The 61,792-nt window shown below is 43.9% G+C and overlaps 3 protein-coding genes and 2 long non-coding RNA genes across 5 annotated transcripts; all 5 read right to left on the reverse strand.

Annotated features, from left to right (window-relative positions):
- Nucleotides 1–10,797: 10,797 nt before the first annotated feature.
- On the reverse strand, nucleotides 10,798–14,927 carry LOC118227949. Its single transcript, XR_004765387.1, has 3 exons — nucleotides 14,798–14,927; nucleotides 11,365–11,438; nucleotides 10,798–11,243 (listed from the first exon to the last, which is right to left on the reverse strand). It is a non-coding gene; the product is annotated as an uncharacterized LOC118227949 (long non-coding RNA).
- Nucleotides 14,928–21,864: 6,937 nt separating this feature from the next.
- Nucleotides 21,865–23,506, reverse strand: LOC118227509 (uncharacterized protein C2orf16-like). The gene is made up of 2 exons (XM_035418046.1): nucleotides 22,440–23,506; nucleotides 21,865–22,061 (listed from the first exon to the last, which is right to left on the reverse strand). Exon 1 carries the CDS (start codon nucleotides 23,504–23,506, stop codon nucleotides 22,445–22,447), a length of 1,062 nt encoding a protein of 353 aa, XP_035273937.1. The 3' UTR covers nucleotides 21,865–22,061; nucleotides 22,440–22,444.
- Nucleotides 23,507–26,318: 2,812 nt separating this feature from the next.
- On the reverse strand, nucleotides 26,319–28,355 carry LOC118227947. Its single transcript, XR_004765384.1, has 3 exons — nucleotides 28,017–28,355; nucleotides 27,716–27,804; nucleotides 26,319–26,952 (listed from the first exon to the last, which is right to left on the reverse strand). It is a non-coding gene; the product is annotated as an uncharacterized LOC118227947 (long non-coding RNA).
- Nucleotides 28,356–36,773: 8,418 nt separating this feature from the next.
- Nucleotides 36,774–52,087, reverse strand: LOC118227510 (mucin-2-like; the record flags this gene model as incomplete). Its single annotated transcript, XM_035418047.1, has 3 exons — nucleotides 36,774–37,817; nucleotides 37,910–42,252; nucleotides 52,000–52,087. Coding segments are annotated over 3 exons (5,475 nt in total), but the record flags the coding sequence as incomplete, so codon positions are not given.
- Nucleotides 52,088–57,427: 5,340 nt separating this feature from the next.
- LOC118227511 (cell wall protein DAN4-like) lies at nucleotides 57,428–58,987 on the reverse strand (the record flags this gene model as incomplete). Its single annotated transcript, XM_035418049.1, has 4 exons — nucleotides 58,963–58,987; nucleotides 58,243–58,344; nucleotides 57,601–58,164; nucleotides 57,428–57,558 (listed from the first exon to the last, which is right to left on the reverse strand). Coding segments are annotated over exons 1-4 (822 nt in total), but the record flags the coding sequence as incomplete, so codon positions are not given.
- Between the last annotated feature and the right edge of the window lie 2,805 nt (nucleotides 58,988–61,792).

Genomic DNA, 61,792 nt, shown 5'->3' on the forward strand with positions numbered 1-61,792 from the left:
GTTTATTTCCTTGTAACAATTCCAAGCCAACACCCTGACACAGGTGATCAAAGTGAATGCAGATGATTGTGACCATAGAGAAAAATATAAATAGATACATAAACAACAACAACAACAACAACAACAACAATAATGATAATAATAATAATAATACATGTTTCAATTTTCATTTCCTTGATTTGTGTATACTTGAAATAAGTAGTTATGGTAAAATGACAAACAACCAAATAAACCAAAGCATTCAAAAAAGCAGCACCTTCACAAAAACAGGGCAAATAACTTATCCTGACAATGAAAAAAACTTTTTGATTGATTAAGAAGCAGCATTATAATTATTGATATTATTGGTATTAATTTAAAAGACAATACCAGCCGCACAACTTAGATAACACAACTAAATTAATTATATATATAATGACCAATGACCATACATAAAATCCATGGTTTGGTCTAGATCCCTTAGTTCCAGTGAAGGCTACTCTTAATGTTAAAGCATACAATCACATTTGAGATGATTCTGTGCTTCCCCAGCAGTTTGATGAAGTCCCTAAAACTTTTCTTAGCTGATTTTGTATGGCTGAATGCTATCCTGAAAATATCCTAATCTTGTCAAAATCCGATTGTTCTTTGGGTTCTGACATAAATAAATAAATAAATAAATAAATAAATGAATAGAGAGAGAGAGCGAGAGAGAGAGAGAGAGAGAGAGAGAGAGAGAGAGAGAGAGAGAAATCAGGCTGGCACAGCACCCCATCAGAAGTCCCACACCAATCCCCTTAAAAAGGCGTTGTCTGCTCACTCATTTGTTGGGAATCCAACTAGCCTTGCGTTGTGCGTTGCCTTGCTATTTTTTCCACTATTTCCCTATAGTTGTTCCACTATTTTCCCCCCAGTGTTTTCTCGTGTCCTCCTGATTATTGTGACGCTACCGGGCTCTGATGCGCTAAATAAAGTATAGTCAACCCATTCAGTCTCTCCTGCCCTATAGTCTACTGTTCCTCACATTGTTCTGGATTAATTTTAATTTATATTTAAAAAAATGCCACGCAACAGCAAGTGCCGTGGTGATATCTTGATATTAGAAGAAAATACAACCGTTTCAATTTTTGGCCAAAGCAAACAATCAATTTCCCATGATGCCTTGCATTCTCTCTCTTATTTTGTCCAATGGCTCATCTAAGAACTGGTAACTTTTGTCCATTTTGACCCACAGATATTCCAGGCCACACCTATCTTTGACACCAAAAGTGGCACTGATTGGCCCATAGGGGGCACTATAATAAGTCTAAGGCTCAGCCCGGTGTCCCGCTTCTCTGGACTAATCAAATAATTTAGCCTTTATGATCCGTTTTGTCCATTTCTTGTCATTCAGTGTAACCCGGTCAATTTCTGCCATGCAGCTATATTTATTCTTATTCTTATTCTTATTCTTATTCTTATTCTTATTCTTATTCTTATTCTTATTCTTATTCTTTTTCTTATTATTGTTTACCTCCTTGCTTCCTCTCCTTGCTTCCTTTTCCAGTATGAAAGGTCAAACGGGTCAAAACATTTGTGAAACAGACGGCTGGAATCACGCGTTATCAACAGGGCATCTGGGCATCATATCATAACACTGTGTGTGATTTTGAAAGAGCTCCCAGCCAAGAGAATTTGCCATTCACTTTGTTATTTTGACGTTTTTAATCATCATTTTTCTTTAAATACTGTAGATATGCAAATAACCTATTCACCGAACCATGGATTCAATATCTAAAATTATCTTCATATTACAATATATAGATTTATCAGGTTAATGTGGTTGGCATGCTACTTTATTTGAGGATCATATAGTGCAGAGCCATAATTATCAATAGGTAAGGTATGTCCATTCCTTCATTTAACAAGAATCATCTCTAGCAAAACGAATGCTCAAAAAACAAATAAGATAAGGGCAATATGGCATCACTTGAATGAATGATAAGCATTTTCCATTTCAATAATTTAATCAGTGCCCTCCAAAAATATGGTAACAGTAAAGTAATATTTGGAAATTTGACTTGAGCTCAGAGGATAAATATGAGAAAAAGTCCTTACCAAAGCAAAGGAAAGCTAAAAGTGTGTAGAGAGGAAGGGACAGACCCTCATCCAAAGTATATAAGACAAATCAACATGACATCACAACAATAACCAACTTACTTCCAGGTGTATAATGCCTGGATTTTTGCCAGAGCCATAGTGCTGTGATGCTCTATGCATGACCAAGGTATGAGATCAAGAGAACAATTTTTACTTTGTAACAATTACATCTTCAGATATAACTTCAAGCAGCAATTAAGGGAATTACACACATTGCATAGGTCACAAATGCATTTGCAAAAAATCGAAAAACTCCTGTTGCCCTTTCATATCCTCCCCCTGTATGTGAGGAGTGAGGTTTTTACATGTCTTGATAGATTGTGTAGGTCCCAGACCTGGGTCAAATACGTATTTGTTTTGGATTCAAATAATTTTCTGTGCCCTATTGCTCTTGCCTGGTGTAATTGAGCCTGCCAATATGACCAAAAATGCGAGGCTCTGAGCCCAGTACCGTGAGCAAGGGCAGTGGTAGGAGTATACCCGACCTATTTTGGTGTGGGGAGAAAACCGGAGTACCAGGGGAACACCCCACACGAACACGGGGAGAACGGGCAAACTCCACGCAGGGAGCAAGTCATAACTATGGGACACAAAGTCCTAACTTACGACTGCGTGTCTCATAATTATTACTTAGTGTTCCATATTTATGACTTAGCATATTTATGACTCAATTTAGCAATAAGAGGGCAAATGTTGATTGAATCCCAGCCAATGTGAAGTGGAACAGTTTATATGAGAAACACTCCTTAATTTTAGACGGAGTGACATTGTTGAGTGTGGCCTAGCATGCATTAAAACTCATCAAGAGCCGCACAGTTTCTTGATGCTGGAGCTGCACCGGCGAATGGGTAGGCTACACAAATGCTTCTGCAATCAGGTGTGGTTGCATTATTTTATTATTATTCTGCTAGTTTCCCATTCATACCCAATCTCCTTTTTTATTCATTTACTTACTAATTTCTTATTATTTATTACCTGGGACATATGATCCCAAGGACACATGACTGATTGTACTGGTTCTCTGGCATAGCAGGAAATCACAAGATGAAGGCAACAAAGATCTACAAAAGAATGAGAAAAAACCACTGGTTATGTGTTATGCACCTGCATACCATACAACACCCAAACAATTCCTCTCAGTTCCCAGATTCAAATCTACATGAGAGAGAGAGAGAGAGAGAGAGAGAGAGCGCGAGAGGAAATGCAAAGTTATACAAATACAGTAAAATGTCTGCTCTCCATGACTATTAATATTAGACATGGTCGCAGGGAAGAAGACACGTTTATCTGACTCCATTAACCTGTAATGTGGATGTTTGTGTGATTATGGATTTGCATATACGTGTATTGACTGGGGTGTGCTAAGGCTTGTACCCCGGAGGGCAAGACTATCTACCGCATTAATCTATTTGTTCACTGACGTTAAGACCGTCTACCCGAGCAGGTAAAGGTGCTACTCATCTGGGAATCTTGCAAATAATGTTTCTGAACCATGAAAAAGCAACTTTAACCAGAAAGATATGTTTTTCCGGGTACTGAATCTAAGATCTATCCCAGGGAGCCTTAACTAAGGTTACTCCATCTGGTTAGTGTAAATATCCCAGACTATGACTATTATTTATATAAAATAACAATAGGCTTTATCTGGACACTGACTCAAACAGCTATCTTGAAGCAGCTGCACTTCCAGCTGGTGAACCTATGCCCTGGAGGGAACCCGATTACAGTGTTACCCCAGAACTGCATATGATCAATACATTGACTGGTCCTCGCAGAGATGTACCCCTGTGTCAGTGTATAGGAGACACTTTGTTGCTCTGGTCACCAACTGTGAACACATTACCTCTGTGAGCTCTTGAACAACAAACAATGTTTTGACATAGGTACTTAACCAAACTTAAGTGTGGGTATTTTTTCCTTCATCTTTTATTTATTTATTTTGTTTGGCACGGTATTTGAGTTTTGCTCAAAACATGCCGGACAACCTGTCCAACAACATCACAGAGAACAGTTATGGAATTGGTCCAAGAAAATAAAACCAGTGAATTCCACTATGCAGTCGTGGAGTAAGAAAATAAAACTGAAGTTCTTGCAGTGCATATTTTGCCTGTTTAGGCCCAGCAGAAAAAAGTGCGTTGGATAACAAAAACATGTTGTAGTGTAAAGATTTTGTTTTTTATTTTTTTATTTTTATTGAATGTCCCTTTGCCCTGTGATAGATTGGCGGCCTGTCCAGTGTGTATTCCTGCCTCTTTCCCAATGAACGCTGCCATAGGCTCCAGTGCCACCCCCAGGTGGTGCTGCTGCTAACAGGACGAATGATTATGCAGCTTATTCGTGTTTTTCAGCTTGTGGATCATCCGGCAGTTAAAATATCGGTGTGTCTATTTGCACCCGGGTGAGAATAGTCACACGGCAGCTATTTGGCTATTTACACACAGCCCCCTCACCCCCCACCCCTCGGCTCCACAAAGCCCAACAAGCTGTGGCTCTGGCCACTTACAGGTTGTGTTAACAAGTTTGTAAGTCCCGGTTCTGAAGCACAGCATGCTACGACTTGGGATCGGAGTTAATGTGAGTCCATGTGGTGGTCCCTGATGCCCGCTACTGGGTGGCAGAGACTGTCAGACTTGGTCCGGCCTCATGGAAACACCCCCTCACCTTTGTCCCTTACGCGGTGCAGCAGATCAGGACTCTGATGCTGTTTCTAAAATATACATACAGTACATTTACACATACAGTATTTAATGTGTGCCCGGGTGCAAATAGCATTGTTGGCTACGGACACCTGGGTGCTGGTCTCTACCATGCTATATACACCCGGGTGTAAATAGCCACATTGGCTATATTCCACCCCGGGTGCAAACAGCATTGTTGGCTACGGGCACCTGGGTGCTTGTCTCTGCCATGCTATATACACCCGGGTGTAAATAGCCACATTGGCTATTCCACCCGGGTGAAAATAGCATTGTTGGCTACGGACACCTGGGTGCTAATAGCATCTGCCTTAAAATATACAATACAAGCAAATAGAGGTATTTGTCTGGTACTGTCTATGCATTTTAAAAGCTGCTGAGGTCACTTCCCCGAGCTGCTGATGAGCGTTTCTAGACTAATTCCTCAGAACCTTACAATCCAATTTGAAACCTGCTGTCAACACTATTGCAGTCCCTATGATTGAAGATGCTTCACATTGGCTAAAATGCTTGATAAAAACATCACGTAACAGAAAGTTACGGTCTGTAAAGTTGATATTTTTTGAAGGCACTTCATACATATAGTCTGCATTGTATCCTTTTGTGGAATATTGCATTTCTTATTTATAATTTATCAATTATTTATAACTGCAGTGCATTCTAATATGTTCATTTTTTTGTGTCTGAGAAAAAAAGGTATTATAGGTATTTTTCTACCTATAAGATTCTACCTTGTTAAAATTTAACTTCTTCATGTACTCACAGCACAAAGTTTAGTTCAATGAATGTATTCACTATATGATGATTTTTTGTTCTGGCCCTTATTTACTTACTTATTTACTTATTTACTAGAATTAATTTTTTAAATAAAATATTGCGTTCAAGTGATGTACACAAAGTGTGCACATAGGCCCTTTGTGTTATGTAGATTATTTTCTGATGGGTTGGTGTTTTCTTGCATGTTTTAGTAAAGTTAATTATTGCTTAATGTGGTGGAAACTCAATAGACTTGCAAGTAAATAAGGGCCAGAACAAAAAATCATTGCCAACTACAAAACTACTGCAATAAATTGTTTGTTAAAATTTATGTGTTCTGCCTTCACTTTCAAAAATATGAATATTTGCCAATGATCTCCATTCCCAAAGCATTATCGAAGGCTGCAGTGCATTTTCACCGGGAACTCCATCCACACGACTTCTTTACACGTGAACAGCTTCATTGTGGCTGTGTCAAAATGTTTAAATAGTTTTATAATATACATTTTATAAATATCATTTAATAAATATGTGATTTATTTATTTATGTCTGTCAAGATTTAACCTTTATGTAGCCTGAATCTGGGAGGTAATCTGAGATTCCGTTTCTCTTATATAGTCAAAAACAAGCAATGAAAAGGAAATGCCTAGGCAACCAGGCATAGGCAATGTTGGGAATGATTAAGGAGCCAGATGTAGAATGCTGGGATGAGGACATGACCAGTGCATTAGGGATAAAATTTTACTCTGTCAAAATGAGTGTGCAGGAATATGTAATAGCCACAGTGCATCACGCATTTGGAATATTGTCTAATATGAAAAACACCACTGCCACTCAAGACTATCCCCATCGCTGCACTGGGGCAATGGAAATTTACTTCCAATGGAGGGGTCCAATGGGAGGATGTCCAGATCTCACCAAAACATGGGGGGCCATTATAATTTGTCATTGTGATTTATGTTTTCCTCCTTCCTAAAGGGGGAAGCTAGCCTGTCATACACATGGGCGTTAAAATTAAAATATTTCTATGAACCCCCCTCAGATTTGCTTCAGGTGACCTCGCAACATCAAAGATGGCATCGTAAAAAACGTTATGTTGCCGACAATGGCCGACGAATTGGCTGTCAAATCTTCCCTCTGGTTTTTATCGATGTGGCCACTGCACACATTGTTCTAAGTCACAAAATACCAGCACAAAATATTTTGTGAATAAAATGACCATTAAATGACCTCTATGTATAAGCTATATGTATACGCTATACATTTCATAGGTGATGACAGTCAAGTGCCTTTAGTTCTCTAAAAGAAACAGCCACACATAAATTTATCTGAATAACATTTATTTAAATAAATATGTTGAGCAATCGCATATCACATCATTCACGTTTTTCAAATTAGTTCAAAGATACAGTATGTAACAATCTAAGAACACAAGGACAGTTTAGACTTATCATGAGGTAAGAAGAAATACATTACAAAGGAGCAGTTTTTTTTTTTGTATGTCTGGCTTCCAAGTTTAAAAGCTCTTTTCGTTGTAGTAGAAGTGATGATCATAACGAGCAAGCTGAATGTTAGTCTAGAGAGGCACTCTTCCAGAAATCAAATTAGCCATCATAGAGTAGCACCAAGGGTACAAAATCATAAAGGCTGGTATTTCTCTGGCTAAAAATGAGGCAGCTTCGTGTCTGTTGACAGAGAGTAAATGACCAGAATAAGAGGAAACAGAAAAGTGATGACTTCTTGGGGTTTGTTTGTTGCCATGGCACCGCTTGTTGTAGCGCTGATAGTTGTTGTTGTGGGAGTGTTCGGATTTTCTGTTTTAAGACAAAAGTAGAACAATGAGTGTTTTTGTGCGAAAACAAATAAATATCAAAGACAGGTTGCATTACTAAAGAAAATGATGAAAACATGCATTTGATAAATTAATGTCTGCAGTAACAGCCATGTGCCACCTCTAACCCAATAGTCGAAAGATGTAAGTACTACTCAGAGAGGTGATGGATATTATTATTATTATTATTATTATTATTATTATTATTATTAGTAGCAGTAGTAGTAGTATATGAATATATCATATATATCATGATTTTGTGTGATCAGCCCAGAGATTAAGTTTAATGTGCAAGGCAATACTATTAGCAAAAACACAAAAATGTATCAACATTAAATATATTATTAATAATAATAATAATAATAATACTCCAGAACAATTCCAAGTTTGCTTATTTGACACTGCATGGAAGAGGGGCAAACAAGTATGATTGAATGAAAAGTGAAGGACTAACCGGCATTAATGCTGCCTGGAACAGCATCTAGATTGGCGGTTGAATTATTAATGGACTGCCTGAGGACTGTTGCTGCCTGGTCAGCGTTTGGAACAACAGTTTTGTTCTGGAAGATCAGATTTGTCTCCACCTGTACAGTATCTGCGCGGGGGAAAGAAGATCCACGGCTGTTCATGTGAAGGGAGGGGGGAGAGAGAGGGAGGGAGAGGGAGAGAGAGAGAGAGAAAGAGTGGTGGTGAGGGAAAGACAAAGAGAAAAGGGGGACGAAAGGAAAGAGCAGAAGGAAGGGAAAGAGAAAGTTAGGCAGGTTAGACGAGAAATGTTTTCCTATAAAGCACCATGCTCGCATGGTCCTTCTAGCACCACAATCTCAAAGCAACTCAGTAGAAAATGCGGGAACAGCATGAATATCAATATCTCATTCTGGGGCAGTAACTGCAGCAGTAACCCACATGAATGTATCATGAAGCATCTGGGCCCTGTGCAAATGCAGTCTCTGTGGGCCTCCTTCCCAAAACAAGCATTCTAGTCCAGACCCCCCCACCCCCAACCAGCTCCACAAACTTCAACTCCCCTGGTAACCCATCATCACGGTAATGGCTGTATTCACTCTTACCTGAAACGTGCAACATTACTCCGGCGGTATCTTCGCCCAAAGGCATTCCCGTACACACGATTCAACTGTGTAAAAAAAAAAAAAAAAGGTCAGAACATATACATGCATGCAGTTTAGGAAAAGTAACAGCCATAAAATATGTTTTAAGTATAGAATAATTAAGTAAATGCAATGAAAACACAAGATATCATTAAATGGTGGATAGCATGAGCATTCTGGGTGTCAAACCACGCGTAGTAGCAGGAAAAATCTCACCCAAAACATGTAACACATCCACAAAAAGAAGTGGCAAAGTTAAGGGCAAATGTCTATTGAATCCAAGGGCTCCCCTGCATTTAGTCAAATGCATTTAGTCATGTGACCACTATAATGGATGATGTAATTGAATCAAACCAAAACAAACCTTCCCGAATTTATCTGGCACCAAATTTATCTGGCACACAGTGTTAAGTAACTTGAGCCTGATAAAGCAACTTAAAATGACTTTTCACTCAGTGATTAATATCATTGTTTCTGCATCTTATTACATATGGCCAAGTGACTTTGGTGAGATCCAAGCATTCATTACAAAACAATGAATTTGAGATCTTAAATAGGGAATTACATCTTTCTCTTTTGCAAGTAGGATCTCTTGAATTATTTGATCTACGATTCATACTGAATATTTATCAGATATTTCCACTTGTTGTAGTGCTATTCATTTCTTGAATGTGGTTTCACGTATTAGACAGGGGAAGTGGAACCTGTACGTCTCTTTTAAGAATACAGTCATTTAGCCCAGACACAAATCTGAATTCTGACTTAAAGGAGACAAAATTCTGACGAGTGGTGACAGATTACCTCCGTGGTTACATTCTGTGATAGCTGCTTGAATTCATTGGAGCTCTGGTTTGCCAATGGTTCTGTAAAGGTTCTAAACAGCCTGAAATTCAGGGTTAGGACGCCCTCATCTCCTGATGGTGGATTTGTGGAGGCTGAGGTAGATGGAACCGTGGCTGGTGGCACTGGTGGTGATGTTGGACGTGCAGTAGGTGCCCTGGTGCTAGTGGTTTGAGCTATGGTCGAGAGAGAGAATGCATACATTTTAAGGCGGTGCCATCATCAGATCTACAACCGTGACTTTTCTATGCTCCAGCAGTATTTACTGAATAAAATTTCAAAAAGCTACAAGTGAATTTTCCTTTCTTAAAAGTGAGTACAGCCTGTGAGGGCAAAGGAAGGAGGAGGAGAGGGGTTTATGGAAAATTCCACTGGAAAACTCAAAATGCAGAGAAGGAGAAATTAAGAATATCTCACATTTCCAAATGAGAGATATTCTAATATTCTAATAGAGATAATTTACTATAGAGATATATATACTATAATAACATTCTCTGCATGATTAGCTTGTGCATCTTCCATTTGTCATTTGATCATTAAGGGGTACATTAAAAGACTGATTGCTGTTAATACAACATCATATTGCTTGACTTGTCACATACCGGTACCAGTGGCTGGAACAGTGGGGGCTGCAGTTGCAGTAGTGGCTACAATTGCAGTGGGAGCTGCAGTTGCAGTGGGGGCTGCAGTTGCAGTAGGGGCTGCAGTTGCAGTGGGGGCTGCAGTTGCAGTAGGGGCTGCAGTTGCAGTAGGGGCTCCAGTTGTCGGGGCTGCAGTTGCAGTGGGGGCTGCAGTTGCAGTAGGGGCTGCAGTTGTTGGGGCTGCAGTTGCAGTGGGGGCTGCAGTTGTCGGGGCTGCAGTTGCAGTAGGGGCTCCAGTTGTCGGGGCTGCAGTTGCAGTAGGGGCTGCAGTTGTTGGGGCTGCAGTTGCAGTGGGGGCTGCAGTTGCAGTAGGGGCTGCAGTTGCAGTGGGGGCTGCAGTTGCAGTAGGGGCTGCAGTTGCAGTAGGGGCTCCAGTTGTCGGGGCTGCAGTTGCAGTGGGAGCTGCAGTTGCAGTGGGGGCTGCAGTTGCAGTAGGGGCTGCAGTTGCAGAGGGGGCTGCAGTTGCAGTAGGGGCTGCAGTTGCAGTAGGGGCTCCAGTTGTCGGGGCTGCAGTTGCAGTGGGGGCTGCAGTTGCAGTAGGGGCTGCAGTTGTTGGGGCTGCAGTTGCAGTGGGGGCTGCAGTTGTCGGGGCTGCAGTTGCAGTAGGGGCTGCAGTTGTTGGGGCTGCAGTTGCAGTAGGGGCTGCAGTTGTTGGGGCTGCAGTTGCAGTGGGGGCTGCAGTTGTCGGGGCTGCAGTTGCAGTAGGGGCTGCAGTTGTTGGGGCTGCAGTTGCAGTAGGGGCTGCAGTTGTTGGGGCTGCAGTTGCAGTGGGGGCTGCAGTTGTCGGGGCTGCAGTTGCAGTGGGGGCTGCAGTTGTCGAGGCTGCAGTTGCAGTGGGTGCTGCAGTTGTAGGGGCTGCAGTTGTTGTAGGGGCTGCAGTAGTTGCGGCTAGAGTTGTTGTTGGAGCTACAGTTGTCGGGGCTGCAGTTGTTGCAGCTACAGTTTTTGTTGGAGCTGCTGTTGTTGGGGCTGCAGTTGTAGTGGGGGCTGCAGTTGTAGTTTTGGCCACAGTTGTTGTTGGAGCTACAGTTGTTGGAGCTACTGTTGTTGCGGCCACAGTTGTTGGAGCTACTGTTGTTGGGGCTACAGTTGTTGGAGGTGCAGTTGTAGTGGGGGCTGCAGCTTTAGTTGTGGCCACAGTTGTTGTTGGAGCTACTGTTGTTGTGGCTACAGTTGTTGTTGGAGCTGCTGTTGGGGCTACAGTTGTTGGAGGTGCAGTTGTGGTGGGAGCTACAGTTGTAGCAGAAGCTGCTGTTGGAAGAGTAAAAAAATATTTTCATTATTTATTAACATTATAATTTACTATAAAGAAAAATCTTATTATCACCATTCACTATTTATGTGCTATATATGGATTTACCAATTCACTTACCAATTAAAAGGAACAATAGAATCAGGTTTCGTCCTTTCATCTTAAATTTATCTTTTGAAATTGATACAGTGAATCTAAAAAATAAAAAATAAAACAATTAGTCAATGTAGTCATCAATATAAGCATCATTTCAGAGATAAGAACTAATGTTATCAGTTCAAGAAAACAAGAAATAAACTAAATGAATAGGAAATTCAAACAACTGACATTCAGCTCAATTAATTGTTTAGATCATTTAAATCATTCTTATGTTTCATTTCACAATTAGGATGGAAGAAAACTAAATTATAATTATGAAATAACTGAAAACAATTTGAAAAAAGTTCAATTATGGGAGCCGGTCATTAAACCTATTGAAGATGTAGTTTTACCTGCAATCTAGAACCATGTACAGGGCTGTGTCATTCAGCTATGGTTTCTGCGGTCACTTAATTCTTAATTTAATCCTAGTGAACTAGTCTATACACGAATGACTCCGTGTGGAAAATGACTCAGCCTCAAGAGAATCAGCCGCAAACTGGATTTTAAAACTGCTAAAGGGCCCCTCATTCTGATGACAGAACTCTACATCAAGGAGCTTCTCCAATCCACTTCAAGAATCAGTTTTAAAAGAACCTGAACAAAGTACTTCTCGATATCTAGCTTCTGCTTAGCCTGGAGACACCAAGTCTTTTGTGAGGCTAACAAAAAGGTCTGTGAAAAAGATATTTCTACAAGTGTAGCTTCTTATCAGTCATAGAATGAACACTAATAAGCAATAAACATTTTTTTCAGACTAGCCAAATGTATATGTGTTCCAATATTTTTTTCCTTTTTTTCTCACAATGTTTCACAATGGTGAAACTTTTTTTTTTTTTTTTTAATAGAAATTTGAGTGACAAAGCCTTTCAGTTTTTATTTTTAGCAACCCAACCTGCACAGAATAAAATCTTCAAGAAAGACAAACTGAGCTGGGATAATTATAACAGCTTGTGGTGAAGCTACTCCCTGGAAAAGTAGTCTGTCCCCTCTGTAGCATATAGAATGCTCAAAAAACAGCAGTGGGAAAAATGGCTTCACTTCGATGAAGAATAACCATTTCTCATTTCAAGCATTAACATCCTGTCAAATGGTTAGTCCTGAAAACTTCTACTTTATGGAATCACTCAGTATATCCACGGAAAAATACTCAAACTTCTGACAGGTGTTGAATGACAAGAGCAGAAGAGAGAAACAAGTGTGATGACTACTCAATAAACAAATATTTTTAATATATATAAACAGAATCAGGTCCATAAATATTTGGACATTGACAAAATTATTGTTATTTTAACTGTCTACCACAGCATATTGGAGCTGAAATTAAATGATAATATGAGCTCAAAGTGCAGATCTTCAACTTTAATCTGAAGGTATTTACATCCAAATCGGATGAACGGTGTAGGAATTACAGCACTTTTTATATGTGACCCCCCCCCCCCCCCCCACTTTTTAAGGGACCAAAGGTAATTGGACAATTGGCTGCTCAGCTGTTCCATGGCCAGGTGTGTGTTATTCCCTCATTATTTCATTTACAAGTAAGCAGATAAAAGGTCTAGAATTGATTTCAAGTGTGGCATTTGCATTTGGAATCAGTTGCTGTTAACTCTCAATATGAAGTCCAAAGAGCTGTCACTGTCGGTGAAGCAAGCCATCATTAGGCTGAAAAAAACAAAATACCCATCAGAGAGATAGCAAAAACATTAGGTGTGGCCAAATCAACTATTTGGTACATTCTTAAAAAGAATGGTTAGCTCAGGAACACCAAAAGGCCCAGAAGACCACGAAAAACAACTGTGGTAGATGACAGAAGAATACTTTCCCTGGTGAAGAAAAACCCCTTCTCAACAGTTAGCCAGATCAAGAACACCCTTGAGGAGGTAGGCGTATCTGTGTCAAAGTCAACAATCAAGAGGAGACTTTACCAGAGTAAATACAGAGGGTTTACCACAAGATGTAAACGATTGATAAGCCTCAAAAACAGGAAGACCAGATTAGAGTTTGCCAAAAAAAAAAAACTTGTACCAGAATGATGGGAAGAGAAGAGTATGGAGAAGGGAAGGAACTGCTCATCATCCAAAGCATACCACCTCATCTGTGAAGCATGGTGGAGGTAGTGATATGGCGTGGGCATGTATGGCTGCCACTGGAACTGGTTCCCTTGTATTTATTGATGACGTGACTGCTGACAAAAGCAGCAGGATGAATTCTGAAGTGTATACGGCTATATTATCTGCTCAGATTCAGCCAAATGCTTCAAAACTCATTGGACGGTGCTTCACGGTTCAGATGGACAATGACCTGAAGCATACTGCAAAAGCAACCAAAGACTATTTTAAGGCGAAGAAGTGGAATGTTCTACAATGGCCAAGTCAATCACCTGACATGAATCCAATTGAGCATGCATTTCACTTGCTGAAGGCAAAACTGAAGAACAAGCAGGAGCAGGACTAGAGGCCTGGCAGAGCATCAACAGGGAGTGCCAATTTCTAAACGACAAGAGAGCACTCAGGGTGCCACTGACACCACCGGAGTGAATTTACGAACACACCCTCACTGTATGTTGCACAAGTCCAACCGGTGGTGCGTTAGTTGCGCATGTAAATAGTATGTTAAATAGTTAAACAAGCACGAAACCGTGCAAATCCACAGCGCACCTGTACAAAGTGTCATGAGTAAAACTTGGCTAACTCTATAGCTAGCTAGCTATGGCATGTCCTCACCTCTGTAATGGTATTTGTTGTCCATACATCTGTATTGGTTGCACGCCCTAAGTAGGTTAGCTAAAGTAGGCGAAACGCTAACATGTTAGGGTTTGCTAAAGTAACGTTAGGTGATAAAGTTGTGCTTAAAAATCTTTCGAAGTGGTGATTTTGTGAGATGCACCTGCCTCCTACTAAATGAAGCACCAACTGCGCATGTGTCCCACCAAACATCCCTCTCAGGTCATCCGTGAGTGAATGAGTGAGTGACCACATGCATAGCAAAAGACTGTTATGGCCACATTGGTGCTTAAGTGATAAGCTTATGTTAACAATTGAAAAAAACTGTTATGGCCACATTTTAGGCTAAGTGATAGGCTTATGTTCAATGATAAAAAGACATGCATTTGGAAAAATGAATGGAAATAAAACAATTTATTGATTTCTAATGCCCTTTTTGATATGTCTATTCAATGCTTTACTCATATGCCACAATAATGTAATGTTTTTGAGTTGAAATATCTTCATTTGGGGGCTTTTCCAAGAAAATATTGATATATGCGATTAATTCTATTAATTAATTAGCATATCATGCAATTAATTTGATTAAAAATTTTCATCGATTGACAGCACTAATATATATATATGTATATATATATATATATATATATGTGTGTGTGTGTGTGTGTGTGTGCATGTATATTCACACTTACCTTGTCCTGAGATCCCTTTGAGGCATATAAATAAGTATATTAATATAGTTGCTTGCGTTCTATCTGGTTTTCAACTGAAATGATGGTGAAGCTGAAGCTTTTACTCTCTTTGTGTTGATGTTCCTCTAAAACTCCCTCTGTGCTTGTGAAATACATGCCTCAGTCCTTCCATACTTATAACATGACAGAATGACGTCAAATGGCAGAAAACCTAAATATGTTGACACACATTGGCAAATGGGAAAAAGACAAAAATAGACCGGGTCTCATGAATAATCTTTCCTTGTTGATTTTGCTTGCCACACCCTGTGACTTACAGAAAATGCTTTGTTCTCTTTACCCGGCAGCTGTGCTCTCCGATGCTGCCTTGCCGGAAGATAAGTGACACACCAAAATGCCAAAATTCTTGATCTGAGGGAGATAAACAGTTACCTGTGAATCTGTCTCAGGCCTAGCATTTGAGCCTCATACCCACTGTTATAAACTGGCTCAGGCTTGCAACGAAAGGGAGACACAGGCACAATTGAAGGAATAACAAAATAGATATTTATTAAAGAATATGCTAACTAAGTACAAAAGAGTATCAGTATGTAAGCAGTTCATGGATGAGAGTGTATGTGCAGCATGAATGTTGTAAGGTGTAAAACAAAGAAAGGCTTCCAAACAAAAGAACAACCAGGTGGAGAGAGGAAAAAAAACTGGACGGAGGCATAGAACTTTAATGCCTGATACACACCGGGCCCAGGTGTGCCCCATTTCCACTGATGACCCTCCCCAGCTCCGCCCTGCCAGCTCTGCCCACCAATCCTGCAACATAGAGACAAGGAACCAACAACACGCAACGCAAGCAGTGTGGGGGAGGGTCGTCACACCCACTACCTATGATAAAATAGTTTATAAAGCTGAAGATTTACAGAATCAGTGCAAGTTCAGCAACTTGATAACAGGTACAGTGACAGGGCCTCACCTTGAAATCAAACCTGCATTTGAGTTACAACCCCCCTACAAGGAAGGAGTAACAATTTATAACACACGGACCATCTATAATGACCCCCATATTTTGGTAAGATGTTGGCACTCCTCCATTTTGACTAAGTAAATTATTACATTGTGCTACATCCATTAATATGCCAAATTTGTGGCTCATTGTGGCTCTTAAATACCCCTACACACTTATTTGGACAGAGTAGAATTTTATCCCTAAAGCACTGGTCATATCCTTATCCTAGCACTCTACATCTGGCTACCTAATCGTCACTAGCATCTAATTGCCTGGAAATTCCTTTCGTTCTCTGGGTTTTGACTTTAAAAGAAAACTTGAGTCTTGGTTTACCTCCCGGGCTGCATACGGAATAAATCATGACAGATATATATAAATAAATAAAGTTTTCTTTTAAAAAATCCACTGGTCTATACATTGTCTATTTATTTGGTCTTTTGAGAATAAAGCTGAACTCTCTGTTATAAAAGAATGCAATTTTCTCCCATTTGATTGAGTGTACAATATTGCTCTTTGCCTATGTTGGTCATTTAATGCAGCTGTTTTTTCTTACCTTTATCAAGGGTGCCAGTAAACTTGGGGAACATTGGGTAATTTATTCCAGGGTATTAAAAGTTTTCACACCCAGCACGTACATTTTAGAGGTTGGGGTGTGTGAATTCTTGATGTCATCGTCATTACCTAGCCGGTTATATGAGAGTGCTGTTTTCTTCCTTGTCACAGTTCCAGGCTGTTTTCTTCCTTGTCACGCCCTTACTCATGTGATGTTAAAACTGCCCCTCCATGGTTGAAAAAGCGTCGCTAAAGCGTTGATGGCGAAAACGAGAGGAAGTGCCCTATTGGCTGCCGTTCACATGGGAAAAAAATGATTGAGTGCCCTCTAGGGTGCCCCTTCATGCAATAGATTATGATGATGTGCCCTCGAGAGAAAGAAAATTAGATTACGTGTCTTAATGAGTGCCCTTCTAGTGGAGAAAACGTGATGCAGTGCCCTGTAAGGCGCCCTCACAATGGTCTAAACTTGACGTTCCCTATGGGTGCCCTTCCAATGGAAAAGTGTTCCATTATGAAGTGCCCTCTATGCCGCCCCTACATGACAGTGTCCCAAAGGTGTGTCCTTTCCAGTAGAGAAAATGGGATGCAGTGCTGTAAAGGGTACTCCTACAGGTGAGAAAACATCATGAAGTGCCCAATTAGGTCCTCCTCTAATGGAGAAGTACCCCTCCAGTGGATAAAATGTTATGCAGTGCTGTAAAGGGTGTCCCTACATGCGTGAGAATGTGGGGAAGTTTCCTAATGTATGCCCTTACAATGGAATAAACTTGGGGTTCCCTACAGGTGCCTTTCTGATGAAAAAAAACTCATGAAGTGCCCTCTTAGATGCCCTTCCAAGTGAGAAACCACGATGCATCATAGCTTTTTGTGCGCTGGTGGGGCCCCATGTTGTGCAGTAGCTGCCCTTTTTGTTTTTTCGCCCCTGCCCTTCAACAGCCTGAGTCTGCCACTGATTTCGGTGTCACCCCCCTCTGATGATGTCACCCGGTGCGGTCCGCACCCCCTTAGTGACGCCTCTGAATAAGTGTTCTCTTCTTCAACATGTCCATGTCTTTAAAAAGTGTTACCTAAGTGCTTAGTTTGTATTCAAAATTTAAACATTTGCTTTTGCAGTATAGACCAAACATTGCATAACTGAAACCCCCAAAAATAAAAGGTCATTACAATGGTTTGATTTTTATCATTTATTTACAGATGAACTCCCACTGAAGCAATTACCCTTTGAGGCAGAACCTGGCACCTTGCTAATGCACCTTAAAATAATGAAATTAAAATCCTATAATATTATACGACTGTAGAATTGAAGAAAATGCAATTACCAATTATTTTACACAAACATGTCAGCACTCAAATGTGCGTAAGTGTGCTCTTGAGTGTGCATAGATTCTGTTCTTACCTAAGAACAAATCCCAAATAAGAAAACATTGGTGAATGTCAGAATCTTCGTGAAAACTGCGTAAGTGGGTTTTAAGAAGAAAATTCTTCTTAAGAACGGTTGGTGAATAAGGCCCATTGTCCACCAACAAAAATTATTTTCAGTGTGAATAAATGACCATTAAATGACCTCCATGTATAAGCTATACATTTCACAGGTGATGACAGTCAAGTGCCTTTAGTTCTCCAAACGAAACAGTCACACATACATTTATCATAATAACTTTATCTACATAACATCTGTTTTAATAAATATGTTAAGCAATTGCATATTACATCATTCACATTTTTCAAATTAGTTCAAAGGTACAGTATGTAACAATCTGAAAACACAAGGACTGTTTAAACTTATGATGAGGTAAGGAAAGACATTACAAAAAATGGGTGAAGGAGCAGTTTAATTTGTATATCCATCTGGCTTCCAAGTTTGAAAGCTCTTTTCCTTGTAGTACAAGTGATGATCATAATGAGCAAGCTGAATGTTAATCTAGAGAGGCACTCTTCCAGAAATCAAATTAGCCATCACAGAGTAGCACCAAGGGTACAAAATCATAAAGGCTCGTATTTCTCTGGCTAAAAATGAGGCAGCTTCATGTCTGTTGACAGAGAGTAAATGACCAGAATAAGAGGAAACAGAAAAGTGACGACTTCCTGGGGTTTGTTTGTTGCCATGGCACCGCTTGTTGTAGCGCTGATAGTTGTTGTTGTGGGAGTGTTCGGATTTTCTGTTTTAAGACAAAAGTAGAACAATGAGTGTTTTTGTGCAAAAACAAATAAATATCAAAGACAGGTTGCATTACTAAAGAAAATGATGAAAACATGCATTTGATAAATCAATGTCTGCAGTAACAGTCATGTGCCACCTCTAACCCAATAGTCGAAAGATGTAAGTACTACTTAGAGAGGTGATGGATATTATTATTAGGGGTCCGAGCAGCGAAGCTTCTGGAACCCCATCGTATCTGTTAGGATTATTTTTATTATTCTTATTTTTCTCCGTGTCCGAGGCTCAGCAACCATAAGTCCTAGACCAACCAAATTTGGTGGGTGGGTTCCTATGGCCCCCCCACTACTCAGGCACTAAAAATCACCTAGGTTGGCCAGATAGTGGCGCTATAACAAAGGCTCATGCGTAAAAGGCCATAACTCCCACACCTGAAGTCAGAACCACACAAAACTTCATCGACCTATGCATCTGAATGTGCTCTACAACTTTGCTATTGGGGCCACCTATGTCCGCCATATTGTTTTCCCGCCATTTAGATTTTTTCTAAGTGTTACGACATGCCATCTAAGTGTTACGACATAGTAAATGCCTTTACGGCAAGCGGCTAGGAGACATCCATGGCGACGCAACTAAGTAATGCGACACCATCGGGTCTAGTTTTTATCAGTGAGGGGAGGGTCCGAACTTTGAGTGGCATGTATCTTTAGTCATTCAGGTGAATCTATGGTGCTTTAACTATGTCAACAAAACACACCCAAATTTTTGCATCAGGGAAGCAATGGAAGATAGTGCCAGAGTGCATGCTACTAAAAGTTTGTTAGTAAAAGCTTTTTGAGAGGATGAATAATTACTTTTCTTTGGCATGGATCCTTTTGAAGACAATATCGGATGAGTTTGTTTAGTCTTTGAAAGTGTCATTATGCTGATAAATAGCTAAACCATTTTTTTATTGATAGTATTTGAGTTTGTCTGCAAATGCACGAAAACATGCTGGTATAATAAAACAATGACGGTAGGCACCTATATATATATATATATATATATAGTCTGCTTCGTTCCGTTGCTACCATAATATAACAAACTTTCTTGTGTCTACAGCTGCAGTTTCTTGCTGCAATTACTAATATTGAATATAAACAAAAGGCACAATTTATGCTGTAGTCTGCTAATGTCTAAATAAATAATATGGTACTCTGCATGCAGCACGCAGTTAGCAGGGATGGCGAGTTGATATTTTGTTTTTTGTTTCATTTTTTATATGTATTATTATTCTGTCTCTGAGGTGATATGAAATGTGCATTCTCTGCTAACCTGAGCAATGGATTGGAATATGTGTCTGACGCCTTTTTTAGTTGCGGCGCAGAAGCGCTGCAGCTCTACATACGCGCCGGGCCATCTAAGTGTTACGACATAGTAAAAGCCTTTAAGGCAAGCGGCTAGGAGACATCCATGACGACGCAACTAAGTAATCCGATGCCATCAGGTCTAGTTTGAAAAACAGGTTTTTTTACAGGGCTTTTTCCATTTTGGCCCAATCAGCAACAAATCGGATAAAGAGCCTCAGGGGAACAACCTGCATAAACGCAACATAAATGGGCCCAATCGGATAAACGGTATGGCAGCTGTCAACTGACGAACTTCTTGAACTTCGACGAAGCGCGTCTCTTATTATAAAATTGGCCGTAAGTCATCAATATTTTATACAATCATCATGATATTCAGCAGATATGTTGGGTGAAGACATCTGATGATGAGGAAAAAACCATTTTAAAATGGCTCCATAGGGGGCGCAATAGTGCCAATGCTTGGAACCCTCCCAACGCCGCTTGTGGCTTTAATTAATTAATAATAATAATAATAATTATTATTATTATTATTATTATTATTAGTAGTAGTAGTAGTAGCAGTAGTAGCAGTAGTATATGAATATTATGATTTTGTGTGATCAGCCCAGAGATGAAGTTGAATGTGCAAAGCAATGGTACTGGCAAAAACACAAAAATGGATCAACATTAAATATATAAATAATATTAATAAGTATGATGTTACTTCAGTGAACAGTGAAGAACTAACCTGCATTAATGCTGCCTGGAACAGCGTCTAGAAAGGTGGTTGAATTATTAATAGCCTGCCTGAGGACTGTTGCTGCCTGGGTAGCGTTTGGAACAACAGTTTCGTTCTGGAAGATCAGGTTTGTCTCCACCTGTACAGTATCTGCTCGGGGGAAAGAAGGTCCACGGCTGTTCATGTGATGGGGGGGGGGGGGGGGGGGGGGGGGGGGGGCGGAGGGGGGAGGGTGTAGAGAGACAGGGAGAGAGAAAAGGGGGATGAAATGAATGAGCAGAAGGAAATGAAAAAGATGGCAGGTTAGACAAGAAACATTTTCCTTCTAGCACCACAATTTCAAAGCGACTCAGTATAAAATGCGGGAACAGCATGAATATCCATATCGCATTCTGGGGCAGTAACTGTAGCAGTAACCTGCAGGATAGCATGTAGCAACTGGGCCCTGTACAAATGCAGTCTCTGTGGGCCTCCTTCCCAAAACAAGCATTCTAGTCCAGACCCCCCCACCCCCAACCAGCTCCACAAACTTCAACTCCCCAGGTAACCCATCATCACGGTAATGACTGTATTCACTCTTACCTGAAACTTGCGACATTACTCCGGCGGTATCTTCGCCCAAAGGCATTCCCGTACACACGATTCAACTGTGTAAAAAAAAAAAAAAAAAGGTCAGAACATATACATGCATGCAGTTTAGGAAAAGTAACAGCCATAAAATATGTTTTAAGTATAGAATAATTAAGTAAATGCAATGAAAACACAAGATATCATTCAATGGTGGATAGTATGAAAATTCTGGGTGTCAAACCACGCGTAGTAGCAGGAAAAATCTCACCCAAAACATGTAACACATCCACAAAAAGAAGTGGCAAAGTTAAGGGCAACTGTCTATTGAATCTAAGGGCTCCCCTCCATTTATCAAATGCATTTAGTCATGTGACCACTACAATGGATGATGTAATTGAATCAAACCAAAACAAACCTTCCCGAATTTATCTGGCACCAAATTACAATGTTAAGTAACTTGGGCCTAATAAAGCAACTTAAAATGACTTTTCACTCAGTGATTAATATCATTGTTTCTGCATCTTATTACATATGGCCAAGTGACTTTGGTGAGATCCAAGCATTCATTACAAAACAATGAATTTGAGATCTTAAATAGGGAATTACATCTTTCTCTTTTGCAAGTAGGATCTCTTGAATTATTTGATCTACAATTCATACTGAATATTTATCAGACATTTCCACTTGTTGTAGTGCTATTCAGTGGTAAGAGATTACCTCCATGGTGACATTCTGTGATAGCTGCTTGAATTCAGTGGAGCTCTGGTTTGCCAATGGTTCTGTAAAGGTTCTAAACAGCCTGAAATTCAGGCGTAGGACGCCCTCATCTCCTGATGGTGGATTTGTAGAGGCTGTGGTAGATGGAACAGTGGCTGTTGGACGTGCAGTAGGTGCTCTGGTGCTAGTGGTTTGAGCTATGGTCGAGAGAGAGAATGCATACATTTTAAGGCAGTGCCATCATCAGACCTACAACCGTGACATTTCTATGCTCCGGCAGTGTTTACTGAATAATATTTCATAAAGATACGAGTGAATTTTCCTTTCTTGAGAGTGAGTACAGCCTGTGAGGGCAAAGGAAGGAGGAGGAGAGGGGTCTAAGGAAAACTCCACTGGAAAACTCAAAATGCAGAGAAGAGGAAATTAAGAATATCTCACATTTCCAAATGAGAGATATTCTAATATTCGAATAGAGATCATTTAACATTATCTGCATTATTAGCTTCTGCATCTTCCATTTGTCATTTAATCGTTAAGGGGTAAATTAACATCATATTGCTTGACTTGTCACGTACCGATACTAGTGGCTGGAACAATAGGAGCTGCGGTTGTCGGGGCTGCACTCGCAATGGGAGCTGCGGCTGTCGGGGCTGCAGTTGCAATGGGAGCTGCGGTTGTCGGGGCAGCAGTTGCAATGGGAGCTGCGGTTGTCGGGGCAGCAGTTGCAATGGGAGCTGCGGTTGTCGGGGCTGCAGTTGCAATGGGAGCTGCGGTTGTCGGGGCTGCAGTTGCAATGGGAGCTGCGGTTGTCGGGGCTGCAGTTGCAATGGGAGCTGCGGTTGTCGGGGCAGCAGTTGCAATGGGAGCTGCGGTTGTCGGGGCTGCAGTTGCAATGGGAGCTGCGGCTGTCGGGGCTGCAGTTGCAATGGGAGCTGCGGTTGTCGGGGCTGCAGTTGCAATGGGAGCTGCGGCTGTCGGTGCTGCAGTTGCAATGGGAGCTGCGGTTGTCTGGGCTGCAGTTGCAATGGGAGCTGCGGCTGTCGGGGCTGCAGTTGCAATGGGAGCTGCGGTTGTCGGGGCTGCAGTTGCAATGGGAGCTGCGGCTGTCGGGGCTGCAGTTGCAATGGGAGCTGCGGTTGTCGGGGCTGCAGTTGCAATGGGAGCTGCGGCTGTCGGTGCTGCAGTTGCAATAGGAGCTGCGGTTGTCGGGGCTGCAGTTGCAATGGGAGCTGCGGCTGTCGGGGCTGCAGTTGCAATGGGAGCTGCGGTTGTCGGGGCTGCAGTTGCAATGGGAGCTGCGGTTGTCGGGGCTGCAGTTGCAATGGGGGCTGGGGCTGTCGGGGCTGCAGTTGCAATGGGAGCTGCGGTTGTCGGGGCTGCAGTTGCAATGGGAGCTGCGGCTGTCGGTGCTGCAGTTGCAATGGGAGCTGCGGTTGTCGGGGCTGCAGTTGCAATGGGAGCTGCGGCTGTCGGTGCTGCAGTTGCAATGGGAGCTGCGGTTGTCGGGGCTGCAGTTGCAATGGGAGCTGCAGTTGTCGGGGCTGCAGTTGCAATGGGAGCTGCGGCTGTTGGTGCTGCAGTTGTGGCTGGAGCTACAGTTGTAGCTGAAGCTGCTGTTGGAGGAGTAAAAAATAATTTTCATTATTTATTAGCATTATAATTTACTAAAGACAGGAAAAATCTTTTTTTCACCATTCACTATTTATGTGCTATATATGGACTTACCAATTCACTTACCAATTATAAGAAACAATAGCATCAGGTTTTTTCCTTTCATCTTAAATTTATCTTTCGAACTCGATACTGCGAATCTAAAAAAAAAAAATCAATTAGTCAATATAGTCATCATTATAAGCAGCATTTCAGAGATAAGAACTATTGTTATCAATTCTAGAAAACAAGAAAAACCAAAATTCAAATAACTGACATTCAGCTCAATTCATTGTTTAGATAATTTTAATCACTATTATTTTTTATTTCACAGTTAGGGTGGAAGAAAACTAAATTATAATTCTGAAATAACTGAAAATAATTTGAAAAAAGTAACGAGAGTTCAATTATGAGAGCCGGTCTTTAAACCTATTTTAGATGTAGTTTTACCTGCAGTCTAGAACCATGTACAGGACTGCGTCATTCAGCTATGGTGTCTGCAGTCACTTAATTCTTAATTTAATTCTAGTGAACTAGCCTATACACGAATGACTCCGTGTGGAAAATGACTCAAGAGAATCAGCCGCAAATTGGATTTTTCTAAAGGGCCCCTCATTCTGATGACAGAACACTACATCAAGGAGCTTCTCCAATCCACTTCACGAGTCAGTTTTAAAAGAACCTGAACCAAGCACTCCTCAATATCTAGCTTCTGCTTAGCCTGGAGACACCAAGTCTTTTGTGAGGCTAACAGAAAGGTCTGTGAAAAAGCTGTAGCTTCTGATCAGTCATAGAATGACCACTAATAAGCAATAAACATTTTTTTTCAGACTGGCCAAATGTATTCATATTCCAATTTTTTTTGGCTGGACCGCATTGTGACTGAGTGACTGATGATGAAGTTACACCACTGATAGTCCGGTTCGGTCCAGCCATATACTAGGTTTTGACCTGGTCTTGTTTCTTATTTTTCAGAATGTTTCACAAGGTTTTTTTTTTTTTTAACAAATAAAAATTTGAGTGCAATTAAATTCAAAGTGACAAAGCATTTCAGTTTTTTTTTTTTAGCAACCCAACCTGCACAGAATCTTCAAAGATCTTCAAGAAAGACAAACTGAGCTGGGATAATTCTAAAAGCTTGTGGTGAAGCTACTCCCTGGAAAATTAGTCCTGAAAACTTCTACTTTATGGAATCACTCAGTATATCCATGGAAAAATACTCAAACCTCTGACAGGTGTTGAATGAAAAGAGCAGAAAAGAGAAGAAAGTATGATTACTACTCCAAAAAAGATCTGCATTATAATTAAATATGCTTACCTTGTCCTCAGTTCCCTTTCAGGCATATAACTAAGTATATTAATATTCTGCAGCTGCTTGCGTTCTATCTGGTTTTCAACTGAAATGATGGTGAAGCTGAAGCTTTTACTCTCTTTGTGTTGATGTTCCTCTAAAGCGACCCCTGTGCATGTGCAATACATGCCTCAGACCTTCCATACTTATAACATGACAGAATGACGTAAAATGACAGAAAACCTAAATATGTTGACATACATTGACAAACGGGAAAAAGACAAAAATAGACTGGGTCTCATGAATACTCTGTCCTTCTTGAATTTGCTTGCCACGCCCTGTGACTTACAGAAAATTCTTTGTTCTCTTTACCCGGCAGATGTGGTCTCTGATGCTGTCTTGCCTGAAGATAAGTGACACATCAAAATTCCGAAATGCCTGAGCTGAGGGAGACAAACAGTTATCTGTGAATCTGTCTCAGGCCTAGCATTTCAGCCTCATACCCACTACCTATAATAAAACAATGGAATTTTTAAGGCTAAAGATTTACAGAAGCAATTCAAGTTCAGCAGCTTGATAACAGGTACAGTGACAGGGCCTCACCTTGAAATCAAACCTGCATTTGAGTTACAACCCCCCTACAAGGAAGGAGTAACAATTTATAACACAATGACCATCTATAATGACCCCCATGTTTTGGTAAGATGTTGGCCCTCTTCCATTTTGTCTAAGTAAATTATTACATTGTGCTACATCCATTGCCCCAGTGATGGGGATATTTCACTGTGTCAGTGGTGTCTTTCAGATGAGACAATATGCCAAATTTCTGGCTCATTGTGGCTCTTAAATATCCCTACACACTTATTTGGACAGAGTAGAATTTATCCCTAAAGCACTGGTCATATCCTCATCCCAGCACTCTACATCTGGCTACCTAATCGTCACTAGCATTTAATTGCCTGGAAATTCCTTTCATCCCCTGGGTTTTGACTTTAAAAGAAAAATTGAGTCTTGGTTTACCTCCCTGGCTGCATACGGTATAAATCATGACAGACATAAAGTTTTCAAAAATCCACTGGTCTACGCATTGTCTATTTATTCGGTCCTTTGAGAATAAAGCTGGACTCTATAAAAGACTGCAATTTTCCCCCATTTGTTTGAGTGTACAATATTGCTCTTTGCCAATGTTGGTCATTTAATGCAACTGTTTTTTGCTCACCATTATCAAGGGTGCCAATAATCTTCGGGAACATTGGGTAATATATAATTTATTCCAGGGTATGACGTTTTCACACCATGCACATACATTGTGAATTCCTGATGTCGTTGTCATTACCTAGCCGGTTATAAGAGTGCTGTTTTCTTCCTTGTCGCAGTTCCAGGCCAACGCCCTTGCTCATGTGATGTTAAAATGAAGACACACGCCACCAAGTGGCTCTTCTGATTATGAACCTATCAAAAAATATCAGTAAATAATACCAACAAGTAATAACAATACATTTTTCAATTTAAATGTGTCTTTTTCCTTGATTTTCTTTATTGAAATAGGTAGCAATGGTAACATGATTAGCAACAAAACAAACCAAAGCTTTTAGAAAGCAGCGCATTCACGAAAACATAGGACAAATAACCGAATCTGACAATTTAAAGAGATTACAAAAACTTGTAGATCAATTAAGAATTGGCTATTTCATTATTCATATATTGCCATTAATTTACGTGAAAATTCTAACAACCATATTTGAATTTTTTTCTACTTGAGTATTACAAATGTTTTACAAAATTATTATTATTGTTATTATTATTACAACAAAATCATATTCTTACAAACTTTGACTGCTTTTGTATGGCTGAATTCCATCCTGGAAATGTCCTTTGTGTTTTTTTAATGTCACAATCCAACATATTCTCTGGATTCTTACATTAAGAAAGAAAAACTATAACCAAGAATACACACACAAATACCGGCACATTATACAAAAAAGACTGTACAGTGCAGTACTTAACATTTCTCACTGTTCACTTTCTTCTGTTGTTGTTTCTTTGAGCCGTTTTCATCAGTAAAAAGGTATTCGAAGCAACTAACTCCTTGACCTTGTGTGGTAATGACATTATGTGACCATTAGCAATTTGGCCCCCTAAAAATGCTGGACAAAGAAATACATGTTCAAGACAATTATAACATTTCCCACAGTAAGATACATAAGACTCCACAATTCTGTATGTATGAACTAATAGGAAGGTGTATGATTACTTGTTTAACACAAATGTTATTTCCTCATTTTTGTTTTATGCAGCTATTGCATTTATTACACATGCCAAAAAGCAAAACTGTTGCAATATGTTACATTAACTGTGAAACTGTATAGAAATGCAGTGTCTCCATTATTTATGACAGTACTGTATATATACAGAGAGTACCATAATGCTTAGGACAAAGACAGTTTATTGAAAGGCTTTGTACTCCACAATTTTAGATTTGTAATCAAACATTTCACGTGGGCAAAGGACTCCTTTTCAGCTTTTATTTAAGGTCAAATTATACATTTTGGTTTCACCATGTGGAAATTACGCCACTTTTTCTTTTTAAATAGTCCCCCATTTCAGGGTGTCATAATGTTCGGGACGAATGGCATCACAGGTGTTTAATCAGGTGTGTTTAATTCCTTCCTTAGTTCAGGTATACAACAGCTTTCAGTGTCCACTGTAGTATTTCTTACTCCCCTCCAATAACAGACTCCGGTGGTATCTATTATCCGTCATCAGTATTTGTGCCAGTGAAAGTCAAGGAAGCCATTAGAGGCTGAGAAGTAATGAAAAACTGAGACATGGGCCAAATCATAGCTCAGAAATCACAAAGAGCCTGGTAAGTCAAGGAAGACCTCTACAGTTTATGACAAGAATTCTCACCAAAATGAAGAAAACCCCAAGCTGTCCAACAGATCAGAAACACTCAGGAGGCAGTTGTGGATCTGTCGATGGCTACTGTCCACAGAAAACTTTATGAACAGAAATACAGAAGTTAGGTTTTTGATACAAAAACAGAATGGGCAGGCTAAAGTTTGATAAGAGCTTACAGATTTCTGTATTAATTACAACCAAGATTCACTTGTAGCAGAGTGATGGCAAGAGGAACTTCCCAAGATCCAGAACTAATTCAACTAATAGTCTACAAATTAATTGTGTTCACCATAGGTCTTCCTTGGCTTACCAGACTCTTTGTTTCTGAGTGCCCCAGGGATCTATTTCTTCTTAATGATGTCCTGAAGAGTTAATTTTTATAAGCCTAAAGTTTGGCCTGTGACTGACAGTTTCTTATCTCAGCCTAATAATGGCTTCCTTGACTTTCATTGGCACAACGCCAGACCCCATGTTGACAAGTACTGATAAGAGTTCCAAGGAAATAAAAAGGCAAAAATAAAAACTGCTTACTGAAAACTGTCACACATGCTGGAAGGAAGTAATTGAATACACCTGACCAATCAGAAACACCTGTGATGCCATTTCTGAACTTGACACAAGGAATTAACAGCTAGAATAACTGAAATTCTGAAAAGCATAATAATCTAAGGAAAACCAGGAACTTAAAGACATACAGGAACACCTGTAGACAATGACCTAAATGAACAGACATGTCTGGAATGCGGGGAACTCAATTATCTAATTGCAACAACAATTAGTGGATGCTAGACAGAATCACAGGGGAATCAAAAGGAAGTGGGTACGAACAAAAACATGGGCTGGAATTCAATGGGCCGAAGCCGGAGGCGTGACCTGTCATTTCTGCATGGTGAAACCAAAATGTATAAAAGCTGAGAAGGTGCACTTTAACCACATTTGCGTTATTTGATTACAAATATAAAACTGTTAAATTTCTACTGAGAGTAACATGAAACGATGAGGTTTAATTAAAAAATAGAAAAAATCTTAGACACAACTTTCCTTGAAATAGCCTCTTTTCGCTTTAATTGCAATTAAACATATTATTAAAAGTCCATCCAATCATTTTGCAAAGTATACATGTAATTAAATATATATTTATATTATAGCTGAGACTTTAACTTTTCATTTGCTTCTGGTTAGAATATTCAAACGTAAATTATGCTGAGAAATATGGCAAAGAGTGAAAAGTGTGCCAACCAACCCCGGTCTCCCCTACTTGTATGCCACCAATGACAGAACATGGTAGGCATAAGATAGAGTGTTTTAATACTCCATCATAACATTTCTCAAGCATCTACGTACAATACAATGCACAAAATATCCTACAATAACAAAGTGTAAGGCCAAGATGTACAAACACATTCTGTAGCTACACAATGCAGAATAGATAGCTCAGACAATCAACAGTCATCTGTATTTGTTCGCAGGAAATGGGAAATAGAAAGAGACCACTGACAGCGGTCCCTTGGGAGGTTTTTAAGATAAGATAAGATAAGATATACTTTATTGAACCCCGTGGGGTAATTTGTCCTCTGCATTTGACCCATCTTAGTTACTTAGGAGCAGTGGGAAGCCACAGTGCAGCGCCCGGGGACCAACTCCAGTTCTGAGGCCAGTGCATTGGTCAAGGGAAACTGAAGGAGCACACCTAACATGCATGTCTTTGAGTGTGGGAACAAAACATTTTAATTAACAGTTTGTTTTTAGTAGACTACTGATTAACGAATTGATTGGATTTGTTCAACTCAGACCTGATCTTCATAAATGTATTGAACTGAACTTTAACTCTAGGCTATATGGTGACGTGATATCGACTGATACAGCTGTTTGGATCGAAAAGACATTAGGAACCGAAGAATAATGTAACGTCTTGTGATAGATGTTCACCGATGTAAGACGGCCATGAAAAACATATAAATGTAGTGGAGAAAATAGATGAAAGACTATTTGTATCATATAACATGGAATTGTATTGAATTACCTTACTTTGTGTTAACTTTTAAAAATATTAGGACTGTTAGGTGTACCCCTTGCTGCACTGGTTTTTTACCCGAACCACGGGGTCAAATGTAACATTTCACTCTGTACTTTCAGTCAGATTGCTAGCGAATGGTATGTCCCAGATATTTCATTGTGGTGTGTAATCATAGCAAAGGGGTGTAGGATATTTGTATTAACAAAATGATTAATCTATCTCCGTTTTCAGCCAAATACTGTTACTTCCCCGCTCTCACATATGTGTGTGTGTATATGTGTGTACATGTGTACACGTACACGTGTGTGTGTGTGTGTGTGTGTACAGTGTCATGAAAAATTATTCCTCCCTTTCTGATTTCCTCTCTTATTACATATTTGTCACCCTGGTTTCAGATCTTTAGACAAAATGCAATATTAGACAAATGGAAACTGAGTAAGCACGAAACACATTTTAAAAATGATTTCATTTATTTAATCAAAAAAGTTATGAAACACCCAATATCACCCGTGTGAATAAGTAATTGCCCCCTTAGTTACTCACTTAGTTACAACCAATTAACCAAATTAATTGATAATTAGATTCAGCAGATTGAACACAGCCAGGCTTGATTGCAGCCAGCCCTTTTGAATCTAAACCTCACTCATATTGAACCGTACCCTCAGAGAGAAGTAGTCACCAGTTTCTGCAGGCACACTATGCCACAATCAAAGGAATTTCCAGAAGAGATGGGAAAAACAGATGTTGAAATATATCTGTCTGAAATGGATTATAAAGCCATTTCTAAAGCTCTGGGACTCACCAAACCACAGTGAGAGCCATTGTCTCCAAATGGAGAACATTTGGAACAGTGATGAATCTTCCCAGGAGTGGCTGGCCTACAAACATTTCTCCAAGGGTGCAGCAACTACTTATCCAGGAAGCCACAAAAGACCCAAGAAGAACTAAAGTCCAAAGAACTACAGGCCTCTTTAGGTTCTACTATGGTCAGTGTTCATAAGGTCAGTGGACAAAAATGGGATTCATGGGAGAGTAGCACGGTGGAAACCACTGCTAACCAACAGAATCATTCATGCTCTTCTCATATTTGCAAACATGCACCTGGATAATCTTTTGGGATAATGTTCTATGGACAGACGAGTCCTAACTTTTTGAAGGACATGGATCCCATTCTGTCTGGTGTAAAGCAAAGACAGCATTTTGCTGTAAGAACGGCATACCAACAATCAACATGGTAGTGCTAGTGTGATGGTGTGGGGTTTGGGGATGCTTTGCTGCCTCGGGGCCTGATCAACTGGACATTATTGAAGGAACAATGAATTCTGCTCTGAACCAGAAAATTCTGAAGGAGAATGTCTAGTCATCTGTCCATGAGCTGAACCTGAAGCACAAATATTCAATTATGATTGGCTGACAGCCATGCATTATTTGTGTATAGGCACTGTAAAGTGTATATTGGCACAGTAGTCTAGGTACTTTGCCTCATTACAGTTCGAAATCGACAGTTCGAAAACTTTTAAATTGTCAGCTTAGAAATTAAATCTTTCTGTGTCCATATTCCCAAATAAGTAAAAGGAAATGTAACCATAGCCAACAGGTTTGTAACAGTTGATTCAAAAAACCCATAGCTAAGGTTAAACATGCAGGCCAAAAGTTTTTTTTTAATTTTATTTATTTATTTTTTTGTGCAGTGAATATCTTAGTTGCAACACATTACAATTTTTGTGGTCAGGGATGCAGTATTTATTCCATCCATCCGTTATCTACACGCGATAATTCCTGGCCAGGGTCACGGGGGGTGCTGGAGCCTATCCCAGCATGTGCTGTGCGAGATGTGAGAACACACCCTGTACAGTTTGCCAGTCCATCGCAGCGCACACGCACCATTCACTCACACACCCATACTTTAGGGGCAATTTAGACACTCCAGTTAACCAAACCTGCATGTCTTTGGACTGTGGGATGAAACTGGAGTCCCCAGAGGAAGCCCACGTGGACATTGGGAGAGCATACAAACCCAGAAAGGCCCCGATCGGGAATCGAACCAAGGACCTTCTTGCTGTGTGGCAACAGTGGTACCTGTAGTATTTATCAAGTAAGGAAATGTTAACAGTGTTTTTTTGCAGTGTTTATAGAATTGTGTCTTGTACCCTTATGAACATTTTTAAACCCAATTGTCCTTTCTTGTGAGGGAAGGAGAGTGCTGTGTGGGGAGAGAAGAGAGAAAAAGAGAAAACAGAAAAAAAACAGAAAGGTCTGGTGGTGAAGGGGGGTGGTGGCGAGCTATGCGTTATTGAAAACTCCATTTTAAAATTGTACATGCAATGAATTTCGGTGAATGAGAGATCCTCTTAATTTACCATTCTCTGTATAATTAGTTTATACATCCCCTATAAAGTGTCTAAAGCTTTCATTTATCATTAACAGGAAAGTTGACCTGTGGTCATTCAGAAGCAGGATTTGCCATTTCAACTACTGACTGTTGTTAATACTATAGAATATTAGATGATTTGTCACCTACCAGTGCCATTGGCTGGAGTTCAGGAAACACTGTTAATCCATACATAACGTCTACCTTGACAAAACAGTCTGAAGCAAATATCATGCAAATATATTAAGAGATTTATTTATATAATAGACATCTTTTCAAACTATAGTTTCGAACATACATTTCTTAAGCCCTCAGTTAATTAACAGTACACTATTTTGTGGGCTAGAAAGTAATAGTCACGAAAGGCAATTGTAACTGATGAAGATGCACTTTTTTTTTGGCCAGCAAAAAAACGAATATGATGTCATATTTGATAAATTTGTATGTATGAATAAAACATTTATGTTTGCACTTAAAATTAAATCTTTAATAAAGAATAGAGCGACAGATTGTACAGTAGAGATATATTCGAATATAAATAATCACACAAGTGAAAAATGACTTTTCAGCTCTCGTCACTCATCATTTTAAATGAGGTAGGTAATTGAAGAGACAGAAAAATAGCAGAATAAAATGAAAAATAAACATTAATGAAACCTTGTGTATTTTTTCTCGCAGATTTTGCTAAATTTTCAAAAAGCATAAAGGCAGGTATTTCTCCGGCTAAAATTGAAGCAGCTTCATGTTGACAAAAAGTAAATGGCCAGAATAAGAGGAAACAGAAAAGTGATGACTTTCTGGGGTTTGATTGTTACCATGGCACTGCTTGTTGTCATCGTTGTTGGGGTAGTGGTGGCAGTATTGCCCATTTCTGTTTAAAGCCAAAACATGAATAAAACACATTAATAAATACCAACAGGAGTTTACTTTATTCAAATAAATAAATAAATACAGAAAACAGATGTATTTGTGAAACTAATAACTGTATCAGTAGTAATGTGCCACGTCTAACACATTTGTCCAATAAGGTATAAGAGCTACTAAGAGCAGTTATTGTTGTTATTGTAATTGTTATGGTTTCTATTTATTGTTCTTATTATTAACAATCTTGTTTTATTGGCCCAGAGATGAGATTGGACATGCAAGGCATATTGGCATAAATAAATAAATAAATAAATAATTCAACATTATATATTTATATATATTTAAAATCCACCAGAACCATTTTAATTATGCACAGTTGACACTGCATAGAAGAAAGATAAATAAACAATATGATGCAACTTGAGCGAAGAGTGAAGAACTGACCTGCATTAATGGTGGATGGAATGATGTTTAAAAAGACTACTGAGTTATTGAGGGCCTCCACAAGGGCTGTTTCAGCCACGGTGACATTTGGAACCACGCTCTGGTTCCTGAAGATCACGTTTGTGTCCACTTCTATGGAATCCGCACGGAAAAAGGGAAAAAAGAGAGGAGGTCCACGCCTGCTCATGGGAAGGTCATGAAAAGGAAAGGGGGGGGGGGGGGGGGGGAGTCAGTGGTGGTGAGGGAAATACAAAGGGGGAGAAGAGGGTGAAGGGAAAGAGAAAGGTTAGGCAGGCTAGACAAGAAGCATTTTCCTATAAAGCAGCTGCCCTCATGGTCCTTCTGCAACCACAGTCTCAAAGCGACTCGTAGAAAATGCCATATCTCATCCTGGGGCAGTGACTTCTGTAGTATTCCATCGCCATGGCAATGGCTGTAGCCAATAAAAGGAGCTTCTACACTTACCTGAAACCTGTTACAATGCATCTCAGGAAGGTTAGAGGGAAAGCCCTCCAGTATCCACGATTCAACTGTCGAAAAATAAGAACATGTAAAGTATGCAGGTTAGTACAATACAACTATTAATTATGTTTGTTTTGTATATTTAAGCAAAGAACTTTCTTAAGTAAATGCAGTGAAAACATAAGACAACATTGAATGTCTTTAAATCTTTGTTCTTAAACAAAGAAGAATAAAGTATTTTATGTTTCCTTTAGATACATTGTTTTGTAAATCTAAGGCTGATAGTATAAGAATTCTGGGTATCAAATCAAATCATTTTTATTTTATTTTTTAGCTCTGACAGTGATGCAAGCTCTGACTTTAAGGAAATAGAAAAAAGCAACAAAAAAAAAAAAAGCCTACAAACAGAAGTGAGGAATGACCAGTTACCTCTGTGGTGACATTTTGAGCCAGGTTCTGGAACTCAACGGAGCTGTGGTCCAACAGTTTCTGTGTAAAAATTCTAGTGATTCTGAATAGCAGGATCAGGACACCCTCCTCTCTTGATGGTGGATCTGTAGAGGCAGTGGTAGCTGGAGCAGTGGCTGGTGGCATTGGTGGTACTGTTGATGATGTTGTTGCTGGAGGTGCAGTGGTTGTTCTGGCTGCAGATTTATCTGTAGTTGGAGCTAAAGTAGTTGTGCGGGCATGTGTTGTGGTTGGAGCTGATATAGTTGTTGGGGCAGCTGTCATGGTTGGAGATTTAGTAGTAGCTGGTGCAGCTGGTGTGGTTGTGGGTGACGTAGTTTTGAGAACAACTTCTGTGACTGGTGCTGATGCAGTTGTGGGGACAGCTGTCATGGTTGGAGGTACAGCTGTAATTGGGGCAGCTGCTGTTGTTGTGGGTGACGTAGTTTTGAGAATAACTTCTGTGGCTGGTGCTGATGCGGTTGTGGGGACAGCTGGTCTGGTTGAAGGTACAGCTGTAATTGGGACAGATGCTGTGGTTGTGGGTGATGTAGTTTTGAGAACAGCTTCTGTGGCTGGAGCTACAATAGTTGGGGGGGCACCTGTCATGGTTTGAGGTACAACTGTAGTTGGGGCAGCTGTGGTGGTAGCAGTTAAAGTAGTTTTTGGAGCAGTTGTTGAAGGTACAGCAGTCATTGGGGGAGCCATTGTGGTTGGAGCCAAAGTACTTTTGGGGGCTGCTGTTGCAGGAACGTCAGTGGTAATTTGGGAAGTTGTGGTTGGAGGAGACGGAGTAGTGAGGCCAGCGGTTGTAGTTTTTGTAGTAGATGTTGCGGCTTTGGTTGTTGAGAGTGCTCTAGTTGTTGTTGGGGCTGCAGTTGTAATCTGGCCTAAGGTTGTAGTCCGGGCTGCAGTTGTTGTTGGCGCTGCAGTTGTACTGGGGGCTACCGTTGTTGTGTGTTGGGGTAAGTCTTTAGATACTTCAATAGAGCTTGCTGTAATATTGAGGTCTGAGACAGTTACGTTTTCGACAGCATCAGACAATACGCCAGCCACCTCTTCCTCAGTTGGCTGTGGATCTGAACTTGTGATATTGAATGTCATCTCTGCTTCTGTGATTGTGGATCCCCTCCTAGAGAAGAACACACGTTCATCACAGATGGTCCTGACTCGCACCTGGTTATGGTATTAGCTGATGAGTGTGCTCAGATACACCTCAAATTCAAACGCGCAATTTTGCTCAAAGCCAAACACACTCAAACACACTCACACACATACAAGCACAAACAGTTTATTGGCATGACACAGAATGGAAGAATCTGAAATTACCTGAATTGTAAGACAATCAGTTTGACGAAGGATGGAAAATGACGTTTGAAGAGGGGCTCAAGCTGAAAACAGGAGGTTGGTTATTGACAAAAAACACTATGACAAACAGATTTTAATCATATGTAAGAATGAACTGAACTTCATTAAGTGAAAATGGACTTGTTTTTAACATTAGGAAAAAAGAAGAAAAAACTAACTGGAATGTAATGTTCTTTATACCTCAGGGGATAATTCAGATTTGTCAGTTCAGACTCACCAGATCCCTGATCAATTTTTCTCTCTTCTGAAAAGCTTGGGAAGCACGATTTGCAAAATCAGCTTGAAAGGCGTCCCTGGAAATAAACACCAGGTACAAAATGAAGGGTGTCGTCGGGCCTACAGTTGTTGTTGAGGCTGAGGTTGTGGTTGGGGCTGCTGTTGTAGTTGGGTTTTTAGTTGTAGTCACGGCTGCAGTTGTAGTTGGGCTATTCGTTTTCGTTGTGGTTGTAGTGGGAGATGCAGTTGTAGTTTTGGTTGTGGTTGTAGTGGGGGCTGCAGTTGTAGTTAGGGTGGCGGCTGTAGCCGGAGCTGCACTTATATGTGAGGTTTTCATTGTGGGGGCTCTGGTTGTAGTTGGCACTGCAGTTGTTGTTGAGTCTGCGATTGTAGTTGGGGCTGATATTGTTTTGGGAGCTGCTGTTGTAGTTGGGGCTGATGTTGATGTTGGTGGTGCAGTTGCAGGTGGGGTTTCAGTTGTAGTCGCAGCTGAACTTGTAGTTGGGGTTGCGGTTGTAGTTGGGGCTGCAGTTGAATTTGTGGCAGTGGCTATTGTGGGGACCGTGGTTGTAGTTGGGACTACTGTTATAGTTTGGGTTTTAGTTGTAGTCTGGGCTGCAGTTGTTGTTGCTGTTGTTGTTGAGGCTACTGTTGTGATTGGGGCTTTACTTGTAGTCACTGCAGTGGTAGTTGGGGCTGCGGTTATAGTCGGGGCTGCAGTTGTAGTTGGGGCTGAGGATGTTGTTGGGACTCTGGTTGTAGTTAGGGTTTTAATTGTAGTCGTAATTGCAATAGACGTTGGAGCTGCTGTTGTAGTTGGGGCTGTGGCTGTAGTCAGGGCTGCAGTTGTAGTTAGGGCTGAAATTGTACTTGGGATGTTAGTTGTAGGCGCGGTTGCACTTGTAGTTTGGGCTGTGGTTGTCGTGGGAGCTGTGGTTGTAGTTGGGGATGCAGTTGTACTTTGGGCTGTAGACGTAGTGGGTACTGTGGTTATAGTTGGGGCTGCTGTCGTTGGTGCTGTTGTTGGGGCATCTGTTGTAGTCACGGCTGTAGTCGTACTTCGGGCTGCAGTCGTAGCTGAGGCTGTCATTGTAGTTGGGGCTGCTGTTGTTGTTGGGGCTGCAGTTGCAGTCAGGGCTACAGTTGTAGTTGGGGCTGTGGTTGTAGTGGATGCTGCGATTGTAGTTGGGGCATAAGTTGTACTCGGGGCTGTAGAAATAGTCGGGACTGTAGTAGTAGTTTGGGCTGCTTTTGTAGTTGGGGTTGCAGTTGTAGTTGGGGCTTCCGTTGTCATCACGGCTGCAGTTGTTGTTGGTGCTATAATTGTTGTTGGTGCTGTTACTGTAGTCTGGGCTGCAGTTGTAGTGGGGGCTGTGGTTGTAGCGGGAGCCTTGGTTGTATTTGGGGCTGTAGTTGTACTGGGGATTGAGGTTGTAGTTGGTTCTGCAGTTGTAGTAGGGAATCCAGTTGTCACTGCCGTAGTTGGTATTGCAGTTGTAGTTGGGGCTGCTGTCGTTGGTGCTGTTGTTGGGGCATCTGTTGTAGTCACGGCTGTAGTCGTACTTCGGGCTGCAGTCGTAGCTGAGGCTGTCATTGTAGTTGGGGCTGCTGTTGTTGTTGGGGCTGCAGTTGCAGTCAGGGCTACAGTTGTAGTTGGGGCTGTGGTTGTAGTGGATGCTGCGATTGTAGTTGGGGCATAAGTTGTACTCGGGGCTGTAGAAATAGTCGGGACTGTAGTAGTAGTTTGGGCTGCTTTTGTAGTTGGGGTTGCAGTTGTAGTTGGGGCTTCCGTTGTCATCACGGCTGCAGTTGTTGTTGGTGCTATAATTGTTGTTGGTGCTGTTACTGTAGTCTGGGCTGCAGTTGTAGTGGGGGCTGTGGTTGTAGCGGGAGCCTTGGTTGTATTTGGGGCTGTAGTTGTACTGGGGATTGAGGTTGTAGTTGGTTCTGCAGTTGTAGTAGGGAATCCAGTTGTCACTGCCGTAGTTGGTATTGCAGTTGTAGTTGGGGCTGCTGTTGTAGTAAGTGCTACAGTTGTAGTGGGTGCTGTAGTTGTAGTTTGGGCCTCAGTAGTAGTTGCAGATGCAGTTGTAGTGGGTTCTGCCGTTGTAGTACGTGTTGTGGCTGTCATTGGAATTGCAGTTGTAGTTGGAGAATAAGTTGAAGTGGGGGCTGCAGTAGTAGTGGGTGCTGCCATTGTAAAAGGTGCTGATGCTATAGGTGTAGTTGGAGCTGTAGTTGTAGTTGGGGCTCCAGTTGTCGATAGGGCTGCAGTTGTAGTTGGGGCTGCTGTTGTAGTAGGTGCTGCAGTTGTAGTTGGTGTTGTAGGTGTAGTTGGGTCTGTAGTTGTAGCTGGAGTTGTAGTTGTAGTTGGCAATGCAGTTGTTTTTGGTGCTGTTGTAGGTAGAGCTGCCGTTGTTGTTGGTGCTTTAGTTGTAGAAGGCACTGCCGTTGTTGCCGTCGGTGCTGTAGCAGTCGTTGTACTCTGGGCTGCAGCTGTAGCGGGTACAGCCTTTTTTGTTGGTGCTGTAGTTGTAGTTGGAACAGAGGCTGTCCTTGTAATTGGGGCAAGTGTTGTAGTCTGGGCTGCAGTTGTAGTCACAGCTTCAGGTGTAGTCAGGGCTGAAGTTGTAGTTTGGATTTTAGTTGTAGTCACAGCTGCAGTTGTAGTTTGGGTTGCGGTTGTAGTTGGAGTTGCAGTTATAGTCGGGGCAGCAGTTGTAGTTAGGGCTGCATTTGTAGGTGGGGTTGCGGTTGTAGTGGGGGCTATGGTTGTAGTTAAGGTTGCATTTGTAGTATAGGGTTTAGTTGTAGTCCCAGCTGCAGTTGTTGTTGGGGTTGCCGTTGTAAGGGGGGCTGTGGATGTAGTCGGAGCTGTTGATGTAGTCAGGGCCGCAGTTGTAGTTGAGGCTGTGATTGTAGTACGAGCTCTGGTTGTTGTAGGAGCTGCAGTTGTAGATGGGGCTATGGTTGTACTTGTGGCTGCAGTTGTACTTGGGGCAGCTGTTGTAGTTGGGGTTTTATTTGTAGTCACAGCTACAGTTGTAGTTGGGGTTGCGGTTATATTCAGGGCTGCAGTTTTAGTTGGTTGTGTGGTTGCAGTTGGGGCTGTGTTTGTTATGGGAGCTGTTGTTGTAGTCAGGGCTGCAGTTGTAGTTGAGGCTGAGGTTGTAGTATGAGCTCTGGTTGTTGTAGGAGCTGCAGTTGTAGATGGAGCTGCAGTTGTAGTTGGGGCTGCAGTTGTCGTTGGGGCAGATCTTGTAGTGAGGGCTATGGTTGTAGTTTTGGTTGCGGTTGTCGTCAGAGTTGAAGTTGTCATCGGGGCTGCAATTGTAATTGGAGATGTTGCTGCAGTTAGGGCTGCAGTTGTAGTTGGGGCTGTGGTTGAAGTGGGGGCTGCGGTTGTAGTTGGGGCTGTGTTTGATATGGGAGCTGTTGTTGTAGTCAGGGCTGCAGTTGTAGTTGAGGCTGAGGTTGTAGTATGAGCTCTGGTTGTTGTAGGACCTGCAGTTGTAGATGGAGCTATGGTTGAATTTGGGGCAGGTTTTGTAGTGAGAGCTGTGGTTGTAGTCTGGGCTGCAGTTGTAGTTGAGGTTGCACTTGTAATAGAGGCTGCAGTTGTAGTCGCAGCTGCAGTTGTAGTCAGGAATGCAGTTGTAGTTGGGGTTTTAGTTGTCGTCACAGCTGCAGTTGTAGTTTGGTTTGCGGTTGTAATGGGGGATATGGTTGTAGTTGAGGCTGCAGTCGTAGTATAGGGTTTACTCGTAGTCGCAGCTGCAGTTGTTGTTGATGTTGCAGTTGTACTTGGGGCTGCAGTTGTAGATGGGCCTGCGGTTGTAAGTAGCCCTGCAGTTGTATTTTGGGTTGCTGTTGTAGTTGGTGTTTTAGCTGTAGTCACATCTACAGTTGTAATTGGGGTTGCAGTTGTAATCGGGGTTGCTGGTGTCCTTGGGGCTGTGGTTGCAGTTGGGGATGAAGTTGTAATTGGGGCTGTGTTTGTACTCGGAGCTGTTGTTGTAGTCAGGGCTGCAGATGTAGTTGAAGCTGTTGTTGTAGTATGAGCTCTGGTTGTTGTAGGAGCTGCAGTTGTAGATGGAGCTATGGCTGTAGTTGGGGCAGGTCTTCTAGTGAGAGCTGTGGTTGTAGTCTGGGCTGCAGTTGTAGTTGAGGTTGCACTTGTAATCGGGGCTGCAGTTGTAGTTAGGGCTGTGGTTGTAGTGGGAGCTGTTGTTGCAGTCAGGGTTGCAGTTGTAGTTGAAGCTGTCATTGTAGTATGAGTTCTGGTTGTTGTAGGAGCTGCAGTTGTAGATGGGCCTGCGGTTATAGCTAGGGTTGCGGTTGTAGTTGGGGCAGTTGTTGTAGTCTGGGCTGCAGTTGTAGTCTCAGGTGCAGTTGTAGTCAGGAATGCAGTTGTAGTTGGGGTTTTAGTTGTCAACACAGCTGCAGTTGTAGTTTGGGTTACAGTTGTAGTTGGAGTTTCAGTTGTCATCGGGTCTGCAGTTGTAGTTGGCGCTGTAGTTGTAGTTAGAAGAGCGGTTGTTTTTGGTGCTGGAGTTGTTGATAGGGCTGCAGTTGTTGTTGGGGAGACAGTTGTAGATGGTGCTGCAATTGTAGCTGGGGTTGGAGGTTTTGGGCTTGTAGTTGTAGTTAGTGCTGTAGCTGCAGTTGGGACTGTGGTTGTTGTCAGTGCTTTAGTTGTAGTAGGTGTTGTAGTTGTTGTTGGAGCTGATGTTGTAGTTGGGGCTGCAGTTGTTGTCAGTGCTGCAGTTGTTGTTTGGGCTGCATTAATTGTATGTTCTGCAGTAGTAGTGTGTGCTGCTGTAGTAGTGGCTGCTTCAGTGGTATTTGGGGCTGCAGTAGTAGTGGGCACTGCAATTGTAGTTGGAGCTGCAGTTGTTGTTTGATCTGCATTTGTTGTTGGTGCTGCAGTTGTGGATAGGTCTGAAGTTGTAGTTGGGGCTGGTGTAGTTGGGCTTTCAGTTGTAGTTTTAGGTGCAGTTATTGTTGGTGCAGTTAGGGCTGTCGTTGTAGTGGGGGCTCTTGTTGTAGTGGGAGCTTTTGTTGTAGTTCGGGCTTTAGTTTTAATGGGGACTGTGGTTGTAGTTTGGGCTACTGTTGTTGTTGGGGCTCTTGATGTAGCCTTAATAGCAGTTGTTGTTTGAACTATTGTTGTTGTTGGTGCTGCAGTTGCAGTCAAGGCTGCAGTTGTTGTCTGGGCTGCAATTGTAATCGGGGATGTCGTTGCAGTTTGGGCTGCAGTTGTATTTGGGGCTGTGGTTGAAGTGGGGGCTGCGGTTGTATTTGGGGCATCAGTTGTACTTGGGGTTGTAGAAATAGTGGGGACTGTGGTTGTAGTTTGGGCTGCAGTCGTAGTTGAGGCTGTGGTTATAGTGGGAGTTGTTGTTGTTGTTGGGGCTGTAGTTGTAGGGGGATCTGTTGCTGTAGTTGAGGCTGGTGTTGTTGGGGCTTTTATTGTAGTTCGGACTGCGGTTGCAGTTGGGGCTTCGGTTGTAGTTGATGCCTCAGTTGTAGTTTCTGCTGCAATTGTTTTTGGAGCTGCGGTTATAGTTTGGGTTGTGGTTTTAGTCAGTGCTGCAGTTGTAGTTGAGGCTGTGATTGTAGTGGGACCTGTGGTTGTAGTTAGGGCACCAGTTGTAGTTGGCGCTGCAGTTGCACTAGGGACTGTGATTGTAGTTGGCGCAACCGTTGTTGTTGGGCCTTCTGTTGTCGTTGGTATTGTGCTCGTATTTGGGCTTGAATCTCTAGTTGAAGCTGTGGTTGTAGGGGGATTTGTGGTTGTTTTTGGGGCTGTCGTTGTTTTGATTGGCGTTGTACTTGGGGCTGCTGTTGTAGTTGGGGCTTTTGTTGTTGTCGGGGCTAAAGTTGTTGTTGGGACTTTGGTTGTAGTTTGGGCTGCAGTTGTAGTTTCTGCTGCTGTTGTTTTTGTGGCTGAGGTTGTAGTTGGGGCTGCAGTTGGAGTTTCCTCTTCTGTCGTTTTTGGGGCTGTGGTTGTAGTCAAGGGTACAGTTGTAGTTGAGTCTGTGATTGTAGTAGCAGCTGTGGTTGTAGTTCGGGAATCAGTCGTAGTTGGCACTGTAGCTGCAATAGTGACTGTGGTTGTGGTTGGGGCAATTGTTTTAGTTTGGGCTACGTTTGATGTCAGGCCTTCAGTTGTAGTTAGGCTTGTGGTCCTACTGGGGGCTGTAGTTGTAGTTGGGCTTGCAGTTGTAGTTGACTTAGTGGTTGTGGTGGGATTTGTGGTTGTTTTTTGGGCTGTAGTTGTAGTGGCGACTGTAATTGTAGTTCGGACTGAAGTTGTTGTCTGGGCTTCGGTTTTAGTTGGGGCTGCAGTTGTAGTTTCTGCTGCTGTTATTTTCGGGGCTGCAGTTGTAGTTTCTGCTGCTGTTGTTTTTGTGGCTGTGGTTGTAGTTGGTGCTGTAGTTGCACTTGGGACTGTGATTGTAGTTGGGGGAACAGTTGTAGTTGGGGTTACAGTTGTTCTCAGGGCTTCAGTTTTAGTTGGGCTTTTCATTGTAGTGGGGCCTCTGGTTGTAGTTGGGACTGCAGTTGTAGTTTCTGCTGCTGTCATTGTTGGGGCTGCGGTTGTAGTTGGGGCTGCAGTTGTAGTTGGGGATGAAGTTGTACTTTGAGCTGTGGTTGTAGTGGGGGCTGTGGTTGAAGTGGGCGATATGGTTGTAGTTGGGGCTGCAGTTGTAGTGGGTGCTGCAGTTGTAGTTGGAGCTGTGGTTGTTGTTGTGCCAGCAGCTGTTGTTTGTGTTGTAATTGATGCTCTTGTTGTAGTCAGGGCTGCAGTTGTAATAGGCGCTGCAGTTGTTGGAGTTTTAGTTGTAGTCACGGCTGCAGTTGTAGATGGGGTTGCGATTGTAGTCAGGGTTGCTGATGTTGTCTGGGCTGCAGTTGTTGTTGCGGCTGCAGTTGTAGTTGGAGTTTTAGTTGTAGTCACGGCTGCAGTTGTTGTTGGGGCTGCAGTTGTAGTTGGGGTTGACTTTGCAGTTTGTGCTGCAATTGTACTTGGGGCTATAGTTGATCTGTGGACTGTGGTGGTAGTTGGGGTTGCAGTTGTAGTGGGTGCTGCAGTTGTAGTTGGAGCTGTGGTTGTTGTTGTGCCAGCAGTTGTTGTTTGTGTTGTAGTTGGTGCTCTTGTTGTAGTCAGGGCTGGAGTTGTAGTAGGCGCTGCAGTTGTTGGAGTTTTAGTTGTAGTTGAGGCTGTAGTTGTCGTTAGGGCTGCTGTTGTCATTGGGGCTGCAGTTGTTGGGGCTTTTGTTGTAGTCGTGTCGGCCGTTTGAGTTGAGGCTATAGTTGTTGGTACTGCAGTTATAGTCTGGGCTGCAGTTGTAGTGGGGGCTGCAGATGTAGATAGGGCTGTGGTTGTCTTTTGGGTTGCTGTTATAGTTTCCGCTCTAGTCGTAGTTGGAGCTGCAGTTGTAGTTAGGGCTGCTGTTGTTGTCAGGGCCTCAGTTGTAGTTGGGCTTGTGGTTGTAGTGGGGGATGTACTCATAGCTTGGCTTGCAGTTGTTGTTGAGTCTGTGTTTGTAGTGGGTGTTGTTGTTGTTGTGGGGGCTGTAGTTGTAGTGGGGACCGTTGTTGTAGTTGGGGCTGGTGTTGTTTTTGGGGCTGCAGTTGTAGTTGGGGCTGTGGTTCTAGTAGGGGCTGTAGTTGATTTCAGAGCTTCAGTTGAAATTGAGGCTGTGTTTGTGGTGAGAGCCATACTTGTAGTTGGGATTGCAGCTGTAGTTGGGCCTGCAGTTGTGGATGGGGTTTTCATTGTAGTTTGGGCTTCAGTTGTAGTTGAGGCTGTAGTTGTTGTTGGGACAGTAGTTGTAGATAAGGCTGCAGTTGTAGTGGGTGCTGCAGTTGTAGTTGGAGCTGTGGTTGTTGTTGTGCCAGCAGCTGTTGTTTGTGTTGTAGTTGGTGCTCTTGTTGTAGTCAGGGCTGCAGATGTAATAGGCGCTGCAGTTGTTGGAGTTTTAGTTGTAGTCACGGCTGCAGTTGTAGATGGGGTTGCGATTGTAGTCGGGGTTGCTGATGTTGTCTGGGCTGCAGTTGTTGTTGGGGCTGCAGTTGTAGTTGGAGTTTTAGTTGTAGTCACGGCTGCAGTTGTTGTTGGGGTTTCGATTGTAGTCGGGGTTGCTGATGTTGTCTGGGCTGCAGTTGTTGTTGCGGCTGCAGTTGTAGTTGGAGTTTTAATTGTAGTCACCTCTGCAAGTGTTGTTGGGGTTGCAGTTGAAGTGGGGGTTTCAGTTGTAGTTGGGGTTTTAGTTGTTGTTGCGGCTGCAGTTGTAGTTGGGGCTGTGGTTCTAGTAGGGGCTGTGGTTGATGTCAGAGCTTCAGTTGAAATTGAGGCTGTGTTTGTGGTGAGAGCCATACTTGTAGTTGCGATTGCAGTTGTAGTTGGGGCTACAGTTGTGGGTGGGGTTTTCATTGTAGTTTGGGCTTCAGTTGTAGTTGAGGCTGTAGTTGTCGTTGGGGCTACTGTTGTCGTTGGGGCTGCAGTTGTTGGGGCTTTTGTTGTAGTCGTGTCGGCAGTTTGAGTTGAGGCTATAGTTGTTGGTACTGCAGTTATAGTCTGGGCTGCAGTTGTAGTGGGGGCTGCAGATGTAGATAGGGCTGTGGTTGTCGTTTGGGCTGCTGTTATAGTTTCCGCTGCAGTCGTAGTTGGAGCTGCAGTTGTAGTTAGGGCTGCTGTTGTTGTCAGGGCCTCAGTTTTACTTGGGCTTGTGGTTGTAGTGAGATCCTTGGTTGTAGTTTGGGCTGCAGTTGTAGATAAGGCTGCAGTTGTTGTTGGGACAGCAGTTGTAGATAGGGCTGCAGTTGTAGTGGATGCTGCAGTTGTAGTTGGAGCTGTGGTTGTTGTTGTGCCAGCAGCTGTTGTTTGTGTTGTAGTTGGTGCTCTTGTTGTAGTCAGGGCTGCAGTTGTAATAGGCGCTGCAGTTGTTGGAGTTTTACTTGTAGTCACGGCTGCAGTTGTAGATGGGGTTGCGATTGTAGTTGGGGTTGCTGATGTTGTCTGGGCTGCTGTTGTCGTTGGGGCTGCAGTTGTTGGGGCTTTTGTTGTAGTCGTGTCGGCAGTTTGAGTTGAGGCTATAGTTGTTGGTACTGCAGATATAGTCTGGGCTGCAGTTGTAGTGGGGGCTGCAGATGTAGATAGGGCTGTGGTTGTCATTTGGGCTGCTGTTATAGTTTCCGCTGCAGTCGTAGTTGGAGCTGCAGTTGTAGTTAGGGCTGCTGTTGTTGTCAGGGCCTCAGTTGTAGTTGGGCTTGTGGTTGTAGTGGGGGCTGTACTTATAGCTTGGCTTGCAGTTGTTGTTAAGTCTGTGTTTGTAGTGGGAGTTGTTGTGTTTGTGGGGGCTGTAGTTGTAGTGGGGACCGTTGTTGTAGTTGGGGCTGGTGTTGTTGTTGGGGCTGCAGTTGTAGTTGGGGCTGTGGTTCTAGTAGGGACTGTGGTTGATGTCAGAGCTTCAGGTGAAATTGAGGCTGTGTTTGTGGTGAGAGCCATACTTGTAGTTGGGATTGCAGTTGTAGTTGGGCCTGCTGTTGTGGATGGGGTTTTCATTGTAGTTTGGGCTTCAGTTGTAGTTGAGGCTGTAGTTGTTGTTGGGACAGCAGTTGTAGATAAGGCTGCAGTTGTAGTGGGTGCTGCAGGTGTAGTTGCAGTTTTAATTGTAGTCACGGCTGCAGGTGTTGTTGGGGTTGCAGTTGAAGTGGGGGTTTCAGTTGTAGTTGGGGTTTTAGTTGTTGTTGCGGCTGCAGTTGTAGTTGGGGCTGTGGTTGATGTCAGAGCTTCAGTTGAAATTGAGGCTGTGTTTGTGGTGAGAGCCATACTTGTAGTTGGGATTGCAGTTGTAGTTGGGGCTACAGTTGTGGGTGGGGTTTTCATTGTAGTTTGGGCTTCAGTTGTAGTTGAGGCTGTAGTTGTCGTTGGGGCTACTGTTGTCGTTGGGGCTGCAGTTGTTGGGGCTTTTGTTGTAGTCGTGTCGGCAGTTTGAGTTGAGGCTATAGTCGTTGGTACTGCAGTTATAGTCTGGGCTGCAGTTGTAGTGGGGGCTGCAGATGTAGATAGGGCTGTGGTTGTCGTTTGGGCTGCTGTTATAGTTTCCGCTGCAGTCGTAGTTGGAGCTGCAGTTGTAGTTAGGGCTGCTGTTGTTGTCAGGGCCTCAGTTTTACTTGGGCTTGTGGTTGTAGTGAGATCCTTGGTTGTAGTTTGGGCTGCAGTTGTAGATAAGGCTGCAGTTGTTGTTGGGACAGCAGTTGTAGATAGGGCTGCAGTTGTAGTGGATGCTGCAGTTGTAGTTGGAGCTGTGGTTGTTGTTGTGCCAGCAGCTGTTGTTTGTGTTGTAGTTGGTGCTCTTGTTGTAGTCAGGGCTGCAGTTGTAATAGGCGCTGCAGTTGTTGGAGTTTTAGTTGTAGTCACGGCTGCAGTTGTAGATGGGGTTGCGATTGTAGTTGGGGTTGCTGATGTTGTCTGGGCTGCTGTTGTCGTTGGGGCTGCAGTTGTTGGGGCTTTTGTTGTAGTCGTGTCGGCAGTTTGAGTTGAGGCTATAGTTGATGGTACTGCAGTTATAGTCTGGGCTGCAGTTGTAGTGGGGGCTGCAGATGTAGATAGGGCTGTGGTTGTCGTTTGGGCTGCTGTTATAGTTTCCGCTGCAGTCGTAGTTGGAGCTGCAGTTGTTGTTAGGGCTGCTGTTGTTGTCAGGGCCTCAGTTGTAGTTGGGCTTGTGGTTGTAGTGGGGGCTGTACTTATAGCTTGGCTTGCAGTTGTTGTTGAGTCTGTGTTTGTAGTGGGAGTTGTTGTGTTTGTGGGGGCTGTAGTTGTAGTGGGGACCGTTGTTGTAGTTGGGGCTGGTGTTGTTGTTGGGGCTGCAGTTGTAGTTGGGGCTGTGGTTCTAGTAGGGGCTGTGGTTGATGTCAGAGCTTCAGGTGAAATTGAGGCTGTGTTTGTGGTGAGAGCCATACTTGTAGTTGGGATTGCAGTTGTAGTTGGGCCTGCTGTTGTGGATGGGGTTTTCATTATAGTTTGGGCTTCAGTTGTAGTTGAGGCTGTAGTTGTTGTTGGGACAGCAGTTGTAGATAAGGCTGCAGTTGTAGTGGGTGCTGCAGGTGTAGTTGCAGTTTTAATTGTAGTCACGGCTGCAGGTGTTGTTGGGGTTGCAGTTGAAGTGGGGGTTTCAGTTGTAGTTGGGGTTTTAGTTGTTGTTGCGGCTGCAGTTGTAGTTGGGGCTGTGGTTGATGTCAGAGCTTCAGTTGAAATTGAGGCTGTGTTTGTGGTGAGAGCCATACTTGTAGTTGGGATTGCAGTTGTAGTTGGGGCTACAGTTGTGGGTGGGGTTTTCATTGTAGTTTGGGCTTCAGTTGTAGTTGAGGCTGTAGTTGTCGTTGGGGCTACTGTTGTCGTTGGGGCTGCAGTTGTTGGGGCTTTTGTTGTAGTCGTGTCGGCAGTTTGAGTTGAGGCTATAGTCGTTGGTACTGCAGTTATAGTCTGGGCTGCAGTTGTAGTGGGGGCTGCAGATGTAGATAGGGCTGTGGTTGTCGTTTGGGCTGCTGTTATAGTTTCCGCTGCAGTCGTAGTTGGAGCTGCAGTTGTAGTTAGGGCTGCTGTTGTTGTCAGGGCCTCAGTTTTACTTGGGCTTGTGGTTGTAGTGAGATCCTTGGTTGTAGTTTGGGCTGCAGTTGTAGATAAGGCTGCAGTTGTTGTTGGGACAGCAGTTGTAGATAGGGCTGCAGTTGTAGTGGATGCTGCAGTTGTAGTTGGAGCTGTGGTTGTTGTTGTGCCAGCAGCTGTTGTTTGTGTTGTAGTTGGTGCTCTTGTTGTAGTCAGGGCTGCAGTTGTAATAGGCGCTGCAGTTGTTGGAGTTTTAGTTGTAGTCACGGCTGCAGTTGTAGATGGGGTTGCGATTGTAGTTGGGGTTGCTGATGTTGTCTGGGCTGCTGTTGTCGTTGGGGCTGCAGTTGTTGGGGCTTTTGTTGTAGTCGTGTCGGCAGTTTGAGTTGAGGCTATAGTTGATGGTACTGCAGTTATAGTCTGGGCTGCAGTTGTAGTGGGGGCTGCAGATGTAGATAGGGCTGTGGTTGTCGTTTGGGCTGCTGTTATAGTTTCCGCTGCAGTCGTAGTTGGAGCTGCAGTTGTTGTTAGGGCTGCTGTTGTTGTCAGGGCCTCAGTTGTAGTTGGGCTTGTGGTTGTAGTGGGGGCTGTACTTATAGCTTGGCTTGCAGTTGTTGTTGAGTCTGTGTTTGTAGTGGGAGTTGTTGTGTTTGTGGGGGCTGTAGTTGTAGTGGGGACCGTTGTTGTAGTTGGGGCTGGTGTTGTTGTTGGGGCTGCAGTTGTAGTTGGGGCTGTGGTTCTAGTAGGGGCTGTGGTTGATGTCAGAGCTTCAGGTGAAATTGAGGCTGTGTTTGTGGTGAGAGCCATACTTGTAGTTGGGATTGCAGTTGTAGTTGGGCCTGCTGTTGTGGATGGGGTTTTCATTATAGTTTGGGCTTCAGTTGTAGTTGAGGCTGTAGTTGTTGTTGGGACAGCAGTTGTAGATAAGGCTGCAGTTGTAGTGGGTGCTGCAGGTGTAGTTGCAGTTTTAATTGTAGTCACGGCTGCAGGTGTTGTTGGGGTTGCAGTTGAAGTGGGGGTTTCAGTTGTAGTTGGGGTTTTAGTTGTTGTTGCGGCTGCAGTTGTAGTTGGGGCTGTGGTTGATGTCAGAGCTTCAGTTGAAATTGAGGCTGTGTTTGTGGTGAGAGCCATACTTGTAGTTGGGATTGCAGTTGTAGTTGGGGCTACAGTTGTGGGTGGGGTTTTCATTATAGTTTGGGCTTCAGTTGTAGTTGAGGCTGTAGTTGTCGTTGGGGCTACTGTTGTCGTTGGGGCTGCAGTTGTTGGGGCTTTTGTTGTAGTCGTGTCGGCAGTTTGAGTTGAGGCTATAGTTGTTGGTACTGCAGTTATAGTCTGGGCTGCAGTTGTAGTGGGGGCTGCAGATGTAGATAGGGCTGTGGTTGTCGTTTGGGCTGCTGTTATAGTTTCCGCTGCAGTCGTAGTTGGAGCTGCAGTTATAGTTAGGGCTGCTGTTGTTGTCAGGGCCTCAGTTGTAGTTGGGCTTGTGGTTGTAGTGAGATCCTTGGTTGTAGTTTGGGCTGCAGTTGTAGATAAGGCTGCAGTTGTTGTTGGGACAGCAGTTGTAGATAGGGCTGCAGTTGTAGTCGGTGCTGCAGTTGTAGTTGGAGCTGTGGTTGTTGTTGTGCCAGCAGCTGTTGTTTGTGTTGTAGTTGGTGCTCTTGTTGTAGTCAGGGCTGCAGTTGTAATAGGCGCTGCAGTTGTTGGAGTTTTAGTTGTAGTCACGGCTGCAGTTGTAGATGGGGTTGCGATTGTAGTTGGGGTTGCTGATGTTGTCTGGGCTGCTGTTGTCGTTGGGGCTGCAGTTGTTGGGGCTTTTGTTGTAGTCGTGTCGGCAGTTTGAGTTGAGGCTATAGTTGTTGGTACTGCAGTTATAGTCTGGGCTGCAGTTGTAGTTAGGGCAGCTGTCGTTGTCAGGGCCTCAGTTGTAGTTGGGCTTGTGGTTGTAGTGGGGGCTGTACTTATAGCTTGGCTTGCAGTTGTTGTTGAGTCTGTGTTTGTAGTGGGAGTTGTTGTTGTTGTGGGGGCTGTAGTTGTAGTGGGGACCGTTGTTGTAGTTTGGGCTGGTGTTGTTGTTGGGGCTGCAGTTGTAGTTGGGGCTGTGGTTCTAGAAGGGGCTGTGGTTGATGTCAGAGCTTCAGCTGAAATTGAGGCTGTGTTTGTGGTGAGAGCCATACTTGTAGTTGGGATTGCAGTTGTAGTTGGGCCTGCTGTTGTGGATGGGGTTTTCATTGTAGTTTGGGCTTCAGTTGTAGTTGAGGCTGTAGTTGTTGTTGGGACAGCAGTTGTAGATAAGGCTGCAGTTGTAGTGGGTGCTGCAGTTGTAGTTGGAGCTGTGGTTGTTGTTGTGCCAGCAGCTGTTGTTTGTCTTGTAGTTGGTGCCCTTGTTGTAGTCAGGGATGCAGTTGTAATAGGCACTGCAGTTGTTGGAGTTTTAGTTGTAGTCACGGCTGCAGTTGTAGATGGGGTTGCGATTGTAGTCGGGGTTGCTGATGTTGTCTGGGCTGCAGTTGTTGTTGGGGCTGCAGTTGTAGTTGGAGTTTTAGTTGTAGTCACGTCTGCAGTTGTTGATGGGGTTGCGATTGTAGTCGGGGTTGTTGATGTTGTCTGGGCTGCAGTTGTTGTTGCGGCTGCAGTTGTAGTTGGAGTTTTAATTGTAGTCACGGCTGCAGGTGTTGTTGGGGTTGCAGTTGAAGTGGGGGTTTCAGTTGTAGTTGGGGTTTTAGTTGTTGTTGCGGCTGCAGTTGTAGTTGGGGCTGTGGTTCTAGTAGGGGCTGTGGTTGATGTCAGAGCTTCAGTTGAAATTGAGGCTGTGTTTGTGGTGAGAGCCATACTTGTAGTTGGGATTGCAGTTGTAGTTGGGGCTACAGTTGTGGGTGGGGTTTTCATTGTAGTTTGGGCTTCAGTTGTAGTTGAGGCTGTAGTTGTCGTTGGCGCTGCAGTTGTAGTGGGGGCTGCAGATGTAGATAGGGCTGTGGTTGTCGTTTGGGCTGCTGTTATAGTTTCCGCTGCAGTCGTAGTTGGAGCTGCAGTTGTAGTTAGGGCTGCTGTTGTTGTCAGGGCCTCAGTTGTAGTTGGGCTTGTGGTTGTAGTGAGATCCTTGGTTGTAGTTTGGGCTGCAGTTGTAGATAAGGCTGCAGTTGTTGTTGGGACAGCAGTTGTAGATAGGGCTGCAGTTGTAGTCGGTGCTGCAGTTGTAGTTGGAGCTGTGGTTGTTGTTGTGCCAGCAGCTGTTGTTTGTGTTGTAGTTGGTGCTCTTGTTGTAGTCAGGGCTGCAGTTGTAATAGGCGCTGCAGTTGTTGGAGTTTTAGTTGTAGTCACGGCTGCAGTTGTAGATGGGGTTGCGATTGTAGTTGGGGTTGCTGATGTTGTCCGGGCTGCTGTTGTCGTTGGGGCTGCAGTTGTTGGGGCTTTTGTTGTAGTCGTGTCGGCAGTTTGAGTTGAGGCTATAGTTGTTGGTACTGCAGTTATAGTCTGGGCTTCAGTTGTAGTTAGGGCTGCTGTCGTTGTCAGGGCCTCAGTTGTAGTTGGGCTTGTGGTTGTAGTGGGGGCTGTACTTATAGCTTGGCTTGCAGTTGTTGTTGAGTCTGTGTTTGTAGTGGGAGTTGTTGTTGTTGTGGGGGCTGTAGTTGTAGTGGGGACCGTTGTTGTAGTTGGGGCTGGTGTTGTTGTTGGGGCTGCAGTTGTAGTTGGGGCTGTGGTTCTAGTAGGGGCTGTGGTTGATGTCAGAGCTTCAGCTGGAATTGAGGCTGTGTTTGTGGTGAGAGCCATACTTGTAGTTGGGACTGCAGTTGTAGTTGGGCCTGCTGTTGTGGATGGGGTTTTCATTGTAGTTTGGGCTTCAGTTGTAGTTGAGGCTGTAGTTGTTGTTGGGACAGCAGTTGTAGATAAGGCTGCAGTTGTAGTGGGTGTTGCAGGTGTAGTTGGAGTTTTGATTGTAGTCACGGCTGCAGGTGTTGTTGGGGTTGCAGTTGAAGTGGGGGTTTCAGTTGTAGTTGGGGTTTTAGTTGTTGTTGCGGCTGCAGTTGTAGTTGGGGCTGTGGTTCTAGTAGGGGCTGTGGTTGATGTCAGAGCTTCAGTTGAAATTGAGACTGTGTTTGTGGTGAGAGCCATACTTGTAGTTGGGATTGCAGTTGTAGTTGGGCCTGCTGTTGTGGATGGGGTTTTCATTGTAGTTTTGTCTTCAGTTGTAGTTGAGGCTGTAGTTGTCGTTGGGGCTGCTGTTGTCGTTGGGGCTCCAGTTGTTGGGGCTTTTGTTGTAGTCGTGTCGGCAGTTTGAGTTGAGGCTATAGTTGTTGGTACTGCAGTTATAGTCTGGGCTGTAGTTGTAGTGGGGGCTGCAGAAGTAGATATAGCTGTGTTTGTCGTTTGGGCTGCTGTTATAGTTTCCGCTGCAGTCGTAGTTGGAGCTGCAGTTGTAGTTAGGGCTGCTGTTGTTGTCAGGGCCTCAGTTGTAGTTGGGCTTGTGGTTGTAGTGGAGGCTGTACTTATAGCTTGGCTTGCAATTGTTGTTGAGTCTCTGTTTGTAGTGTGAGTTGTTGTTGTTGTGGGGGCTGTAGTTGTAGTGGGGACCGTTGTTGTAGTTGGGGCTGGTGTTGTTGTTGGGGCTGCAGTTGTATTTGGGGCTGTGGTTCTAGTAGGGGCAGTGGTTGATGTCAGAGCTTCAGTTGAAATTGAGGCTATGTTTGTAGTGAGAGCCATACTTGTAGTTGGGATTGCAGTTGTAGTTGGGCCTGCAGTTGTAGTGGGGGCTGCAGAAGTTGATAGAGCTGTGGTTGTCGTTTGGGCTGCTGTTATAGTTTCCGCTGCAGTCGTAGTTGGAGCTGCAGTTGTAGTTAGGGCTGCTGTTGTTGTCAGGGCCTCAGTTGTAGTTGGGCTTGTGGTTGTAGTGAGATCCTTGGTTGTAGTTTGGGCTGCAGTTGTAGATAAGGCTGCAGTTGTTGTTGGGACAGCAGTTGTAGATAGGGCTGCAGTTGTAGTGGGTGCTGCAGTTGTAGTTGGAGCTGTGGTTGTTGTTGTGCCAGCAGCTGTTGTTTGTGTTGTAGTTGGTGCTCTTGTTGTAGTCAGGGCTGCAGTTGTAATAGGCGCTGCAGTTGTTGGAGTTTTAGTTGTAGTCACGGCTGCAGTTGTAGATGGGGTTGCGATTGTAGTCGGGGTTGCTGATGTTGTCTGGGCTGCAGTTGTTGTTGCGGCTGCCGTTGTAGTTGGAGTTTTAATTGTAGTCACGGCTGCAGGTGTTGTTGGGGTTGCAGTTGAAGTGGGGGTTTCAGTTGTAGTTGGGGTTTTAGTTGTTGTTGCGGCTGCAGTTGTAGTTGGGGCTGTGGTTCTAGTAGGGGCTATGGTTGATGTGAGAGCTTTACTTGAAATTGAGGCTGTGTTTGTGGTGAGAGCCATACTTGTAGTTGGGATTGAAGTTGTAGTTGGGGCTGCAGTTGTGGTTGGGGTTTTCATTGTAGTTTGGGCTTCAGTTGTAGTTGAGGCTGTAGTTGTCGTTGGTGCTGCAGTTGTTGGGGCTTTTCTTGTAGTCGTGTCGGCAGTTTGAGTTGAGGCTATAGTTCTTGGTACTGCAGTTATAGTCTGGGCTGCAGTTGTAGTGGGGGCTGCAGATGTAGATAGGGCTGTAGTTGTCGTTTGGGCTGCTGTTATATTTTCCGCTGCAGTCTTAGTTGGAGCTGCAGTTGTAGTTAGGGCTGCTGTTGTTGTCAGGGCCTCAGTTGTAGTTGGGCTTGTGGTTGTAGTGGGGGCTGTACTTATAGCTTGGCTTGCAGTTGTTGTTGAGTCTGTGTTTGTAGTGGGAGTTGTTGTTGTTGTGGGGGCTGTAGTTGTAGTGGGGACCGTTGTTGTAGTTGGGGCTGGTGTTGTTGTTGGGGCTGCAGTTGTAGTTGGGGCTGTGGTTCTAGTAGGGGCTGTGGTTGATGTCAGAGCTTCAGTTGAAATTGAGGCTGTGTTTGTGGTGAGAGCCATACTTGTAGTTGGGATTGCAGTTGTAGTTGGGCCTGCTGTTGTGGATGGGGTTTTCATTGTAGTTTGGGCTTCAGTTGTAGTTGAGGCTGCAGTTGTTGTTGGGGCAGCAGTTGTAGTGGGTGCTGCAGTTGTAGTTGGAGCTGTGGTTGTTGTTGTGCCAGCAGCTGTTTTTTGTGTTGTAGTTGGTGCTCTTGTTGTAGTCAGGGCTACAGTTGTAATAGGCGCTGCAGTTGTTGGAGTTTTAGTTGTAGTCACGTCTGCAGTTGTAGATGGGGTTGCGATTGTAGTTGGGGTTGCTGATGTTGTCTGGGCTGCTGTTGTCGTTGGGGCTGCAGTTGTTGGGGCTTTTGTTGTAGTCGTGTCGGCAGTTTGAGTTGAGGCTATAGTTGTTGGTACTGCAGTTATAGTCTGGGCTGCAGTTGTAGTGGGGGCTGCAGAAGTAGATATAGCTGTGTTTGTTGTTTGGGCTGCTGTTATAGTTTCCGCTGCAGTCGTAGTTGGAGCTGCAGTTGTAGTTAGGGCTGCTGTTGTTGTCAGGGCCTCAGTTGTAGTTGGGCTTGTGGTTGTAGTGGAGGCTGTACTTATAGCTTGGCTTGCAGTTGTTGTTGAGTCTGTGTTTGTAGTGGGAGTTGTTGTTGTTGTGGGGGCTGTAGTTGTAGTGGGGACCGTTGTTGTAGTTGGGGCTGTTGTTGTTGTTGGGGCTGCAGTTGCAGTTGGGGCTGTGGTTCTAGTAGGGGCTGTGGTTGATGTCAGAGCTTCAGTTGAAATTGAGGCTATGTTTGTAGTGAGAGCCATACTTGTAGTTGGGATTGCAGTTGTAGTTGGGCCTGCAGTTGTAGTAGGGGCTGCAGAAGTTGATAGAGCTGTGGTTGTCGTTTGGGCTGCTGTTATAGTTTCCGCTGCAGTCGTAGTTGGAGCTGTATTTGTAGTTAGGGCTGCTGTTGTTGTCAGGGCCTCAGTTGTATTTGGGCTTGTGGATGTAGTGAGATCCTTGGTTGTAGTTTGGGCTGCAGTTGTTGATAAGGCTGCAGTTGTTGTTGGGACAGCAGTTGTAGATAGGGCTGCAGTTGTAGTGGGTGCTGCAGTTGTAGTTGGAGCTGTGGTTGTTGTTGTGCCAACAGCTGTTGTTTGTGTTGTATTTGGTGCTCTTGTTGTAGTCAGGGCTGCAGTTGTTGTCAGGGCCTCAGTTGTAGTTGGGCTTGTGGTTGTAGTGGACGCTGTACTTATAGCTTGGCTTGCAGTTGTTGTTGAGTCTGTGTTTGTAGTGGGAGTTGTTGTTGTTGTGGGGGCTGTAGTTGTAGTGGGGACCGTTGATGTAGTTGGGGCTGTTGCTGTTGTTGGGGCTGCAGTTTCAGTTGGGGCTGTGGTTCTAGTAGGGGCTGTGGTTGATGTCAGAGCTTCAGTTGAAATTGAGGCTATGTTTGTAGTGAGAGCCATACTTGTACTTGGGATTGCAGTTGTAGTTGGGCCTGCAGTTGTAGTAGGGGCTGCAGAAGTTGATAGAGCTGTGGTTGTCGTTTGGGCTGCTGTTATAGTTTCCGCTGCAGTCGTAGTTGGAGCTGCTATTGTAGTTAGGGCTGCTGTTGTTGTCAGGGCCTCAGTTGTAGTTGGGCTTGTGGTTGTAGTGAGATCCTTGGTTGTAGTTTGGGCTGCAGTTGTAGATAAGGCTGCAGTTGTTGTTGGGACAGCAGTTGTAGATAGGGCTGCAGTTGTAGTGGGTGCTGCAGTTGTAGTTGGAGCTGTGGTTGTTGTTGTGCCAGCAGCTGTTGTTTGTGTTGTATTTGGTGCTCTTGTTGTAGTCAGGGCTGCAGTTGTAATAGGCGCTGTAGTTGTTGCAGTTTTAGTTGTAGTCACGGCTGCAGTTGTTGTTGGGGTTGCGATTGTAGTCGGGGTTGCTGATGTTGTCTGGGCTGCAGTTGTTGTTGCGGCTGCAGTTGTAGTTGGAGTTTTAATTGTAGTCACGGCTGCAGGTGTTGTTGGGGTTGCAGTTGAAGTGGGGGTTTCAGTTGTAGTTGGGGTTTTAGTTGTTGCGGCTGCAGTTGTAGTTGGGGCTGTGGTTCTAGTAGGGGCTGTGGTTGATGTCAGAGCTTCAGTTGAAATTGAGGCTGTGTTTGTGGTGAGAGCCATACTTGTAGTTGGGATTGCAGTTGTAGTTGGGCCTGCAGTTGTGGATGGGGTTTTCATTGTAGTTTGGGCTTCAGTTGTAGTTGAGTCTGTGTTTGTAGTGGGAGTTGTTGTTGTTGTGGGGGCTGTAGTTGTAGTGGGGACCGTTGTTGTAGTTGGGGCTGGTGTTGTTGTTGGGGCTGCAGTTGTAGTTGGGGCTGTGGTTCTAGTAGGGGCTGTGGTTGATGTCAGAGCTTCAGTTGAAATTGAGGCTGTGTTTGTGGTGAGAGCCATACTTGTAGTTGGGATTGCAGTTGTAGTTGGGGCTGCAGTTGTGTGTGGGGTTTTCATTGTAGTTTGAGCTTCAGTTGTAGTTGAGGCTGTAGTTATAGTTGGGGCTGCTGTTGTCGTTGGGGCTGCAGTTGTTGGGGCTTTTGTTGTAGTCGTGTCGGCAGTTTGAGTTGAGGCTATAGTTGTTGGTACTGCAGTTATAGTCTGGGCTGCAGTTGTAGTGGGGGCTGCAGATGTAGATAGGGCTGTGGTTGTCGTTTGGGTTCCTGTTATAGTTTCCGCTGCAGTCGTAGTTGGAGCTGCAGTTGTAGTTAGGGCTGCTGTTGTTGTCAGGGCCTCAGTTGTAGTTGGGCTTGTGGTTGTAGTGAGATCCTTGGTTATAGTTTGGGCTGCAGTTGTAGAAAAGGCTGCAGTTGTTGTTGGGACAGCAGTTGTAGATAGGGCTGCAGTTGTAGTGGGTGCTGCAGTTGTAGTTGGAGCTGTGGTTGTTGTTGTGCCAGCAGCTGTTGTTTGTGTTGTAGTTGGTGCTCTTGTTGTAATCAGGGCTGCAGTTGTAATAGGCGCTGCAGTTGTTGGAGTTTTAGTTGTAGTCACGGCTGCAGTCGTTGTTGGGGTTGCGATTGTAGTTGGGGTTGCTGATGTTGTCTGGGCTGCAGTTGTTGTTGCGGCTGCAGTTGTAGTTGGAGTTTTAATTGTAGTCACGGCTGCAGGTGTTGTTGGGGTTGCAGTTGAAGTGGGGGTTTCAGTTGTAGTTGGGGTTTTAGTTGTTGCGGCTGCAGTTGTAGTTGGGGCTGTGGTTCTAGTAGGGGCTGTGGTTGATGTCAGAACTTCAGTTGAAATTGAGGCTGTGTTTGTGGTGAGAGCCATACTTGTAGTTGCGATTGCAGTTGTAGTTGGGCCTGCAGTTGTGGATGGGGTTTTCATTGTAGTTTGGGCTTCAGTTGTAGTTGAGTCTGTGTTTGTAGTGGGAGTTGTTGTTGTTGTTGTTGGGGCTGTAGTTGTAGTGGGGACCATTGTTGTAGTTGAGGCTGGTGTTGTTGTTGGGGCTGCAGTTGTAGTTGGGGCTGTGGTTCTAGTAGGGGCTGTGGTTGATGTCAGAGCTTCAGTTGAAATTGAGGCTGTGTTTGTGGTGAGAGCCATACTTGTAGTTGGGATTGCAGTTGTAGTTGGGGCTGCTTTTGTGGGTGGGGTTTTCATTGTAGTTTGAGCTTCAGTTGTAGTTGAGGCTGTAGTTGTCGTTGGGGCTGCTGTTGTAGTTGGGGCTGCAGTTGTTGGGGCTTTTGTTGTAGTCGTGTCGGCAGTTTGAGTTGAGGCTATAGTTGTTGGTACTGCAGTTATAGTCTCGGCTGCAGTTGTAGTGGGGGCTGCAGATGTAGATAGGGCTGTGGTTGTTGTTTGGGTTCCTGTTATAGTTTCCGCTGCAGTCGTAGTTGGAGCTGCAGTTGTAGTTAGGGCTGCTGTTGTTGTCAGGGCCTCAGTTGTAGTTGGGCTTGTGGTTGTAGTGGGGGCTGTACTTATAGCTTGGCTTGCAGTTGTTGTTGAGTCTGTGTTTGTAGTGGGAGTTGTTGTGTTTGTGGGGGCTGTAGTTGTAGTGGGGACCGTTGTTGTAGTTGGGGCTGGTGTTGTTGTTGGGGCTGCAGTTGTAGTTGGTGCTGTGGTTCTAGTAGGGGCTGTGGTTGATGTCAGAGCTTCAGGTGAAATTGAGGCTGTGTTTGTGGTGAGAGCCATACTTGTAGTTGGGATTGCAGTTGTAGTTGGGCCTGCAGTTGTAGTAGGGGCTGCAGAAGTTGATAGAGCTGTGGTTGTCGTTTGGGCTGCTGTTATAGTTTCCGCTGCAGTCGTAGTTGGAGCTGTATTTGTAGTTAGGGCTGCTGTTGTTGTCAGGGCCTCAGTTGTATTTGGGCTTGTGGATGTAGTGAGATCCTTGGTTGTAGTTTGGGCTGCAGTTGTTGATAAGGCTGCAGTTGTTGTTGGGACAGCAGTTGTAGATAGGGCTGCAGTTGTAGTGGGTGCTGCAGTTGTAGTTGGAGCTGTGGTTGTTGTTGTGCCAACAGCTGTTGTTTGTGTTGTATTTGGTGCTCTTGTTGTAGTCAGGGCTGCAGTTGTTGTCAGGGCCTCAGTTGTAGTTGGGCTTGTGGTTGTAGTGGACGCTGTACTTATAGCTTGGCTTGCAGTTGTTGTTGAGTCTGTGTTTGTAGTGGGAGTTGTTGTTGTTGTGGGGGCTGTAGTTGTAGTGGGGACCGTTGATGTAGTTGGGGCTGTTGCTGTTGTTGGGGCTGCAGTTTCAGTTGGGGCTGTGGTTCTAGTAGGGGCTGTGGTTGATGTCAGAGCTTCAGTTGAAATTGAGGCTATGTTTGTAGTGAGAGCCATACTTGTACTTGGGATTGCAGTTGTAGTTGGGCCTGCAGTTGTAGTAGGGGCTGCAGAAGTTGATAGAGCTGTGGTTGTCGTTTGGGCTGCTGTTATAGTTTCCGCTGCAGTCGTAGTTGGAGCTGCTATTGTAGTTAGGGCTGCTGTTGTTGTCAGGGCCTCAGTTGTAGTTGGGCTTGTGGTTGTAGTGAGATCCTTGGTTGTAGTTTGGGCTGCAGTTGTAGATAAGGCTGCAGTTGTTGTTGGGACAGCAGTTGTAGATAGGGCTGCAGTTGTAGTGGGTGCTGCAGTTGTAGTTGGAGCTGTGGTTGTTGTTGTGCCAGCAGCTGTTGTTTGTGTTGTATTTGGTGCTCTTGTTGTAGTCAGGGCTGCAGTTGTAATAGGCGCTGTAGTTGTTGCAGTTTTAGTTGTAGTCACGGCTGCAGTTGTTGTTGGGGTTGCGATTGTAGTCGGGGTTGCTGATGTTGTCTGGGCTGCAGTTGTTGTTGCGGCTGCAGTTGTAGTTGGAGTTTTAATTGTAGTCACGGCTGCAGGTGTTGTTGGGGTTGCAGTTGAAGTGGGGGTTTCAGTTGTAGTTGGGGTTTTAGTTGTTGCGGCTGCAGTTGTAGTTGGGGCTGTGGTTCTAGTAGGGGCTGTGGTTGATGTCAGAGCTTCAGTTGAAATTGAGGCTGTGTTTGTGGTGAGAGCCATACTTGTAGTTGGGATTGCAGTTGTAGTTGGGCCTGCAGTTGTGGATGGGGTTTTCATTGTAGTTTGGGCTTCAGTTGTAGTTGAGTCTGTGTTTGTAGTGGGAGTTGTTGTTGTTGTGGGGGCTGTAGTTGTAGTGGGGACCGTTGTTGTAGTTGGGGCTGGTGTTGTTGTTGGGGCTGCAGTTGTAGTTGGGGCTGTGGTTCTAGTAGGGGCTGTGGTTGATGTCAGAGCTTCAGTTGAAATTGAGGCTGTGTTTGTGGTGAGAGCCATACTTGTAGTTGGGATTGCAGTTGTAGTTGGGGCTGCAGTTGTGTGTGGGGTTTTCATTGTAGTTTGAGCTTCAGTTGTAGTTGAGGCTGTAGTTATAGTTGGGGCTGCTGTTGTCGTTGGGGCTGCAGTTGTTGGGGCTTTTGTTGTAGTCGTGTCGGCAGTTTGAGTTGAGGCTATAGTTGTTGGTACTGCAGTTATAGTCTGGGCTGCAGTTGTAGTGGGGGCTGCAGATGTAGATAGGGCTGTGGTTGTCGTTTGGGTTCCTGTTATAGTTTCCGCTGCAGTCGTAGTTGGAGCTGCAGTTGTAGTTAGGGCTGCTGTTGTTGTCAGGGCCTCAGTTGTAGTTGGGCTTGTGGTTGTAGTGAGATCCTTGGTTATAGTTTGGGCTGCAGTTGTAGAAAAGGCTGCAGTTGTTGTTGGGACAGCAGTTGTAGATAGGGCTGCAGTTGTAGTGGGTGCTGCAGTTGTAGTTGGAGCTGTGGTTGTTGTTGTGCCAGCAGCTGTTGTTTGTGTTGTAGTTGGTGCTCTTGTTGTAATCAGGGCTGCAGTTGTAATAGGCGCTGCAGTTGTTGGAGTTTTAGTTGTAGTCACGGCTGCAGTCGTTGTTGGGGTTGCGATTGTAGTTGGGGTTGCTGATGTTGTCTGGGCTGCAGTTGTTGTTGCGGCTGCAGTTGTAGTTGGAGTTTTAATTGTAGTCACGGCTGCAGGTGTTGTTGGGGTTGCAGTTGAAGTGGGGGTTTCAGTTGTAGTTGGGGTTTTAGTTGTTGCGGCTGCAGTTGTAGTTGGGGCTGTGGTTCTAGTAGGGGCTGTGGTTGATGTCAGAACTTCAGTTGAAATTGAGGCTGTGTTTGTGGTGAGAGCCATACTTGTAGTTGCGATTGCAGTTGTAGTTGGGCCTGCAGTTGTGGATGGGGTTTTCATTGTAGTTTGGGCTTCAGTTGTAGTTGAGTCTGTGTTTGTAGTGGGAGTTGTTGTTGTTGTTGTTGGGGCTGTAGTTGTAGTGGGGACCATTGTTGTAGTTGAGGCTGGTGTTGTTGTTGGGGCTGCAGTTGTAGTTGGGGCTGTGGTTCTAGTAGGGGCTGTGGTTGATGTCAGAGCTTCAGTTGAAATTGAGGCTGTGTTTGTGGTGAGAGCCATACTTGTAGTTGGGATTGCAGTTGTAGTTGGGGCTGCTTTTGTGGGTGGGGTTTTCATTGTAGTTTGAGCTTCAGTTGTAGTTGAGGCTGTAGTTGTCGTTGGGGCTGCTGTTGTAGTTGGGGCTGCAGTTGTTGGGGCTTTTGTTGTAGTCGTGTCGGCAGTTTGAGTTGAGGCTATAGTTGTTGGTACTGCAGTTATAGTCTCGGCTGCAGTTGTAGTGGGGGCTGCAGATGTAGATAGGGCTGTGGTTGTTGTTTGGGTTCCTGTTATAGTTTCCGCTGCAGTCGTAGTTGGAGCTGCAGTTGTAGTTAGGGCTGCTGTTGTTGTCAGGGCCTCAGTTGTAGTTGGGCTTGTGGTTGTAGTGGGGGCTGTACTTATAGCTTGGCTTGCAGTTGTTGTTGAGTCTGTGTTTGTAGTGGGAGTTGTTGTGTTTGTGGGGGCTGTAGTTGTAGTGGGGACCGTTGTTGTAGTTGGGGCTGGTGTTGTTGTTGGGGCTGCAGTTGTAGTTGGTGCTGTGGTTCTAGTAGGGGCTGTGGTTGATGTCAGAGCTTCAGGTGAAATTGAGGCTGTGTTTGTGGTGAGAGCCATACTTGTAGTTGGGATTGCAGTTGTAGTTGGGCCTGCTGTTGTGGATGGGGTTTTCATTATAGTTTGGGCTTCAGTTGTAGTTGAGGCTGTAGTTGTTGTTGGGACAGCAGTTGTAGATAAGGCTGCAGTTGTAGTGGGTGCTGCAGGTGTAGTTGCAGTTTTAATTGTAGTCACGGCTGCAGGTGTTGTTGGGGTTGCAGTTGAAGTGGGGGTTTCAGTTGTAGTTGGGGTTTTAGTTGTTGTTGCGGCTGCAATTGTAGTTGGGGCTGTGGTTGATGTCAGAGCTTCAGTTAAAATTGAGGCTGTGTTTGTGGTGAGAGCCATACTTGTAGTTGGGATTGCAGTTGTAGTTGGGGCTACAGTTGTGGGTGGGGTTTTCATTATAGTTTGGGCTTCAGTTGTAGTTGAGGCTGTAGTTGTCCTTGGGGCTACTGTTGTCGTTGGGGCTGCAGTTGTTGGGGCTTTTGTTGTAGTCGTGTCGGCAGTTTGAGTTGAGGCTATAGTTGTTGGTACTGCAGTTATAGTCTGGGCTGCAGTTGTAGTGGGGGCTGCAGATGTAGATAGGGCTGTGGTTGTCGTTTGGGCTGCTGTTATAGTTTCCGCTGCAGTCGTAGTTGGAGCTGCAGTTGTAGTTAGGGCTGCTGTTGTTGTCAGGGCCTCAGTTTTACTTGGGCTTGTGGTTGTAGTGAGATCCTTGGTTGTAGTTTGGGCTGCAGTTGTAGATAAGGCTGCAGTTGTTGTTGGGACAGCAGTTGTAGATAGGGCTGCAGTTGTAGTGGATGCTGCAGTTGTAGTTGGAGCTGTGGTTGTTGTTGTGCCAGCAGCTGTTGTTTGTGTTGTAGTTGGTGCTCTTGTTGTAGTCAGGGC

This window comes from Anguilla anguilla, chromosome 5 (assembly GCF_013347855.1).
Source record: "Anguilla anguilla isolate fAngAng1 chromosome 5, fAngAng1.pri, whole genome shotgun sequence".
NCBI classification, from domain to species: domain Eukaryota; kingdom Metazoa; phylum Chordata; class Actinopteri; order Anguilliformes; family Anguillidae; genus Anguilla; species Anguilla anguilla.

Bases quoted from the DNA above. Each gene is read 5' to 3' on its own strand.
- LOC118227509 (XM_035418046.1), bottom strand. From the start codon at position 23,506: ATGAAAATTATTTTTTACTCCTCCAACAGCAGCTTCAGCTACAACTGT.